This window comes from Lampris incognitus, chromosome 4 (genome assembly GCF_029633865.1).
Source record: "Lampris incognitus isolate fLamInc1 chromosome 4, fLamInc1.hap2, whole genome shotgun sequence".
Classification (NCBI taxonomy): Eukaryota; Metazoa; Chordata; class Actinopteri; order Lampriformes; family Lampridae; genus Lampris; species Lampris incognitus.
Genome location: NC_079214.1, coordinates 40,600,128 through 40,672,216, shown reverse-complemented (window position 1 = coordinate 40,672,216; position 72,089 = coordinate 40,600,128).

Genomic DNA, 72,089 nt, shown 5'->3' with positions numbered 1-72,089 from the left:
ACCTTGAGAGCAGGATAAGCGGTTCAGATAATGGATGTATGGATGAATTTCACCATATGGCCTTAGTGTGGTAATTCCACAAAAAAACAGACAACTGATACCACGTAGCCTACGTTTTTAAAGAAGAATATGAAAATGTAAATTACAGTTGTCAGCACATAAAGCCAGAAATCTGTTGATCTTTACAAATCAAAGACTCACTAGTCTAACAACGGCATAGCCGTCAGTGCTGAAGAAAAAGAAATTTAATCAAAAATCGAATCAAATTGTGACCTTAAAAAGGAAAGTCAAATCAAATTGTGGATTTAAAGAATCATAACCCCTCTACTGCAGAACCAGCAATCTATTACAGATTCAAGAATCAGAATCAGAATACTTTATTTATCCCTGAGGGGAAATTGAGTTCTATTGCAGACACTCACGCTCCAATAACTGAAAACTAACAAGATACAAGGTAAGAAAATAGAAACAGAAACAAACAGAAATAAAAGATAAATAAGAAATAAGAAATAGAAATAAGAATAAAATATATCATATATATAAAATATAAAGACCAGATGGGAAAATGAACACCAGTGTATCTTAAGCAATTGCAGAGTGCAATTAGGCAGGGTATTGCAAGGATTTAAACCTCTGTTCTCTGTATTTGTGACCTGGTGATTTTGGAACTTGGGAGCTAAATGAGCGGCACGGTGGCACAGTGGTTAGCGCGGTTGCCTCACAGCAAGAAGGTCCTGGGTTCGTGCCCCGGGGTAGTCCAACCTTGGGGGTCGTCCTCTGTGTGGAGTTTGCATGTTCTCCCCATGTCTGCGTGGGTTTCCTCTGTGGGCTCCAGGTTCCTCCCACAGCCCAAAGACATGTATGTCAGGTGAATCGGCCATACTAAATTGTCCCTAGGTATGAATGTGTGTATGTCGGCCCTGTGTGATGGCCTGGCGGCCTGTCCAGGGTGTCTCCCTGCCTGTCGCTCAGTGACTGCTGGAATAGGCTCCAGCATCCCTGCGACCCTGAGAGCAGGATAAGCAGTTCAGATAACGGATGGATGGAACTGAATGAACGAATGAACGAACACTCTCCAAATTGATATGCATTTGAATTTTTTTTGCTTTCACAAACAATCAGGTTTTGCTTACAATCCTGGTTTAAACAAGGTTCAGGAGTGCACTACAAGATGAATCAAGGTGTTGACATGCAGCTGTGCTTTTTTGTTGTTGTTGGAAATCAGTAGAAGTACATGACCTGTGACATGAATCCCTCTGCTATAACCTAGCTTATTTTTTCCCCCATTCATTTACTCAATGATGGAGAGCAACCTGACTCAAAAAATGAGTGCTAAAAGGGAAAACTCAATTTGCAGTTCGATTGCATTTGATCTGTTAATGATTTTTTTTCTGCATTTGTATTATCCTCAATAACATGTAGCCATAGATATGAAGGCATCTTTGAATTGATCCATTTCACGGGAATAACCAAGTAACATGCATATGAAACAGATGTAATTGAACTAATGCATGAGTAAACAGGGGCTTCTCTATATCTCTAGTTTGCTTCCTTGTCATTATAACATGCTTTTAAACATAATCTATATAGAACATTGTATGGGATAAATTCACAAATCAAATTATGCCAAACAAGTATTTTGAATCCTTCGTGTCACAGGAAAGCTATTAGCTGTTTGAATACAAGGTAACTACTGAATGTCTTGCTGTGTAACATAAACATAATAAAGTTAGCACGGAAATGGATATTCACCTCATCATTGTTCAATTACCTCTATTTTGCATGTAACTTACTCAGTTATTTCTGTGTAATGAAGGGCTTGCTTAAAAAAGGACTCAAAAGTCATATGTGTTACCTATTCTGACATTTACACTCATTACTTTCACACTAAGTATTACTGCTGAGTTATCTCATTTAGCGGGTCTGTGCAAATATTCTTGGCTCCCCCAGCTGCTGATGGCAACACAGCAATGAGTCACATTGGAGAGCTTTAACGCAATGGTGATACAGTATAATTAAGAGGCAACACTCCATCACTACCCCTGGAAACTGCATAGTACCTTAAATTGCGTTCTAAATGGGTCTATGTTACCCAATATGTGGTTATCTCTGCATGTTTCAACAAAGTGACATGAACTGGGTGGGATGAGGGATGCTAGGAAAAAAAAAAGATTGATCGCTGTGCTCATTGGAGTAATACAACCCTAGTCATTTTCCTCTGCAGGTTTTTGTAACATTTAAAATAGCATGGTAATGGCAAACACACACACACACACACATACACACACACACACACACACACACACACACACACACACACACACACACACACACACACACACACACACACACACACACTGTCAATCACATGTGCACACACTCAGGCATGTACATAAACTCACGCGGATGTGAACACCCACACTGACATACACACTACAAGCACTTTGCAGGACAAGATGTGGTCTTAAAGTGCTGGGAAATGAAAGAGGGTTGAAGGGATTAATTCATGTCTCTAGAAATACTCCTCTGAAAGTGTATTGGTTTGCCACCTATGTAAGCTGAGATATAGCCTAATGGTCCATTTTGGTTATCTGATCATCTCACTCAGATATATATTTATTCCAATGGCAGATTTTTTTTTTCTGTAATTTTCAAAAGCAGTGTTAATGTTGCATGGAGTATCACATACAATTGACTTTTGTATAGTTGTTATTACTACCTAATCAGTTAAACCTGTAACTTTTATCATAGATAACCACTACCCTATAGCATAGGCCATTATAGTGGCTGTCAGCATAGCCTCACCTGATAGGTCATGGCATGATGCAACTCTATCAAGATGACAAAGCAGTCAAACCAGACTGTTAAAATTTCATATCTTTAGCATTCTTTTTGTCAATTTAAAAAGGTAGATACATTAAAAAAAACACAAACAGATAAGTAAAAACACAAACCAACTGAAGTCATAAGTCATGCCATTAAACAAACTGTGAAGTGTCCTTGAGCAAGACACTGAACCCTTAACTGCTCCTGATGAGCAGGTTGGCACCTTGCACGGCAGCCTCCACCGTCAGTGTATGAATGTGTGTATGAATGGGTGACTGTGAGGCATACACTGTAAAGTGTTTTGAGTGGTCAGTGGACCAGAAAAGTGCTATATAGATGGAGTCCATAAAGTCCATTAAATTAAACAAAACAGCTAAAATCAAGCATAGAACAGGAAAAAAACAACAGTAAAATAGGGAGAAAATAGAGTAAAAGAAAGCCAAATAAAACTTCATTGTAAATGAAGAACAGCATAAGCAGCCACGAGGGGGGGTTACCCCCTGATGCCCCTAAAGTGCCGCAAAAGTGCCCACTTTGATGTCCCTATGGTAGGTATATAAAGTGCCCCCTAGGGTGGCCCAATGTTCAAGACAACTTGATATAGCACCCTCTAGGGTGCCCCTCCAATGGACAAAACCTGGACTATCTGTGCGCTGGTGCACTTTTTATTTTTATTTTTTCACCCCTGCCACTCAAACAGCCTGACTCCGCCACTGTGAGCAGCAGTAATCTTTACCATATTTGGTCAGTCAAAAGTTCTGAATCAATGACAAAAAAAAAGTTTTTAGAAGTGTCTAAATAAAATGTAGTCTGCTTCTTCACATTCAGACTATTGTAGCTGTTATACTGTCACAACCGAGGGGGGGAAAAAAAAGAAAAAAAACCTGATTTCCAAAACTACTACTTGTTGCTGCAGCTTTTACACTGACAAGGGTCCCAAAATTACACATTCCTGTATTCACACCCCTTATTCCGCCACTTATCCCAGTCGTTCTCTGTTTCTGTGTTGCAAATATATCTTTGTTAGACAAAGACGTAAAGCTCCTGAACAAGCAAACTCTTGAAAATGGCCACCTCACCTTGTTGTCTGCGTAGACAATAACAAAGCTGCTGGTGGGTTATGACTTTTTCACTAATGTCTTTGCTAAAGTCTGGCTAGCGGCCAGAGGAAGAGGCAATCTGGCAGACGGCACCACATCAATATCCAAACTAGCCACCAGAGCACCGCTGAAACGATCAGGGACTTTAAATGTAGCAGCTGGTGAGTTGATATGGGGGTTCCTACGCTCTGCCAGGGGGCTTTAGATTCATTTAAATGATAGAGATTACTTTTAAGCGCTACACACATTAATTGACGCTGAGAGTTGGGAGATATAGGGCTAGAGGCTATAGGCTACCCGAGCCGAACATGAATGGGTTTATCTAGTTGCTCTGTTTTCTGCGACTGAGAATTTGTGCAGTGTCCAATGCAATGTAAAAAAAAAAAAAACTCCTACACATAGACAAACATTTCAAGGACAATGTGTTCTGTCAGAAATAAATGATGTAAAAAAAAATACATTTTTGGCAATGGTTTAGTGGTTTGGTGTTCTTTCAAAAGAAGTTATTTCCTTCCATTCTCTCATCATATTTGGAGGAGTAAGAGGGTATTTTGACATACTAAGATTCAGCCCTGGACAAAAGTACTATGGCAACTAGTGCATGGTCTCCATAGTTTGAATGCTGCATTTAGTAGTATTCTAGTTTTTGGTTTTTTTTCCAGAACCTCTCTCTTTTCTCTCAGGCATTGATTGTGATTCTTCCCTCACTTAGTGGCCCAAGAGGTGCTCTCTGGGTCCCCGAGGAGCCTGCTGGCTCCCGGTCAGAGGCCCTTTGAGCTGTCAAGCCAACAGAGGCTGGTGGTCCCCTCTCTGTGTGTTCCTGTACGAATGCTGCTGGGATGCTGGCACAAGCGTGTTGATTTACTGCCTTTGGCTAGGACGCTCTCCAAGGAGCCACTATTCTGGCTCTAATATCATTTATTTGGGACACATTTGGCAATGCCGGCATCTTTGCCCTCTTTGAAATGCTTCGTCTTGAGACAAAATAAATGAATGGTATCAAAGATGTGTCAACCGAACCATGTTTTTTTCCCCTTCTTTACGAAGGACAGCAGACTGAACACTAAAGCAATCGCGTCCCAGCAAAACACACCATCCTGTTCAGAACATAGAAAGTGCCAAGGCACAACAAAGCTTGACACGAATAAGACTGGTTGCACTGTGAATGCATGTGTAATGTATTTGTCAAAGTCTTCCAGCGGAGTCACGTCTGACATTTCATAATTTCTCAAGCGCCACTATAGGGATAAGATGGCAGCAAGTGTTTTTATTTGGTCTGTGATCAGACGGATTTCAAAACCATCACATTTCACACTGTCAAAAGTAAGTGGTGGTATTTGGGTTTATGACAGTGTGATGCTGGGTTTTTTTTTCTTTAAATCGCACAACTGGGCACTATGAGACAGCCCAGACATTCTTTGATGTCTTTCTGTTTTTTTTTTTGCTTTTATTTTTTTTTCTGAGGTGAAGTTTCTGTGTTGATACTTATAGATGGGGGAAAAGTGAACGCTGTAGTTGAGTGGCAGCATTTTGTTTTGCATTTGTCTCCAAGCAGATGCATAGCTGTCATTCAAGGTCCCATTGAAGATAGTTATCAAATGTAATCGCTTCAAAGCTTATTCCCATGGATGCCCGCTCACAGATACAGCTTTTTCAGGTGTCTGTCAAAAGATGTTGCAGAGGGGTGTGCAGCAAAAGTTTGAAATATAGGAATTTAAATACAGATGGGGCACAGACATTATGATTCACATCAGGAACTCCTGAAGCAACACAATATCTTTGGCTTTATAATTTATAAAGCAGCGTCACCATTAGAAGCTATTGCTTAGGTTGAGGAATGAAATAAAGTAGAATTTCATCATGTGCATGCAGTGCAATGTTCTCTACTAATCAATATATTACCCATTTGAGGTGAAAGTGCACGCCGTTGGTGGAGAAAATATTCCAGTTTGATGTCTAAATAGATTTTGAAAATTGTGCAAATCAGGGGTTTTGGTTAACGCCATACAAACATCAAGCAATTCAAATTTGCCTTCTGTGAAATCAAGGTAAAAAAAAAGCAGCGATTGTTCATATGACAACATAGATCAAGCGCTTATCTCTCACCCTTTCTCTCTCTCGTTCTCACACAATGCGCACGCACTAACATGCGCACGCACACGCGTGCACGCACACACACACACTTGAGGAGCTTGGCCAGGCAGGGACATTTTATTCAGCACATCTGACCCAAAGCTCCCCTTTGTAATATTTGGAATCAATCAGCTCATGGCTTAGTATGGATTTGCAGTAGTACACCCTTCAGTCCTCTAAAGAGCAATCACAGCCCTTCAATCACAGTCTGTAGTCACCTCAGGCTACAAACATGTTCAGAGATGTTGCCATTTAAAAATCATCAAGCTGTTCTTGAATTAAGGTGCTGCAGGAAAGAACTGTGTTTTAAGAGTGGCATACAAAGTCAACAGCATATAAAAACCACAATGACACAAGTGTGCAACTAATAGCAACATTACTATCTTATTTTTCAGGGTATGGCAGAAATGGAATGATAATATCTTGAAGGATGGCTCTGGACACAAAGTGAAAGTGAAGTCAATCGCTGAGCTAATTCAGACTTATTTCCTCAACTGATGTAGCACTTAAGTGTGCCAGCCAAGTAAAGGACACCCCAACCCCACAACTCCACCCCACTAAAATGGCCAAGATATGTTCAGCATGATGTCAAACACAAATATTATGTTACCCAAATTGTTAGCGTAATTTCAATTATGCAGTTGTATACAATGGAACTGTGGACATGTTGTGTAAAAAAACAAAAAGATCTTGATGTCAAACATGTTACGAGGTAAAACAAAACAAAACAACATATATATATAGATAGATAGATAGATAGATAGATAGATAGATAGATAGATAGATAGATAGATAGATAGATAGATAGATAGATAGATAGATAGATAATATTTACATGTAATGTTGTTCACGCTGTTCACTTTTGAAAAGTGTGATCAACATGAAATACAAACAGGTACAACTAATAAGTTCCCTATAAATCTCCATAGGGAATGCGTCTGGGTCCATTTTGTACTGTGTCATGTAAACTTGGTGTACTAATACAGCTATTCTTAAAGGGGTAATGCACACAAAAACATGTTTCTAGCTATGAACCATTAAAACCATCTGTGATTAAACCTATCAATGTTATACATTTTATCAACATTGACTATAAAACTTGTAGAAATTATGTAAACCACATTTAAAAAACAACAACGTGAGATTGCCCTCTTGCAGGGAAATTTCCCTTTGCTGCACTGCTGGACCCACCATGACCTCACACTGGCTGTTGACAAAATACCAAAGTTTTCGGGGCAGTATGACTCGTCAGCAAAATGTTTACACCCCTAATTGCAGGTATAAGTTTAAACATTAAAAAGCACCAAGTTCACAACTGAAGACAATGAGTTTGTGACATAACAGCCTTTTTTGGATTTTTATCTATTTTCATTACATTTTCGTCCACACTTTCACTCACATCTTCCTGTAACAATAACGTAACTTTGACAAAATATAGAAGTGACTAGTAAGTGACCCGCAACCAAGTTGCGGTGATCATGACGTTTATTAGCTATCCACCCGTCTAAATCTCCCTCCTCTTCATCCTGCCAGCTAACCGCCTTCCCCCTGCCTCTAACCCCCCCCCCCCACTCAAACTCCCTCCCCCCAAATGCTCAGAATCATCTGAAATGCCGAGAGTGGTTTTTAGCCATTTTTAGAAAAATGCATATTTTGCATATTTATGCATAATTTTAATTTTCTGGGATTTTTCCCTTACTCTCTGAGACAATACCTACCACCTCCAAAAAGTATTAGGATCATAAATGCTTTAGTTTTCAGTCCCGCTATCTACAGTACCACACACACACACTAACACCACACACACACACATTCCGAAAATATATGAGTAGAAGGTGCGAAAGTACCCACACCTGTACGACACGTCACAGAGAGGATACATACCACCGTCTCTTCAGTTTATTGTCTTGTAGAGCCAGCAGGCAAGAGCATCTCTTCCTCCTTGTCGTCAGTGTCGGACGCCATGACAGAAGAGCGTAAACACGCAAGCATTGTGGGTAATGTAGTGTTTCACGGACGGTTTTACAGGAAACTACAACGCGGAAGTGCGCTCGACTATGGAAGCCCAAATGACTGGGGACATTCCTCGTGGAGTCCGCGCCGCGTACGTTCCGCCCGAGTATGTTTGGGCCTTTAAATCCGATTCATCAGATAAGACACTCGGACACTTCCACGCGCGCAACAGCGGCCAACTTTATTGTTCGTCAGACCCGCCAAAACCCGAACCGCCCGCACGCGCTGATTTCCATTGAAAAACAGAAAAGTTTATTGAGTTCACTTCACGTGACAGCCGCCATATACGCCCGTGCTCGACCCATGCAAATACGACTCTGACGTTGTGGCTTATTTCACGGACGCTTTGTATTTCCAACGCTGCTCGCTGTCTCCGACCGCCATCCAGCAACCCGTTAAGAACGCGAGGTTTGTGCGAACGGCGGAAAGAGCCGAGGCGTGACGTAGCCAGAGCCCGCCATCTTGTTGAACTGCTCAGGATTCTGAAGGGATTCCACATATTTTATGCATATTCCGCATATTATTCATAATTTCAATGTTCTTCTATTTTTTATAGGTGCCCCTGATCATCCCCGATAACCTCCAAAAAGAATCGAGGCCCCAAGTGCTTTAGTTTGGCCGTTTATAGACTCCCACACAGACACACACCAGACACACATTGTGAAAATACGGGAGTCGATTGGTTGTTCATTGTGATGGAATACCCATCTAAAGCAAATTTCAAGTCTCTGCACGTTGATTTTTATGCCATACTGATGAAATGAATGGAAACGGCTGCCTGGATGATAGGAAAATCAGTGACAAGTGCTGAAGTTTATTATCAGCATAATGTTAGCAAATAAGAAGGCTAAATTATAAACCAAAAAGCATTTCTACCCAACTTTTTTTTTTATTCCATGAGGATTATGTCTTTATGCATGCTCAATAATCCAGGTAAGAAAATCACAGAAAGTTGGATCAGTTCATCTGGATACAACATTTATTGAGAGAAACGTTTCATTACTCATCTAAGTGACATCTTCAGTCTCAACTGACTGCAGGTATCCCAACCCTTATAAACAATACAGTTACGTAACAACTGAACCCAACAATCAGTTTCACATGCAAAGTGCCATGACCATTAACTAGAGCTTCAATGGCAATATGTACTATTCACAGATGATTTGGGAATAGCTGCAATCACAGCATTGTAAGATGGTGACAGATGTACCCCCCCCCGGCAGGTTCAGGGATGGTCGTCCCCTCTTTACATACATAATGGCCTCTTTGACTCCCCGTTCAAACTAGTGTTCCTCCCTATCAAGGATGTGCACATCCTCATCCTTGAAAGAGTGGTAACTGGCCTGTAGATGGGTGTAGACTATGGAGTCCTGGCCTGATGCATTAGCTCTTCTGTGTTGAGCCATTCTCTTGGCCAGCGTCTGTTTGGTCTCCCCAATGTACAATTTATGGCAATCCTCTCATGACACTTAATCCCAGAATCTCAGTGTGGCTTCTGCCCATCCAGAGGTACAGCAGACATGATATTTACAGCACATCAACTCCAGGAAACATGCTGTGAACAAAGGCAGCCTTTGTACATTGCTTTCATAGACCTGACAAAGGCCTTTAACTCAGTAGACCACCAGGCTCTATGGAGCATACTATATGGCTGCCCTGACAAATACATCAGAATACTGATGCCGCTATATGACAGAATGTCAGTCACAGTGCTCAGCAACAGCAGCTCTGAGTCAGAGCCCTTCACTGTGGAAACAGGGGTCAAACAGGGATCCATCATCACACCAAACCTGTTTGCCATCTTTATTGCTGCTATACTCCATCTCACTGGCGAAGAGTTGCCACAGGGGATCCCAATCCTATACAGAACTGATGGCAGGCTCTTCAACCTTAATAGGTTCAAGGCCAAGAGAAAAGTCTGCAACACCACCATCATGGAGCTTCAGTATGCAGACGACAACATCATCGCAGCACACTCTGCAGAAGACCTCCAGGACGTTCTGAATGTCTTTGCAAACACATGCAGAGCCTTGGGTCTAGCACTAAACATCAATAAGACCCAGGTCCTATATCAACCTCCACCCAACCAGCCATCTACCCAGCCCACAATAAAAGTAGACAACAAAATTCTTGAAAACATTGATCACTTTCTCTACCTCAGCAGCCTTCTCTCCTCAAAAGCTGACATCAACTCTGAGGTCAACCATCATCTTAGTTGTGCCAATTGTGCTTACGCCAGACTCCGGAAAAGAGTATTTTAAGACCAAGACCTAAAGGCTCAAACAAAACTCCTGGTCTACAGAGCTGTTGTTCTTCCCACCCTGCTGTATGGAGCAGAGTCATCGACCACCTACAGCAGGCACCTGAGTGCCTTGGAATACCACCAACGATCCTTACTAATGTCTGGAGGATCAGCTGGAAGGACATGTACCAACATCAGCGTTCTGGAAGAAGCCAACATGACTAGCATCACCACCACAACAATACAGCACCAACTTCAATGGACAAGCCATGTCATCCACATGTCCATCTCCCCAAACAGATCTTGTACTCCCAGCTGAAGGGAGGTCAGTGAATTCCTGGCAGGCAAAATAAACGTCTCAAGGAAAATATCAAGACCAGTATGAAGAAATTCAACATCACATTGAGCAACTGGAAATACACTGCACTGGACATGTGTTCCTGGAGGAAATCCATGCAGGAAGGAGCTGCACATCATGAAATGGAATTCCACTGTGCTCCACAGAAAAAGAAACAGCACCGCAAGGAGAGAGAGAGAAAAAGGCTCAACCACCACCACTTCCCCCTGTCCACTCTGCACCAATGTATGTGGATCGCAGATTGGCCTCTGAAGCTATCTCAAGACCCACAAGTAGACAACCCAACATAGAGGACAGTCTCGCTTCGATTGACTGTCGATGATAATTATAAGTACGGGTTTGAGATCCTCTGTCTACCAGCCACAGCTTATAGGCACAACTCCTTTTCATTCTGAGATGTATGACTGTGATCCTCTTAAACAAAAACAAAACAAAAATATTTGACTGGTAAAGGCAAATTGACTTCAGGTTAAATGAATTTTAATCTGTATAAAGAATGAATGGAATTATTCTGCTGCACCATCTCAGTTTGATGACATCAGCGATAACGTATAGGCCTAATAGGGAAATTGATTGTAATTGCCCCCCCCTTTTCTCCCAATTGTATTCGGCCAATTACCCCACACTTCCGAGCCGTTCTGGTCACTGCTCCACTCCCTCTACTGATCAGGGGAGGGCTGCAGATTACCACATCACCTCTGATACATGTGGAGTTACCAGCCGCTTCTTTTCACCTGACAGTGAGGAGTTTCACCAGGGGGACGTAGCACGTGGGAGGATCACGCTATTCCCCCCAGTTCCCCCTCCCCCCTGAACAGGTGCCCCAACCAACCAGAGGAGGCGCAAGTGCAGCAACCAGGACACATAACCACATCCGGCTTCCCATCCGCAGACACGGTCAATTGTGTCTGTAGGGACCCCTGACCAAGCTGGAGGTAACACGGGGATTCGAACCGGCAATCCCCATGTTGGTAGTCAACGGAACAGACTGCTATGGTACCCGGATGCCTCATTTGATTGTAATTTTGGGTCAAATGCTCACAGTTGAATAAGGTTCAATGAGTCGTATTTTAGCAAGATGAGGACTTTCTTAGTGCCAGTCTAGCTGTTCAGTTAAGCTAATTTTGTTTTATGAAAATCCTAGGAAATTTAGTTTCCCCATATGTACCTGATGTCCTAGTGCCACCCATGGGTGTTTCCATGGAGCTACATCTTAAATTACTCTGATTGGTGCGCAACGCTTATTTCCGTGTTGATGGGACAGCTGTTCAAGTTCACACCCGGGAGTCCAGAAGGCATTCAAGCAAGCCAGCCACACTCCAACTAACCTGGCATGAACCAAGCCAAGGTAAGAGACTAGGACAGCTATTGATCATGGGTTAATTAATTAATGAACCCAGGGCATTTGTAATATTTGTTTTGAATAAATGCTCTAAGTTACAAAGTAATTTCAAAAGTTATACCTAACTTACGTTATCTGTCTAACATTAAGTGCACGGCAGAGAGAAGACTTAAAGCAACACTAAACAAATGTATTAATTTTTTGTTTTTGCTTTTGGTAGCACTGCTTTTTCTATGCCTACCTCACTCTAATGCAGATGCAGAACGAGTCTGCTCAACAACTGGCCTGAACAAAACAATGTAGAAACAGACTTGCCCTTGATGGGATACTGTCGTCCATTATGTTCATCAAAGGTAATCAGATTGAACCATGCTGCTTCAAATACGAACCACCTGTAGAAATGATAATCAAGTTCAAGTCTGCTGCTTATAGTTGTATTAGGCCAAAAAAGGCCCAGTGCAACTATAGTACTGTGTGTGTGTGTGTGTGTGTGTGTGTGTGTGTGTGTGTGTGTGTGTGTGTGTGTGTGTGTGTATGTTGGCTGTGGCTTGAGTAGGATAAGTTCTTGTCTCTTTTTATTCATTTCTCGTTCTTGCTACCATCGTGGTTCCCCTCTTCCTATAAACCATTGTTATTGCCTTTTACCTCATGAACATTGAATAAAACATTGTAGTTTTGATATTGGAAACAATATGTCTTTGACTTTCATTAGTGAACAAATCTGTGTGCCTTTTATTTGAGTTAATGTATGTATAATATTGCCAGAATTCTGAGTGGAAGTCCCAGAGTGGTATACTCAGGCTATATCCTTAAATCTTAGACCTAAGCTCCCGATCCATCCACACATGTAAGCTGCATACATTTTTAAATCTTAATTGTGAATTGATTCCATATATGTGCACATGATTAAGTGCATGTGCATGTGACTAAGCCCATGCAGGGCTCCAGACTAACTTTTTCCACCACCATTCCAGAACCATCCCAAAAAATAATTTGAACCAACCCCAAAGTCAGTGTAAACCATCCCAAATTCTAAACATTGTCTTTTTATTTTGTTATTGTCAATCTATATTGGTTATTTGCATAACACACTATTCAATTGATTAGGAAATAGATGATTGTATTTTTATTTAAATAATTGCTTTGATTAAAAGAAATTCTTGACATTTGTAGCTTTATGTATTTATAAGTGGCTTAAAATTAGTGCTAAAAAGTTAAACAGGTTATAATTCCTTCTCTAATATCTATTTTATATTGCTGTGAAAACATCAACAAATTTCTCCTTCAATCGGGTTTCTTGCCATTTTTTTATTTATTTTTTTTACAAGAACATTTGAACGTGTCCTGATAAGGTTCCATTCAGGAAGACATTTTTTTGTGTTTTGCTTCATAGCCAGAGCTTTTTTTCCTCTTTTTTTCTGTAGAGAAGCAGAAAATAAATTGATCTTATTTGGTCAAAAGGCTCCCTCCCAGGTGGAAAGATTTCACAAGAATCCTTATGGCATATTATTATTGCTAGCCCATTGAAGAAAAAAAAAGTCACGCTAAAAGAAACTGAACTATTTGCCTACATATCCATGTGTTTCATTCCCTGGGTGTCCAGGATACCACCTGCTCTAGACGGCAGGAGAAAAATCTTAACTCTATGACCACGGAGCTTCTCTTAATGTCTGAGAGTGAAATTAATTGTGTGTGTGTGTGTGTGTGTGTGTGTGTGTGTGTGTGTGTGTGGACAACCAGCTGCAGAGCATTTTAGAGAATGTAATTAATATTTTCCTCATTAATGATGTATTATTTTACCACCCACAACCCATCCGCTAAAGATTGCTACTAGGTACACTACCGTTCAAAAGTTTGGGATCACCTAAACAATTTTGTGTTTTCCATGAAAAGTCACACTTATTCACCACCATATGTTGTGAAATGAATAGAAAATAGAGTCAAGACATTGACAAGGTTAGAAATAATGATTTGTATTTGAAATAAGATTTTTTTTACATCAAACTTTGCTTTCGTCAAAGAATCCTCCATTTGCAGCAATTACAGCATTGCAGACCTTTGGCATTCTAGCTGTTAATTTGTTGAGGTAATCTGGAGAAATTGCACCCCACGCTTCCAGAAGCAGCTCCCACAAGTTGGATTGGTTGGATGGGCACTTCTTGCGTACCATACGGTCAAGCTGCTCCCACAACAGCTCAATGGGGTTCAGATCTGGTGACTGCGCTGGCCACTCCATTACCGATAGAATACCAGCTGCCTGCTTCTGCTCTAAATAGTTCTTGCACAATTTGGAGGTGTGTTTAGGGTCATTGTCCTGTTGTAGGATGAAATTGGCTCCAATCAAGCGCTGTCCACTGGGTATGGCATGGCGTTGCAAAATGGAGTGATAGCCTTCCTTATTCAGAATCCCTTTTACCCTGTACAAATCTCCCACCTTACCAGCACCAAAGCAACCCCAGACCATCACATTACCTCCACCATGCTTAACAGATGGCGTCAGGCATTCTTCCAGCATCTTTTCATTTGTTCTGCGTCTCACAAACGTTCTTCTTTGTGATCCAAACACCTCAAACTTGGATTCATCCGTCCACAACACTTTTTCCAGTCTTCCTCTGTCCAATGTCTGTGTTCTTTTGCCCATCTTAATCTTTTTCTTTTATTGGTCAGTCTCAGATATGGCTTTTTCTTTGCCACTCTGCCCTGAAGCCCAGAATCCCGCAGCCGCCTCTTCACTGTAGATGTTGACACTGGTGTTTTGCGGCTACTATTTAATGAAGATGCCAGTTGGGGACCTGTGAGGCGTCTGTTTCTCAAACTAGAGACTCTAATGTACTTATCTTCTTGCTCAGTTGTGCAACGCGGCCTCCCACTTCTTTTTCTACTCTGGTTAGAGCCTGTTTGTGCTGTCCTCTGAAGGGAGTAGTACACACCGGTGTAGGAAATCTTCAATTTCTTAGCAATTTCTCACATGGAATAGCCTTCATTTCTAAGAACAAGAATAGACTGTCGAGTTTCAGATGAAAGTTCTCTTTTTCTGGCCATTTTGAGCGTTTAATTGACCCCACAAATGTGATGCTCCAGAAACTCAATCTGCTCAAAGGAAGGTCAGTTTTGTAGCTTCTGTAACGAGCTAAACTGTTTTCAGATGTGTGAACATGATTGCACAAGGGTTTTCTAATCATCAATTAGCCTTCTGAGCCAATGAGCAAACACATTGTACCATTAGAACACTGGAGTGATAGTTGCTTGAAATGGGCCTCTATACACCTATGTAGATATTGCACCAAAAACCAGACATTTGCAGCTAGAATAGTCATTTACCACATTAGCAATGCATAGAGTGTATTTCTTTAAAGTTAAGACTAGTTTAAAGTTATCTTCATTGAAAAGTACAGTGCTTTTCCTTCAAAAATATGGACATTTCAATGTGATCCCAAACTTTTGAACGGTAGTGTAGCTAGCAAGCAGCTGGCAAGACTAAAATGGTAAAAAATGGACAGCATTTATATAGCGCTTTTCTAGTCTACCGACCACCCAAAGTGCCATACAGTGTATGCCTCACATTCACCTGTTCACGCACATATTCCTACACTGATGGTGGAGGCTGCCACGCAAGACACCAACCTGCTTATCAGGAGCAGTTAGGGGTTTGGTGCCTTGCTCAAGGACACTTCGACACGCTCTCTGGAGGAGCCGGGGATCGAATCAGCGACCTTCCGATTACGAGACGGCCCGCTCTACCTCCTGAGCCATGTCGGCCCTGACTAGACTAGGTTATCCAATGACTAATAAAACATAAATCCATTTAAATATGTCGTTGGTCCTTTGTAGGCCTACTCAGGTTCAATGAAGGCGATACAGTGCCCTCTTGGTACTCGATCTGTGCTTTTGTTGAACCAGCGCAACATATTTCCGAGGTCCTGCCAGCAAGTAGTTTGTGACTGCGGGGACGATCGCTCGTGCCGCAGGAGCGTTTCACGTCTCACGCCGAGTAGCAAGTGATAGTAACTGTAATATTTGCTAGTAATATTTGATTTGCTAATGTCCCTTACGGCTTTCCGTAGCGCCACAACAAAGTCACGTGATGTACGTAACAACGTCAGTCGGAATCCGGTCGGTGAATAAACACCCAGCACGAGAGAAGTCGTCCTTGCTTTATTAATGTTATAAGTTAACATAGCCAGAGGGCACAGAACATTACATGGTGTCAGAGTAGCGGAGTTTAAATACCCAATATGGATTCGTACGGCGTTCCAGCTCCACGGATGGACTGGGAATCGGCGAACTTACCTGAAGCATGGAGACGATTTCGACAAACAACGGAGCTAATGTTCACGGGCCCCCTGCGCGGGAAGAACGAAGAGGAGAAATGCAGCTACCTCCTGCTCTGGATAGGGGAAAAAGGGCGCGATGTGCACAACACTTGGACACTCAGCGGAGAACAAGCCAAGAAGCTAGAAACGTACTACGATAAGTACACTGAGTACATCACCCCCAAAGCAAACCCGATTTATGCCAGATATAAATTTCATGAAAAGATGCAGGGAGAGAGTGAATCCTTCGAACGATTTGTAACTGAGCTAAAGCTCCTAGTCAAAGACTGTGGCTACCCAAATGCCGACGAGATGGTCAGGGACCGCATCGTGTTTGCCACCAACTCACCCAGAGTGAGAGAAAAGCTACTTAGCCAGGGAGCTGAGCTAACGCTAGAAAAAGCCATAGATATAGCCCGCTCACACGAGCTAGCAAAGCAACAGCTAACGTTTATGGGCCAGGGCAGCACACATGAAACGGTGCACGCAATAGGCAGAAAGACTTACAAACCGAACGCACCCAAAGCAGCTAACGCTAACTTCAGACAAAGGGAAGGTAAAGTTAGCACCGCCGCCAGGGCGTGTAGCTATTGTGGAGGGCTACACGGCGCTAAAGCCACTTGCCCAGCTAAGGGTAAACAATGCATTAAATGCAAGAAGCTCAATCATTTTGCTAAAGTATGCAAGTCTAGCTCCCAGGGACAGACAAAGTACTACCGCGGCACAGTACATGCCGTCGGAGAGAACCCAGAAGAGTACACCACTGACAGAGAGCAGGAAGAACTGTACTTCGACAACATTACAGTGGAGAGCACCGCTGTGGGAGAACAGACAGAGCTGTACATAGACTGCATCTCAATAGAGAACAACGGAAAAAGCAACGAGCAGGCCTACGTAGAGGTTGGAATAGGCACACCTCCACAGAAGGTAAAGTTTAAACTAGACACTGGGGCACAGGCCAATACTATTCCCACCAACCTGTTCCAGGCGCTGTTCAAAAATGTGACACTGAAACCAGCAATACACAGACTCACTGAATATGGAGGAGGCGCGCTGAGCGTGAAAGGCACATGCAAACTCAAATGTAAGTACAGAGACAATGCAATGATGCTGGACTTTTACGTCATTGACACAAACGCCCCACCAGTCATGGCAATGAAAACATGCCGTGACCTAAACTTGGTAAAAATAGTGATGGCTGTGAGCAAGGAAAACAATGTCACATCACAGAGCATAATGGATGAGTATGCAGATGTTTTCCAGGGAATAGGAGAGTTCCCAGGCGAGTGCACCTTCCGCGTCACACCAGATGCAACGCCGGTTGTCTGCCCGCCACGCAGAATCCCCATCGCCCTACGCAGCAAACTGAGGGACGAGCTTGACAGCATGGAGAAAGGCGGCATAATCTGTAAGGTAACAGAACCCACAGAATGGGTGAACGCACTCGTTATTGTTGAGAAGCCAAAGACAGGCAAACTTAGAGTGTGTTTAGACCCCAGAGCTCTTAACAAAGTGATACAACGACCTCACTACCCCCTCCCCACGCTGGAGGACGCCACCACAAAGCTCGCTGGAGCTGAGTACTTTAGCGTGTTAGACGCGCGGTCAGGCTATTGGGCCATCAAACTGAGCACTGAATCCTCAATGTTGACGACATTTAACACAGTGTTTGGCAGGTATCGTTTCCTCAGACTGCCATTCGGAATCGTGTCCGCTCAAGACGAGTTCCAGAGACGCGTGGATGAAACATATGAAGGATTGGACGGTGTGACGGCCATAGTGGACGATATACTAGTGTTCGGCAAGACTAAAGAGGAACATGACCAGCGTCTCAGAGCGATGCTGAAGCGCACAAGGGAGCGAGGGGTGAGGCTCAACCCCGACAAGTGTCACATATGCGTGTCCGAGGTAAGCTACTTTGGCCACACGCTCTCACACGAAGGCATCAAACCAGACCCACACAAGGTGAAGGCGGTCAAGGACATGCAACCCCCACAGAACAAAGCAGAGCTGGAGACAGTCCTCGGCATGATCAACTACCTCGCCAGATTTGCTCCACACCTCTCACAGATAAACTCACCCCTCAGACAGCTTCTGAAACAGGACAGTGAGTTTGTGTGGGATGCAGTCCACGACAAGGCGTTCCAAGAGATGAAGAATCTCATTACACAGCACCCAGGTCCAGTACTCTCATATTTCGACCCGCAGAAAGAGCTGCGACTCCAAGTGGATGCATCCAAAAGTGGCCTTGGGGCTGTCATGCTCCAAGATGGCAAACCAATTGCCTATGCGTCCAAGTCACTCAACAGCACTGAAGAAAACTACGCACAGATAGAGAAGGAGCTCTACGCTGTGGTCTTCGGCTGCAAGAGGTTCCACGAGTACATGTACGGACGAAAAGTGATTGTGGAGTCAGACCACAAGCCTCTGGAGGCAATACTAAAAAAGCCACTGGCAGCAGCACCACCCCGGCTGCAACGGATGATCCTGGCGCTCCAAAAATACGACATCCAAATCATCCACCGCCCCGGTAAGGACATACCGGTGGCCGACACACTGTCACGCAAGTCAATAGAACACCACGACAGTGACCTACAGGAAGGGATGGAGGCCCAAGTGCACACAGTCCTCAGCAACATCCCTGTGAGCGACACAAGACTCACAGAAATCAAGCAGGAAACAGCGCAAGATCCACAGCTCACCGCACTCAGACGAGCCACACTCACTGGCTGGCCAGACACAAAGAAAAAGTGCCCGCCCAGCATCCAGGAATACTGGAACCACAGAGCAGAAATCTCAGAAATGGACGGTATCCTGTTCAAAGGTGAGAGAATCATTGTCCCCCAAAAGCTTCGCGAGGACATGATACAGCGCATCCATGCCAGCCACCTTGGCGTGGAAAAAAGCAAATGCCGAGCAAGAGACTTACTGTTCTGGCCTGGCATGGGGAAACAGATCGAGGATGCGGTAGCAGACTGCAGCATATGCCAAGAACGGCGCAGCGCAAATGCAAAGGAACCAATGATGTCACACGCCATACCCGAGCGGCCGTGGCAAGTGATAGGCACAGACCTATTCACATGGAACTCACAGGACTTCATAGTCACTGTGGACTACTACTCCAGATTCTTCGAGCTAGAGAGACTTTACAGCTGCACCTCATCTGCCGTCATCATGAAGCTGAAAGCAGCAATGGCTCGACACGGAATCCCCGAGACTATCATCAGCGACAACGGTCCATGCTACAGCTCTGGTGAGTTCCGCAACTTCTCACAGACATGGGGTTTCTCACACACCACCACAAGCCCCCACTACCCACAGAGCAACGGCCTCTCCGAGAAGACTGTCCAGACGGCCAAACGCATCATGGACAAAGCCAAAGCTGAGAACAAAGACCCCTACATGAGCTTACTGGAGTATCGCAACACACCGGTGGACAACCTGAAATCACCGGCACAGCTACTGATGAGTCGGAGGCTGCGGTCCATTCTCCCATCAACAGCAAAACACCTGCAGCCACAGATCGCCAGTCAGGAGGATGTTCACAAAAGGAGAGAGGTATGTCAACAGCGCCAGCAGACATACTACAACCGAACAGCCAAACCTCTGCCCCACCTGCCCGCAGGCACACCAATCCGCTTCCGGCAGGAGGATGGATCCTGGAGACCTGCAACTGTGGAAAGACCAGCGAACACAGACAGGAGCTACCACATCCAAACCAAAGAAGGTCAGATCTACCAACGCAACCGTCAACACCTGCGACAAAGCAGAGTGAACACTCACACTACGCACACACACACTTCACAGCAGACTGTTACCAGCGCTAACAACAACACACAAGCCCATCAGCAAGAGCATGCTGAACCTCCAGACACGAACAATCAGCGACAACCAGACACACAGCCTGGTTACACCACGAGGTCAGGTCGCACGATCAAACCAAGACAAATCCTTGACTTATGAATGTTAAAAAAAAGAGAGAATTTTACACCAACCTGTACTATACCTGCTATGTTTTGAAAAGAAATATTTACAGCGTTCACTTACCTTATGTACCTACCTGCTGTTTGCAGTTACCAGTAATGAAATGAAAAAAAAAAGATGAAATGTTATTATGGTGTCACATTTAGACAGTGAAGGAAATGTGTTACACTACTTTGTTGCAGTCCAGTTATATGAGTTCCACTTTCATATTCTTTCTTATTAAGATTGTATTCGCTTATAAACGTGCTCAATGTGATCTGTATCTCTGCAGAGAAAGCAGCACTTTTCAGAAAAAGGGAGATGTAATATTTGCTAGTAATATTTGATTTGCTAATGTCCCTTACGGCTTTCCGTAGCGCCACAACAAAGTCACGTGATGTACGTAACAACGTCAGTCGGAATCCGGTCGGTGAATAAACACCCAGCACGAGAGAAGTCGTCCTTGCTTTATTAATGTTATAAGTTAACATAGCCAGAGGGCACAGATCATTACAGTAACTACAGCAGCTAACAGCATGAGAAGACGCGCTCCGTTGTAGTTAATGCTCAGTTCAATTTGTCATTTGCCATGGTTTAAAATAAATAAATAAACAAGGTTATACAAAAAAATCCCTTTCATTCCGGAGGCGTCCCTCTCTTCCTCCCAAACACATTTTAATAGCAATAATAACTCCTAAAACAATGCCACAAGGTGCTTCACAAAAAAATAAAACCGGACAAGGCAAAAACAAGAGTAAGACCAAACAATTTTCTATCATTCCTGGGACGAAGGGGACGTCGTTAAACTCGAGCCCTGCCATGGCATCAAAATCCCATTTCAGTCAGGTACCCATAGTTGGTGTCCCCCATTTTCAGTTTGACTTATACTTTCCAAGAATACAATTATGTCCGATGTCCATTGCAAATTAATGTCCATAAATCTACTTATAAATCAAATAAAAAAAGAAGCTCCATATAACTCTAGAACTTGTCTCGGAATCATCACGTTTCGACATTTTCTTCAGTATCAAGGTAATCCAGTGATAGTTGTCAGTACATCAAATGGTATATAGCAAACATGAACTTATAATAGCTACTAGTAAGTGACCCGCAACCAAGTTGCGGTGATCATGACGTTTATTAGCTATCCACCCGTCTAAATCTCCCTCCTCTTCATCCTGCCAGCTAACCGCCTTCCCCCTGCCCCTAACCCCCCCCCCCCCCCACTCCAACTCCCTCCCCCCAAATGCTCAGAATCATCTGAAATGCCGAGAAGTGGTTTTTAGCCATTTTTAGAAAAATGCATATTTTGCATATTTACGCATAATTTTAATTTTCTGGGATTTTTCCCTTACTCTCTGAGACAATACCTACCACCTCCAAAAAGAATTAGGATCATAAATGCTTTAGTTTTCAGTCCCGCTATCTACAGTACCACACACACACACTAACAACACACACACATTCCGAAAATATATGAGTAGAAGGTGCGAAAGTACCCACACCTGTACGACACGTCACAGAGAGGATACATACCACCGTCTCTTCAGTTTATTGTCTTGTAGAGCCAGCAGGCAAGAGCATCTCTTCCTCGTCGTCAGTATCGGACGCCATGACAGAAGAGCGTAAACAACACGCAAGCATTGTGGGTAATGTAGTGTTTCACGGACGGTTTTACAGGAAATTACAACGCGGAAGCGCGCTCGACTATGGAAGCCCAAATGACTGGGGACATTCCTCGTGGAGTCCGCTCCGCGTACGTTCCGCCCGAGTATGTTTGGGCCTTTAAATCCGATTCATCAGATAAGACACTCGGACACTTCCACGCGCGCAACAGCGGCCAACTTTATTGTTCGTCAGACCCGCCAAAACCCGAACCGCCCGCACGCGCTGATTTCCATTGAAAAACAGAAAACTTTATTGAGTTCACTTCACGTGACAGCCGCCATATACGCCCGTGCTCGACCCATGCAAATACGACTCTGACGTTGTGGCTTATTTCACGGACGCTTTGTATTTCCAACGCTGCTCGCTGTCTCCGACCGCCATCCAGCAACCCGTTAAGAACGCGAGGTTTGTGCGAACGGCGGAAAGAGCCGAGGCGTGACGTAGCCAGAGCCCGCCACCTTGTTGAACTGCTCAGGATTCTGAAGGGATTCCACATATTTTATGCATATTCCGCATATTATGCATAATTTCAATGTTCTGCTATTTTTTATAGGTGCCCCTGATCATCCCCGATAGCCCCCGAAAAGAATCGAGGCCCCAAGTGCTTTAGTTTGGCCGTTTATAGACTCCCACACAGACACACACCAGACACACATTGTGAAAATACGGGAGTCGATTTCGGCATCCTTAATTTTCCAAAACAAACAACAACAAAAAACCCGTGGCTCTTGTCGCCGTGTGGGCTGTGCGTTAATCTATGGCAACATATTTCCTGTTTTCCTGGGAAAGTTTAGTTTAAGACTTTTAACTTTTAGTGTAACATTATCCAAGAGTTGCTGCTACTGCACGTCGCGGTCGTCGCCCACGGCACACCTGACGTGAACAAACCTGACAGCAGCGTACGTAACTCGTTTGACTGACAACTGTTGAACACATATTTAGGCGTCAGAAAGAGGTGGCGCGTCTGTGTACTTGATTTGATGGCATTTGGAGCAGATTTACTGAGTGGAGCTGGGTTTTTTCTTCTTTTTTAATGTTTGTACTGGCTAACATTAGCTAGCTAGTCACCCCACCAACTACTAGCTAACATTAGCTAGCTAGTCACCCCACCAACTCACTGCTATTAGTCTAAGTGTTACAGCTGTGGATTCACAAACCTGAAACAACATCTATCCACAGTTCACTGGCTGATGCTGATGAACCACTTTCTCTGGATGGTAGCTGAGATTGACTCCCCATGAAAAACCTCCGTATGTCCATAGCCAGCTAGCAAGCTTGCTCACTAAGGTGACATGACTGAATGAAACGCGACACACGCAACTCCCCCATGACAATAATAGGGCGGACCTATAGATGGCGATATTTACTCCAGTAATAGATCTTTTGCTCCACCGATTTGCCGGTCCAGTCAGAGAGAGAAGAGGGGAAATGACACAAAGTATTGTAACGTGCATGGATAAGAAGACACGCTGGCCGCTGACTGGCGGGTCTGACCCTTTAGTCTAACGGTTAGCGATGTCTCCTGCGGTGCGGGCGATACAGGTTCGCTTCCCGGCCGCGGCAGTTCCTGTGGTTGCGTTGTCTCTCTGAATTCGCTACAGTATGTTATTTTAAAAACCTAAAAGATTCGGGGCTTTTGAGAAAACAATCGGGGCTGAAGCCCAAGAAGCCCATCCGATAACACCCCGGTTTATATCGCCGGCCCAGTTTGTACCCCGATATATATAGCCGGTCCGATTTGTATCGATCACATTTCTGCACCTTCCATATTGCAGCCCGTTTTTTTTTAACTTTGCCTCTGTCTGTGCTATATATGCTCCATCCCTCTTTTTTTAAAACTTTATTTCTTCATGTAAGTCATACACCGGATCTGTACCGCACATGTTGAAATTTCCATGTTTTTCATGTAGTCATAACACAGCAACCGCTATGGAAAGCTTTCTCTTTTCTTTTTTTTAAGCTGTTAACTCATCTGTTTATATCAGAAAATCAATTTTAAAATCAGTTACAGACTCAGAGAGAAGCAAATCAGCTGAGACATTTTGCAGGGCACGATAAAAATCGAAGGTTTTCATCTTGCAATGATGATCTAGGTCAGAAACGTTTTAGCTTTTAGTCAATTATGTGTTTATATCAGAAATTAAATTTGGACAACAGAGAAAATAGAACCAGCTGACCCTGCATGAAGGCACTTTGCAGGGCACAATGAAAATCAAAGGTTTTCGTCTTACATTGATGCAGGGGCGGATCTACAGGGTGGCAAGGGGTGGCAGCTGCCACCTCTGGGACACAGTCTTGCCACCCCACCACAATCTCTAGATCCACCACTGCATTGATGTTCTAGGTCAAAATATTCAGAAAAGAAATGTGCTTCAGTTGCCACAGTAGTTTCTGTGATAGACTTAACATGAAAAAACAACAAAAACATAAAACGTAGTCACATGTGCGGTACAGATCGGGCTGCCATACACTGGTTGCTGTGTTGTGACTTACATGGAGAAATAAAGCTTAAAAAACGCTGGCACGTGTGTGATACATATTGGCCGCCATACGATAACTACATAAATGTGATGTTGTGTGCCCATGTGCAATACAAATCTGGCCAGATACAGATCACGCTATGATGGGGATCACCAACTTGATGACAGGAGGGGGGCACATCTTAAGCATAGGCTTATAAACAGAACACAGGGCCACAGTTTCATCATACTGCCACACATATTAATGAAAACCAGAGTAATACCAAGAATACCATAAGTGAGAGAAAGAGAGGGGTGACTACCTGTACTTGGGCAGGCAACTATATAGCCCAATTTATAAACAACCATTTGAATTACTGCTTCGAAGGGCAAAAACCAGCCACTATTGGATTCAATAACAGTGCTAATGTTTGGCATTAATGGAAAGCACTCAACCATATCATCGACTCCCGTATTTTCACAATGTGTGTCTGGTGTGTGTCTGTGTGGGAGTCTATAAACGGCCAAACTAAAGCACTAGGGGCCTCGATTCTTTTTGGAGGTTATCGGGGATGATCAGGGGCACCTATAAAAAATAGCAGAACATTGAAATTATGCATAATATGCGGAATATGCATAAAATATGTGGAATTCCTTCAGAATCCTGAGCAGTTCAACAAGATGGCGGGCTCTGGCTACGTCACGCCTCGGCTCTTTCCGCCGTTCGCACAAACCTCGCGTTCTTAACGGGTTGCTGGATGGCGGTCGGAGACAGCGAGCAGCGTTGGAAATACAAAGTGTAATGTCCGTAGACGCCTTGTCTTACTGACATAAGAATAATTCAAGAACGAGCCGACTTCGTAGGTTCTTAACTGTGTAGCTTTTACTAGCGTTCATCCGACATACAACCTTCATAACATGCGCTTCTTCAACTTCCTGTATACGTCACACGCACTGCACGTACACCCGTGAGTAGGTCAAGTTAAACACGTGACCTTTCATTCATTACATCTCCCCCTCTAAGATGATTTTCTAACCTGTATATCACCCCCCTTTTCACAAAAAAAATAAAAAATCCCCCACAATACACAAGTCCATACGCCTCACAAATCCAGCCGGATTGCTGGCTTGCTCACCCTGCCAGAGCGAGTAACATATGGTGTGGAAGTTGGCATTTCTGCTGCTCGGGACTCATCCGTGTTTCCATTCTCCCCTGGAGTGACATGGTCAGGATCCCTGCTGACAAAGGTGAGTGTTTTGGGTGTGGCCAACAGGTGGCGCCTGTTCCTTCTGTAATGTTCACCTTGAGCTGTCTCCACTATGTAGGATCTGGGAGTGGAGCTCTGACTGTGAACTACTGCTGGCATTGTCCATGTTTTCTGTCCATCAGGTTTGGTGAGTACTGCGTCACCTGAGTTCAGTGGGCGCAGTGTCCGCACGCCGTTCCTGCGGTTGTAGTAGAAAGCCTGCCTCGATTTGGCTGCGGCGTCAGCGGTTTTGATCAGTTCCTCTTTAGGCCAGGCCGGTTTCAGGTTATGCTGCAATGTGGGTAAGGTGGTTCTGAGTCTCCTACCCATGAGCAATTCCGCTGGACTGGCTCCAGTGGAAGAAGAGGGTGTAGCTCTGTATGTCAACAGGGCGAGGAGAGGGTCTTCCTGCCTTAATATGCTTTTGGCTATCTGAACAGCCCTCTCTGCCTGTCCATTACTCTGGGGGTAGTGTGGGCTTGAAGTCACATGGATGAAATCATAATCCTCACTGAACCTCCTCATCTCTTCTGAAACTAGCTGTGGCCCATTATCGCTAACTACAATTTCAGGGATACCAAAACGTGCAAATGTAGCCTTCAGCCTAGCTACAACCTGACTGCTAGTAGTTGTTGGTAGATTTAGGATCTCCAAAAACCTGGAATAATAGTCAGACACTATCAAGTAGTTTTGCTTTTTGTACTCACACAGGTCTATGCCAACTTTCTGCCATGGTCTGGATGGGAGCTCACTTGACATTAAAGGCTCTTTTCTCTGTGTGTTCTTGTGTTCTCTGCAGAATTGACATTGCTGTATCTTTGTTGTAATGTGCTCTGTCATTTTGGGCCACCACACTGACTGGCTAGCTCTCTCTCTGCACTTAGCTATCCCCTGGTGCCCGTCGTGTATTCTGTCTAAGATCACCTCCCTCATCTCTGTGGGAATGACGATACGACTGCCTCTGATGACTAAACCATCTACCTCAGATAACTCCCCTCTCACCTGATAAAAGTCTCTGACTGTCTCCGGCACTTTATCGACATACTCAGGCCAGCCGTGTCTGATGAAGCCCAACACTGTCTGAAGCTGCAGATCCCCATCCGTGCTCTGTTTTATCTCCTGCATCCTTTGAGGTGTGGCAGGTACCTGGCACACGATGGCATCAATGTGCGCTGCAACATCATCATGAGAAGCACCATCTCCGTAGCACTGCTCTGGGCCTCTGGAGAGTGCATCAGCCACAGCTAAAGTTTTGCCTGGTGCGTATTCAGCCACTGCATTGAAACGCATCAGCCTCATTAACAGTCTCTGGCACCTAATGGGCACATTATCCAAGTCTTTGCTGTTCATGAGGGGCACTAGTGGTTTATGATCGGTGACAAGTCTGAAATTGTCAAGCCCAAACAGGTACTTCTCGAACCTTTCACATGCCCAGACGCTGGCTAAGCACTCTTTCTCGATCTGTGCGTACCTTGTCTCTGCGTCACTCAGCCGTCGGGAGCAGTAGGCCACGGGCTTCCAGTGTTCCCCGTGCTGCTGGAGCAGAACGCCTCCCAGCCCGTAGCTGCTGGCATCTGCTGACACCACCGTAGCCTTAGTGACATCATAAAAGGTGAGTACCGGGGCGGTGGCGAGTGCTGCTTTAAGGTCTTGGAATGCTGTGTTCTGTGCAGGTCCCCACAGCCACTCTGTCGTTGCTTTAAGCAGTCCATAAAGCGGCTGACCTACAGTGGACAGCTCTGGGACGTATTTTGCCAAATAGTTCACCATCCCGAGGAACCTCTTGAGTTCCGTCACGTTCTGGGGCTGAGGAAAGTTCTCTATTCCGGCCACTTTGTCCGGGTCAGGTCTGATGCCTGCCTCGTTGATGATATGACCAAGGAAGCGGACTTGTTTCTGTTTGAACTTGCATTTCGCTAGGTTCAGTTTGAGACCTGCTGTTTCAATGACCCCCAGCGCCTCTGCTAGGCGCCGGTCATGGATTTCCTCAGTCTCTCCATGTATAAGGATGTCATCCATGTACACCTCTGTGCCCTCTAGCCCGGTCAGAGTTTCTGCCATCTTTCTCTGGAAAATCTCTGGAGCACTCGTTATACCAAATGGAAGGCGGCAGAAAGCATACCTCCCAAATGGGGTGATGAAAGTGGTGAGCCCCCTGCTGTCTTCATGCAAGGGGATCTGGTAAAACCCACTTGCTGCATCCAACGTTGTGAAGAACTTTGACCCTGCGAGCCTTGGCATTATTTCCTCCATAGTGGGCAGCACGTATTTCTCACGTTTCACCGCTCGATTCAGCCTCCTGAGGTCAGCGCAGCAGCGAACCTCTTTCTTGTTCGGTTTCAGCACCGGCACCATAGCGGCACACCATTCTGTGGGCTGAGTCACTTTTTCAATAATGCCCTCATTTTCCATGCGCTGCAGTTCTTTCTTAACCAGTGGTACAAGTGGCAGCGGTATCCGTCTGGCTGTATGCACCGCGTATGGCTGGGCACCCTCCACCAGAGCTATTTTCACTGGGTCTGTTTTCAGCAGTCCACTTGAGCCGAAAACTCCACTGACCTCATTCATCCGCTTCACTAGACCCATCTCCACTGCCTCTGGACGACTCAGCAGACAGCTGCCTCTCCCCTTGATCACATACACTGGAAAGGAGTATTGTTTCTCCTTGTAGTTGGTTGTGGCTTGAAACTGTCCTATGCAGCTGATGTTTCCACCTGGGCTTATGAAGCATGTGTCAGGAGGTCCCAGTTTTATGTTTGGCTTCAGCTTTTTAAATGTCCCTTGGTTGATAACAGTAGCGTCAGCCCCCGTGTCAATTTTAAAGGTTATTGGTACATCACTTATTGTTAAACTAACAGTCCAATCTTCCTGACTGCTCTCTTTGCCAACTTCTCCCAGAAAGTACAGCTGTTTAACCTCTTCAGTGACTTCTCTCACCGCTTTAGAGTGACATACACGCTCCCAATGTCCCTTTTTATGACACTTGTTGCACTTACTGTTCGTTTCAGGACACTTCCGCTCATCGGTGTGCTGCGTCTTGCCGCACCTCCCGCATTCATCTACTTTGTTGGTTGCCGGACTGCCGCCACCATGACGCTGTCCGCCCTTTTTGTTTTGGCGTTCGTCCCGCCATCGGACAACATTGACGTTAGCCAGCAGGGCCTCTGGTTGGTTAGCTTGGAGGCTGAGCTGCTTTGTTATTGCCTCCGCCTGGCGCACTTGTTCAATGACTTTCACCAGAGTAAGGTCCGCTGTGAGCTGGAACTGACGGGAGAGCACCTTATCTTTTATGCCCACTACCAGACGATCTCTGATATGTTCATCCCTCTTATCCCCAAACTCACAGTGTTCAGACAGCTCATACAATGTCCGGATGTACATCTCCGCTGTCTCTCCTGGCTGCTGGCTACGTTGATAGAAGCACGCCCTCTCATGTATGATGTTACGGCGGGGAATAAAGTAGTCGTCGAACCTTTTCAGTACGATATCATAGTCCACTTTATCACCCTCCGCCGCGAAGTCAAACGAGCTGAATATCTTTTCAGCCTCGCTGCCCATTGCATAAATCAGCGAACTCACTTGAATCTCCCCGTCGTCTTTATCCAGCTTTGTCGCGAGCCTGAAGCGCGAAAACCGTTGTCTCCACTCCGGCCATTCAACGGGGCAGTCAAACTTGAATTCACTCGGCGGATTAAACTTCGGCATGACCGCTCGTGTTCCGATACACAGACTATTCTGACACCATGTAATGTCCGTAGACGCCTTGTCTTACTGACATAAGAATAATTCAAGAACGAGCCGACTTCGTAGGTTCTTAACTGTGTAGCTTTTACTAGCGTTCATCCGACATACAACCTTCATAACATGCGCTTCTCCAACTTCCTGTATACGTCACACGCACTGCACGTACACCCGTGAGTAGGTCAAGTTAAACACGTGACCTTTCATTCGTTACACAAAGCGTCCGTGAAATAAGCCACAACGTCAGAGTCGCAATTGCATGGGTCGAGCACGGGCGTATATGGCGGCTGTCACGTGAAGTGAACTCAATAAAGTTTTCTGTTTTTCAATGTAAATCAGCGCATGCGGGCGGTTCGGGTTTTGGCGGGTCTGACGAAAAATAAAGTTGGCCGCTGTTGCGCGCGTGGAAGTATCCGAGTGTCTTATCTGATGAATCGGATTTAAAGGCCCAAACATACTCGGGCGGAGCGCACGCGGAGCGGACTCCACGAGGAATGTCCCCAGTCATTTGGGCTTCCATAGTCGAGCGCACTTCCGCGTTGTAGTTTCCTGTAAAACCGTCCGTGAAACACTACATTACCCACAATGCTTGCGTGTTGTTTACGCTCTTCTGTCATGGCGTCCGACACTGACGACAAGGAGGAAGAGATGCTCTTGCCTGCTGGCTCTACCAGAAAATAAACTGAAGAGACGGTGGTATGTATCCTCTCTGTGACGTGTCGTACAGGTGTGGGTACTTTCGCACCTTCTCTTCATATATTTTCGGAATGTGTGTGTGTGTGGTGTTAGTGTGTGTGTGTGTTACTGTAGATAGCGGGACCGAAACTAAAGCATTTATGATCCTAATTCTTTTTGGAGGTGGTAGGTATTGTCTCAGAGAGTAAGGGAAAAATCCCAGAAAATTAAAATTATGCATAATTATGCATAAACTAGTAAGTGACCCGCAACCAAGTTGCGGTGATCATGACGTTTATTAGCTATCCACCCGTCTAAATCTCCCTCCTCTTTGTTGTGTAGTCGGTTCATTCATTGTTCATGCATTGCAATACCACCACGCCACCAGAAGGCGCAGTAGCCTAATGATTGTTGCTGAGTGTAGTACGGTGCTGAGGGTGATGAAGAAGTGAGATAAAAAAGAAATGAGTTGAAAACGTACGGTGCTCGTCTCTTGCCTCGTTGTTATTTTACAGCTATACTAATGTGATAAAGTCTAGTATAGGACAAATTGGCGACGAGAAATGGCGACTGCAGCTGTGCCCGTACCTGCTTTATTTCTGCCGTGTGCCGGACAACCTACAATTCCGTTCGACATATGGGCTAGGATGTTTGGGAGCTATCTGCTAGCCATTGATGCGGATGGTGATGACTGGCCAGACACGAGGTTACGTGCACTTCTTTTACATGGTCTGGGTACAGAGGCGCCAGCGTGTGTTTTATACACTTGCAAATGCAGGTAGGACTTACAAAGAAGCAATGATGGCACTGCGTGCACATTTCAACCCAGCCATAAATGTTGTGGTGGAACGTCATAAGTTCAGACAGAATACAGAGACCGCAGGAGTCCATTACAGAGTACGTTGCCCCGCTGCGCGAGCTTCCCACAACATGTGGGTTTGACAACAATAGAGACGAAATGATACGTGACCAGATCATCGAGCATATCCATTGTGCAAAGATACGCGAGAGACTGCTAGGACAAGCAGATGCAAATTTGACACTTGAAAAAACACTCCAGATTGCATGCCAGGCGGAAGCTGCCATCGGGTATGCGCGCACGCTAGGTTCAGAGTCCCAGGTTCCCGTGCAAGCTGTAACGGCGAAGCCTAAACGTCCATTAAAAAATAAAGGGAAATACAACCGCTCTGCAGAGCCTGCAAACGCCACTCCAAGACAGGATAGATGCTGTTTTAGGTGTGGGTCGTCTACTCATCTTGCAAATGCTCCAGACTGCCCTGCCCTAAAAATGACTTGTCGGAAATGCAATAAAGTAGGTCATTTTGCCAAAGTTTGTAAATCTTCTGAAAGGTCAGGTGAAAAGTCTACCAAAAAAGTAGGTGAAGTTGTTGTGCAAGTGCTGGGAATTAATGCAACCCAACCAGCTCAGAAAATATCATGTGAAGTGACTATTAATGCCAAGTCAACTTCTTGCCCAGTAGAGCTAGTGGTGGATACGGGCGCCGCTGTGTCCATCATTCCTGAACCCGTCTACAGAGAGCATTTCAGCGATGTGCCCCTGACAGAACCAGAGGTTAGGTTAGTGTCATATACAAAGTCAGACATCCCAGTAATAGGCTGTCTATCAGCTACAGTGCAGCTCGAAGATACTACAGTTCCGGCTATACTATACATTGTGAAAAAGATAGGTACCGCTGTCTTGGGGATGGACTTATTCAGGGCACTGAGACTTTCTATAGTAAATAATACTGTGCTCTCAACTGCGGCTCCAGTGACAGAGGTTAAAACTGGACCAGTGAAACTGGGCTTAGCCAAGGGTTTTGTCCACCGTGTTAAAGTGAAGGAGGGCAATGAAGCAGTACAGCCCGTCCAACAGAAGCTGAGGAGACTTCCCCTCTCCGTGAGACAAGCTGTCTCCACAGAACTTGAGAGACTGTTAGAAATGGACGTGATAGAGAGGATTGATGCATCTCCATGGGTTTCACCCATCGTGGTCACGCGACGGAAGAACGGTGCGGTGAGACTGTGCGTGGACTTACGTGAGCCTAACAAGGCTATAGTGATGGACAGTTACCCACTTCCACACATGGATGACTTGTTCTCCGAGATGAGCGGTGCTACTGTATATTCTTCCATAGATCTCGCAAACGCATATCATCAAGTCCTTTTAGCGCCAGAAAGCCGGGACTTAACCGCATTCATAACGCACGACGGACTTTTCAGGTTCAAACGGGTTCCATACGGGCTGTGCTCCGCCCCAAGTGCGTTCTCCAAGAGGATGTCGCTCGTACTTAAAGGCCTCAAGGGGGTCCAGTACTACTTGGACGATGTCATAGTGTATGGCAAGGTCAAGGAGGACCACGACTGCAACCTGCAGGAGGTGCTCGCCGCTATCAGGGGCGCCGGCCTCCAACTAAACGAGGAAAAGTGCCAGTTTAACCGGTCCAGCCTGCGGTTCCTTGGGCACACGATCTCTGCCCAGGGCCTGCAGCCACTCACCGAGCACGTCAGAGCCATTACAGAGGCTCCAGTGCCAAGTGATGCTACAACACTTTGCTCATTTCTAGGGCTCACAGCGTGGTACCAGAAGTTCGTAAACAACTACGCGTCGCTCGTGGAGCCTATGCGAGCATGTCTGCGTGAGGACACATTTCAGTGGACTTCAGCAGCTCAGGAGAGCTTCGAGGCGGTGAAGGACCGTATTGTAAACAACCCAGCGCTGTCTGTCTTCGACCCCAGCCTCCCCACCTACGTGTCTACGGACGCATCCAATTATGGCTTGGGGGCCGTACTGACACAACTACACCCGGATGGGACAGAACGTACAGTTGCATGTGCCTCACGCACACTTAACCCCGCTGAACGCAAGTACTCCATTGTTGAAAAGGAGGCGTTGGCCTGCGTGTGGGCCGCTGAAAAATGGAGGACCTTCTTATGGGGTACTAGGTTTACTCTACGCACGGACCACCAGGCTTTGACCACACTACTTGCAACAAAAGGCCTGGGCCGCGCAGGGATGCGTATTGCGCGTTGGTCTGCGAGACTACTGTGTTTTACATATGACGTGGAGTACCGTCCTGGCTCACAAAACCAGGCGGCCGACTGCTTTTCCCGGTTGCCCCTCCCTGCAGACGAGGATACAGAGCCAGTGACCGAGCCGGAGCTTGTTGCTCTGTTGGACACAGAACTGAAAGCTCTTTCAGTAAAAGACTTTACGGAGGCATGTGAGGCGTGCCCTGAGCTCACAGCTCTTAGAGCACAGATAAACAGGGGCTGGCCTAAGACAGCTAAGTCCCTACCAGACGAGCTCAAACCATACTTCGCCATGAGAAATGAACTGTCAATACAGGATGTGATTATTTACAGGGGGCCTCACCGACGACTTGTGCCAGTTGCCCTACGGAAGCAGCTGGTGGACTTGGCACACGAGACACACCAAGGGGTGGTCCGCACCAAACAGAGGCTGCGGGACTTATACTGGTGGCCCGGTATGGACACGTGTGTGCAGGAGACTATCCGCTCATGTGGATCGTGCCAGATGAATGATAAAAGTGCCAAGATTCATTCTGCTCCTCTCCAGCCCATCCCACTCCCGGATGCCCCATGGCAGAAAGTGGGGATAGACATAGTGGGACCGTTCGAGTCAGCTACTTGGGACTGTCACTTTGCTGTGACGCTGACTGACTACTACACAAAGTGGCCAGAGGTCTTCTTTCACTTCAACTATCACTACTGCTGCAATCACTACCTTCCTGTCTGCTGTGTTCTCCCGGTTTGGAAATCCTATCGAACTGGTGAGTGACAATGGAACACAATTCACCTCTACCGAGTTTGCAGACTACCTTGCAGCGAGAGACATTAAACACATTAGAGTGTCTTTTTACTATCCACAAGCGAATGGAGCCGTGGAGCGCTGGAACCGCGTTCTCAAAGAAACACTACTCTCTGCCGAGCAGGAGAGAAGGCCATGGAAGCCATACGTACAGGATTTCTTGTCCACCTACCGTGCTACCCCACATGGCACCACCGGGGTGTCACCGTATGAACTCATGTACAACCGACTGATGCGCACCAAAGTGACCATTGGCCCTGCACGAAAACCTGACCCACTGTCGGAGGAACAACTACGCAGTCGGGTTGCTGCCAAACAGGAGGCATCGAAAACCTACACTGACAAAAAAAGGGGAGCACGTGTGCCTAAGATCAAAGAGGGAAGCTTAGTCAGACTGAGGAAACCTTTCCATGTGAAAAAGGGACTGTCTAAGTTTCAGAGACCTACCTGAGTGATACGCAAAGCTGGTTCGAGTGCTTATGTGCTAGAGGATGGGCGTACATGGAACGCTGCCCACCTCTCTCTGGTCCCTGAAAGCGGAACAAACAGGGAATCCGATCCAGAGCCAGTTGCCAACCCTGCTCCAGTGCCGGAGTCGGCCCGACAACCTGAGCCGCCCCAATAACCAGTTGGCACTGGGGTCATGGACAGAATGAGGAGAGAATAAGTGGATGTGAAAATGTGAAAAAAAAATACTGTTGATACTAAAATGTGAAAAAAACAATGCTGTGACTAAGAAAAAAAAATGTTTGTTTTGCACTGATTTTGATTGATAACAGGTTACTGTGATTTTAGTGCCTTGTGATTGAAAGTGCCTATGTTACACTGATTAACATTTTTGGGATTACAGGTTCAAGATTTCCTGCTATATATTATTTACAGTAATATTACAGTGGAACTGTGGTTCATGGTTATTGTGGTTGATGGTTACTATAACATTTCTGTTGTGGGAAGTTGTGTTGATGCTGATAGCACTTGAGTTATTGTACTACTGATGTCTGTGACATGGGACATAGTATTTTCATGTACGGGTAAGCTTCTTAAAAGAGGGGGAATATGTTGTGTAGTCGGTTAATTCATTGTTCATGCATTGCAATACCTCCACGCCACCAGAGGGCGCAGTAGCCTAATGATTGTTGCTGAGTGTAGTACGGTGCTGAGGGTGATGAAGAAGTGAGATAAAAAAGAAATGAGTGGAAAACGTACGGTGCTCGTCTCTTGCCTCGTTGTTATTTTACAGCTATACTAATGTGATAAAGTCTAGTATAGGACACTCTTCATCCTGCCAGCTAACCGCCTTCCCCCTGCCCCTAACCCCCCCCCCACTCCAACTCCTTCCCTAATGCTCAGAATCATCTGAAATGCCGAGAAAAGTGGTTTTTAGCCATTTTTAGAAAATGCCAAATTTGCATAATTATGCATGATTATTATAATTATATTGTAATTTTCTGCTATTTTTCTGGTCCTCTCTGGAACAATACCTACCACCTCCAAAAGAAATTAGGATCACAAATGCTTTAGTTTTCGGTCCCGCTATCTACAGTAACACAAACACTAACACCACACACACACACACATTCCGAAAATATATGAGTAGAAGGTGCGAAAGTACCCACACCTGTACGACACGTCACAGAGAGGATACATACCACCGTCTCTTCAGTTTATTTTCTTGTAGAGCCAGCAGGCAAGAGCATCTCTTCCTCGTCGTCAGTGTCGGACGCCATGACAGAAGAGCGTAAACAACACGCAAGCATTGTGGGTAATGTAGTGTTTCACGGACAGTTTTACAGGAAACTACAACGCGGAAGTGCGCTCGACTATGGAAGCCCAAATGACTGGGGACATTCCTCTTGGAGTCCGCTCCGCGTACGTTCCGCCCGAGTATGTTTGGGCCTTTAAATCCGATTCATCAGATAAGACACTCGGACACTTCCACGCGCGCAACAGCGGCCAACTTTATTGTTCGTCAGACCCGCCAAAACCCGAACCGCCCGCACGCGCTGATTTACAATGAAAAACAGAAAAGTTTATTGAGTTCACTTCACGTGACAGCCGCCATATACGCCCGTGCTCGACCCATGCAAATGCGACTCTGACGTTGTGGCTTATTTCACGGACGCTTTGTATTTCCAACGCTGCTCGCTGTCTCCGACCGCCATCCAGCAACCCGTTAAGAACGCGAGGTTTGTGCGAACGGCGGAAAGAGCCGAGGCGTGACGTAGCCAGAGCCCGCCACCTTGTTGAACTGCTCAGGATTCTGAAGGGATTCCACATATTTTATGCATATTCCGCATATTATGCATAATTTCAATGTTCTGCTATTTTTTATAGGTGCCCCTGATCATCCCCGATAACCTCCAAAAAGAATCAAGGCCCCAAGTGCTTTAGTTTGGCCGTTTATAGACTCCCACACAGACACACACCAGACACACATTGTGAAAATACAGGAGTCGATATGCAAAGTATGCATTTTTCTAAAAATGGCTAAAAACCACTTCTCGGCATTTCAGATTATTCTGAGCATTTGGGGGGAGGGAGTTGGAGTGGGGGGGGGGGTTAGGGGCAGGGGGAAGGCGGTTAGCTGGCAGGATGAAGAGGAGGGGGATTTAGACGGGTGGATAGCTAATAAACGTCATGATCACCGCAACTTGGTTGCGGGTCACTTACTAGTCACTGTATAAAATGCGCTGCAAGAGAACAGTGAGAATTCAGCACTCTCCACCGCATTCACCGTTCACTCTTCGATTGTCAAAATCTCGTTCTGTTACACATTTTTGCATACCGGGTTTGACATCCGAGATACAGAAAGTTCATCAAGCCATTCCTTTAGGGTTATAATCCTAGATGTAAAATTAATTGCCTGGTGATAAATTCCACTACAGAAGAAACCACATCACATGGCCACTTTGAAAAAGAAAACCTATGCTTTTTCTTTCTTCTGGGGCTAAACACACATCACGATCAACCCTCTCACCCCACCCATAATTGCTGACGTCATTTGAAGGGATCTACATAAGATATTGAGACCCATATTACATAGACGTTACATAGCCCACTCACTAGGTCTGCATGATGGGCATGTATCACTGTCCATCATGCAGACCTAGTGAGTGAGCAAAGAAAGGCTAAACACCAGTCTTTCCTCATGTCATTTTAGTATATCAGCCAATGTCTGTTATGTATGAACAATGTAATGGTTTGTTTCTGTATGATTACATGTGATGATTGCACCATTTTTCATATTAGCTAGCTATGTCATTGACAGCATGCAGGCAAGTGCAGTTTCAACAATCAGCTTCAAATGGGCAAGTACAAAATACGGTTTGCAAAATGTATTAAGAGTAGGGCGGCTTATACACAGTATTGAAATATAGACTGATCATGTATGCATTGTTAAAACAGCTTTTCAGAGGCAACTCTAAAAAATAGGTTTCATTCATGGATATTAAGCTAAACGTTATGGATAAGTCATGGAAAAATCATTGAAAACTATTGGTAAAAAAGTGTGTGAGCTCTGCACAAAAGAACTGCACTCACTAAAGAACTACAATCTTGTGCTTAGGTGAAGACTGCATCATGTCTCCACAAGAGAAGAGTAAAAAAAACAAAAACAAAAAAAACAAAGAAAAACTCATAGCGCAGTGCTTTTTGCAGGACTCTTCCACCCTGGTAATGTTTAATGCCAAACAGCCCAATTTGTCCTCTATCACTTTATTCCTCCAAAACACTGGTCAAACAGTGAGCCAGGGCAACGGACCAGGGCAACAACATCGAGAGAAAAACAATGCAAAGTTTAAGTTGTTGGCTAAAAGCCCCTCAGTGTAACGCCACGTACAAGGAAGTAAACAGCACTATAAATGTATTAGTTCTGTGTTTGTTCCATACGTAATAGTGCAGATATAGGCCATAAGAAGCTTGTTTCATCACATTATTAAATCAAGGGTTGGTAGTCGGTTACTTGACCATGCAATTTTAGCTAACACCACCTCTCACACTTTACAATAGCAATCAGTAGCATGCCTTTCTCTCTCACCTGTCTTAACTCTAACTTACCCAGACACAATGGTTCATGCTTGCCCAGACCAAAGTGGTCGGCCACTCCTGTAAATACATAAAACCCCCTAGACTTCCAGATTTGTACAGGTTTTCACCCTGCTAGATGCTTTTCTGATTATATACAAGTTATTTCACGAAGTACCCCCCCCCCCTTTTCTTCCCAATTGTATCTGGCCAATTACCCCACTCTTCCGAGCCCTCCCGGTCGCTGAGCCACCCCCTCTGCCAATTCCGGGAGGGTTGCAGACTACCACGTCTCCTCCGATGCGCATGAAGTTTTTTCACCTGACAGTGAGGAGTTTCACCAGGGGGACGTAGCACGTGGGAGGATCACACTATTTCCCTCAGTCCCCCCCCCCCCGAACCGGCACCCCGACAGACCAGAGGAGGAGGCGCTAGTGCAGTGACCAGGACACATACTCACATCCAGCTTCCCACCCGCAGACATGGCCAAATGTGTCTGTAGGACACAAAGTATTGTTAAGGCCCCGTGTGTATGCTTGTTGCTGGCGCCTTGTGGTGTCATAATTGGTATAGCAGATTTGTTGTCCTTTTCGGGAAAATTCAAAATAAAAACTAAACAATTCAAGTTTAATAATACCTTATCATTTCAGTTGCTATAAAAAAGACCACTTTCGCAATTACAAGTGTAAAGGCACCACATGTTGCGTACACTGAAATGTGCAAACCATCTTGCCAATTTAAAAGCAGAATTTGAATGCAAGCAACATGGGCCGACACGACAAGTTTTCCTCCCTACTGGTATAAACTCACATCAAACCAAAGGTGGGTTACTTGGTTTGATGAACACTAGCTGGTACAATTGGTATTTTTTCTGACATTGTGTTAACATTGGGCCAATGGACAATATTACACTGGTACAACACCATCTTGCTGTTTTAATCATGCTGTAAATGAAGCAATGCAGCTCAGAGTGAAAGGGATGTATTGGTTTTCATCTCTCACAATGGTGAAAAGTAAATGAACACAAACATACAGTAGGCTGTGTGGTGCATGTGCATGGGCAAAGGTTTTGTGTGTGTGTGTGTGTGTGTGTGTGTGTGTACAGTGCACATACATATATGTACATCACTCCTGCTCTCGTCTTCTCCTTGAGGAAAATTCTAGCAAACAAGTAATTTACAGCTAATGGACACTTCACCCCTCCATACCATACTGGCTTTGGCAGAAACTGAAGCCTCAATGCCAGGGTCCTTCATGCTCCTGTCATAGATGACATGTCAGTATATCACACCACATATCATTGTCACATAATGTGTCCCCACTAGTGACAGGGTTATGATCACAGCTTTTTCCTGACCCCCCCCCCCCCCCCCCATGCTACCTCAACACCACTGACACTGACTTTGCGGCTCTGGAGGCCGAAGTGCAAATAACACCGGACAACTGAATGTGTTTAGAGTCAGGCCATCATTAAACAATCTTGACATTTTGCATTGTTGATTCAGGCTAAAAAACAAACAGCACAAAAACAGTTTCATGGCTTGCAAGTCCACTCCCAATGAGGAGGTGGACAGAAGAAAAAAATTAATTGTTTGCACATCTCTGGGGAAGCAACTGGCTGAGTCTTGTGTATACACACACACTGGGAAGAACCAGAAAAGGGGGGGGGGAACTGATTGATTTCCTTACACTAAGAAGGGGACTCTTGTATTATTGTATTCATTAAACAGTAAATGTATCTATCTATCTATCTATCTATCTATCTATCTATCTATCTATCTATCTATCTATCTATCTATCTATCTATCTATCTATCTATCTATCTATCTATCTATCCATCTATCTTTAGATGTCTGTCTGTCTGTATGTCGATTTCTCAGAACTGATACATTTTATGTCAAATAATCAATAATAAAATGGGTGAATATTAAACATTAGTTCAAAAAACAATTTTCCTTGAAAACATCAGTGGTCTGAGATGGTGGTACAGCCTGTTCTTTCCCCTGCTGACCTGAAGTTTGTCAGGATTTTGGCCAATTTGAGCACTAAACTTCAAGCCAACATGAAGGGTTGTGCGGAGTGGATTATTGCCTGGTTTGAGGTCAGACTTGATGCCATATTAGCTCATGAAAGAGTAGGACAGCATGCCAAACCATTGTTCTTCTTACTGAGATGAAAGGCTAGCTGGCTAATGAACATCTGCCAGCCGGCATAAGGACCCCATCAGACACAGAAACCTTGAATTGACCATCACTGAGAGCAGATGCTCTGATCAGAAAGATTTTGATTTAAATTTGGAATGAGAACCTACCACGGAGCAGCTGTATTAGCCAAGGACTGAGATTATGGAGGAGGACTGGTTTGCTCTCATAGGTGTCTGAAATGCCACAGTCCATCAGTTCACCTTTATCAGGCTGCTGAAAAGGTTCTCAAGTATTATCCAAGTGAGCAGGAAAATAAAATCATGATGATGACAATAGGAAAGATATTTCTATAAAATAGGACTCCCACAAATCAAGAAGAGTTCTATCTGTATTTGCCCCCAATGCCCTTGAATTATCTACCATTTACAATGCTTTACCATGTTGATTGGTTGTTTTTGCACCAAGTACCATCAACCACTTTCTACACACTGGGAACAATGTCAGGCATTAATTAGCTAGAGTGAAATCAGGATATCACCAATAAGTCTGCTGTAAGACAGAAAACAAAAACCCAGGATAACAAAAACATCCACATATTTCAGGAAGAAACAGATGTTTTGTTTGTCATGGTCATGTTTGTTCCTCTCATGACTGTGGCACCCATGGTGGATGCTGTTATTGTTGTTTTTTTGGAAATCATTGTTATTATTTTCTTTGTTGTTTTTTTGTTTGTTGTTTTATTATTTTTATTTTTTATTGGATTTTTTTTAGGCATTGTGAGATAGATATTGAGAATGAGATACTCTGATGTGTGAAAAACTAAGTGCATGATTTAGGTTTATTAATTGAGCATTAGAGAGGTGGCAGGAAATTATAAGTAGTAACTTTGTCCTGTTCCTTTTCCAACATATAATTATTTGTTGGATTCTTTATTGAGAATTCTTGTTGAATTCTTCTGTTATTATTTTTATCATTTGCTGTTTTGTTTTTTTATGCTTGGTCATGTTTTTTCTTTTAGTTTGCATGTTCAAAAGATATTTGAATTGCATTATTTATTGACTGTTTTTTCTTCTTTCAAATAAGATAAAGTGAAATTTATTTAAACAGCACATTTAAAACAGCCTATACTGACCAAAATGCTAGACATCATAAACAGTGCAGAAAATCGACTCCCGTATTTTCACAATGTGTGTCTGGTGTGTGTCTGTGTGGGAGTCTATAAACGGCCAAACTAAAGCACTTGGGGCCTTGATTCTTTTTGGAGGTTATTGGGGATGATCAGGGGCACCTATAAAAAATAGCAGAACATTGAAATTATGCATAATATGCGGAATATGCATAAAATACACTCACTGGCCACTTTATTAGGTACACCTTGCTAGTACCGGGTTGGACCCCCTTTTGCCTTCAGAACTGCCTTAATCCTTCGTGGCATAGATTCAACAAGGTACTAGAAACATTCCTCAGAGAGTTTGGTCCATATTGTCATGATAGCATCACGCAGTTGCTGCAGATTTGGCGGCTGCACATCCATGATGCGACTCTCCCGGTCCACCACACCCCAAAGGTGCTCTATTGGATTGAGATCTGATGACTGTGGAGGCCATTTGAGTACAGTGAACTCATTGTCATGTTCAAGAAACCAGTCTGAGATGATTCGAGCTTTGTGACATGGCGCGTTATCCTGCTGGAAGTAGCCATCAGAAGATGGGAACACTGTGGTCATAAAGGGATGGACATGGTCAGCAACAATACTCAGGTAGGCTGTGGCGTTGACACGATGCTCAATTGGAACTAAGGGGCCCAAAGTGTGCCAAGAAAATATCCCCCACACCACTACACCACCACCACCAGCCTGAAGCGTTGATACAAGGCAGGATGGATCCATGCTTTCATGTTGTTGACGCCAAATTCTGACCCTACCATCCGAATGTCGCAGCAGAAATTGAGACTCATCAGACCAGGCAACGTTTCTCCAATCTTCTATTGTCCAATTTTGATGAGCCTGTGCGAATTGTAGCCTCAGTTTCGTGTTCCTAGCTGACAGGAGTGGCACCCGGTGTGGTCTTCTGCTGCTGTAGCCCATCTGCCTCAAGGTTCGACGTGTTGTGCGTTCAGAGATGCTCTTCTGCATACCTCGGTTGTAATGAGTGGTTATTTGAGTTACTGTTGCCTTTCTATCAGCTCGAACCAGTCTGGCCATTCTCCTCTGACCTCTGGCATCAACAAGGCATTTTTGCCCACAGAACTGACGCTCACTGGATATTTTCTCTTTTTCGGACCATTCTCTGTAAACCCTAGAGATGGTTGTGCGTGAAAATCCCAGTAGATCAGCAGTTTCTGAAATACTCAGACCAGCCCGTCTGGCACCAACAACCATGCCACGTTCAAAGTCACTTAAATCACCTTTCTTCCCCATTCTGATGCTCGGTTTAAACTGCAGCAGATCGACTTGACCATGTCTACATGCCTAAATGCATTGAGTTGCTGCCATGTGATTGGCTGATTAGAAATTTGCATTAATGAGCAGCTGGACAGGTGTGCCTAATAAAGTGGCCGGTGAGTGTATGTGGAATCCCTTCAGAATCCTGAGCAGTTCAACAAGGTGGCGGGCTCTGGCTACGTCACGCCTCGGCTCTTTCCGCCGTTCGCACAAACCTCGCGTTCTTAACGGGTTGCTGGATGGCGGTCGGAGACAGCGAGCAGCGTTGGAAATACAAAGCGTCCGTGAAATAAGCCACAACGTCAGAGTCGCATTTGCATGGGTCGAGCACGGGCGTATATGGCGGCTGTCACGTGAAGTGAACTCAATAAAGTTTTCTGTTTTTCAATATAAATCAGCGCGTGCGGGCGGTTCGGGTTTTGGCGGGTCTGACGAACAATAAAGTTGGCCGCTGTTGCGCGCGTAGAACTGTCCGACTGTCTTATCTGATGAATCGGATTTAAAGGCCCAAACATACTCGGGCGGAACGTACGCGGAGCGGACTCCACGAGGAATGTCCCCAGTCATTTGGGCTTCCATAGTCGAGCGCACTTCCGCGTTGTAGTTTCCTGTAAAACTGTCCGTGAAACACTACATTACCCACAATGATTGCGTGTTGTTTACGCTCTTCTGTCATGGCGTCCGACACTGACGACGAGGAAGAGATGCTCTTGCCTGCTGGCTCTACAAGAAAATAAACTGAAGAGACGGTGGTATGTATCCTCTCTGTGACGTGTCGTACAGGTGTGGGTACTTTCGCACCTTCTACTCATATATTTTCGGAATGTGTGTGTGTGGTGTTAGTGTGTGTGTGTGTTACTGTAGATAGCGGGACCGAAAACTAAAGCATTTATGATCCTAATTTATTTTGGAGGTGGTAGGTATTGTTCCAGAGAGGACCAGAAAAATAGCAGAAAATTACAATATAATTATAATAATTATGCATGATTATGCAAAATATGCATTTTCTAAAAATGGCTAAAAACCACTTTTCTCGGCATTTCAGATGATTCTGAGCATTTGGGGGGAGGAAGTTGGAGTGGGGGGAGTTTGGGGGCAGGGGGAAGGCGGTTAGCTGGCAGGATGAAGAGGAGGGACATTTAGACGGGTGGATAGCTAATACACGTCATGATCACCGCAACTTGGTTGCGGGTCACTTACTAGTAGGTAAATAAAAGCATGGACAGAAGGATCAGTGCAGATAATTATAACAAACCCAAATCACACATGACAAATACAATACAGGGAAGACCAGGAACAACCAAAAGCCATGTAGTACAGGCTGGGTTTTTTTTGGGTGAAATTCAGAAGAATCAATAATGGGGGCAGTTCTAATATACAGAGGTAGTCTTTTCCACAGCCTTGGGGCAGCAACAGCAAACGTCTGTAAGTCTTACGCTTGAACTAAGACTGATAAATAGACAGCAGCAACTGTTTGGAGGCTTAGAAGTGGGATGGGAGACAAGAGATCTATGATGTAGGAAGGGGCCAACCCATGAAGTGCCCTAAAAACGAACAACAAAACGTTGAAATAGACTGTAAAGCTGACCACAGTCCCTCTCTCTGGTTCCATTCAACTGTCTGGCAAGTAGGAAAGGGATGAATTGATAAAACACCTGCAGAAAGGGGGGCATCCAGGTAGCGTAGCGGTCTATTCCGTTGCCTACCAACACGGGGAACCAAAGGAGTTGAATCAAGTGCAACTGGATTTGGTATAAAGTCCAGTTGCACTTGATTCAACTCCTTTGGATAACCATGACCTGGATAAATGAGAACATTCACAGACAAAACGGGGATCCTAGTTCGAATCCCCGTTTTACCTCGGCTTGGTCGGGCATCCCTACAGACACAACTGGCCGTGTCTACGGATGGGAAGCCAGATGTAGTGTCCTGGTTGCTGCACTAGCGCCTCCTCTGGTCGGTCTGGGCACCTGTTCGGGGGGGAGGGGGAACTGGAGGAAATAGCGTGATCCTCCTATGCGCTATGTCCCCGTGGGGAAATGCCTCACTGTCAGGTGAAAAGAAGTGGCTAGCGACTTCGCATGTATCAGAGGAGGCACATGGTAGTCTGCAGCCCTCCCCGGATCGCCAGAGGGGGTGGAGCAGCGACCAGTGTGGCTCGGAAGAGTGGGGTAATTGGCCAGATACAATTGGGGAGAAAAAAAAGGGGGGGGGGACACTTGCATAAAAAGTTAGAATGGAATTATTCAAACGGGCACGACATAAAGGGCATGCATCATTTTTCCAGATCACAGAAGAATAGGATTGGCTTTAGTTGCATAATATTTCAGAGCTGAAAGAGGCTGGCTTTAACAAATGAGTTAATTTGTTTATTGAATCTGAGGGCTGAATCAAAAACCACTCCCAGTTTCTTGACAGCCATGTAATTTTCAAAAATTAAAAAACTGAATTTTTAACAGGGCTCACAAAACCAACGGTCATGAAATGTACACACACAAAAATGAACCCAAGTAAGATAAACAGCAGTTTAGTTATTGCTGACAACTACAGTAATGTGTATATACATAGATGCCTGATTTTAATTTGAATAATATTAAACACTTTCTTACAATAAAACTGCCTTTTGACAAGAGGACCATCATTTTAACAATGAAACCTAAAAGCTTTCCTCTGTCATATTAACTAGAACTGGTTATGAATGTTATTAAGTTACCTTCGACATGAGTGTGAAGTTATTTACACATCGCCACAATTCTAAATCCCCAAAGTGAAATTACATTGCTCATACCACCATGCAGCAGGAAATGAATCCCCTAACTGCAATGTCAGAATGTATTGCAAAACATATCGGAGTGGGATCTGAATGCGGCAAAGGCTCCAGCGTAGTGTTAATTATGTTACTCATACTTTCCACCGCAGAATGATTCTGTCAGAGCAGCTCACCATTTATTTTCAGCAGTGATGTCCCTTCCATGCTGTGTGTTACTGTCATGCGATTCAGTTTAGAACAAAGGATTGCAGTATTGATGAGTATCTTTTTCAGGTGGACATGAAAAAAAAAGTCACAAGTCATTTTAGCAGCTTGGAGTGGCGAGGCTGTAAAGGAGGCAGATTTCAGGCTCTAGGGGCTAACCAGGGCAGCTCTCAGAGCCCAGTATAAACAGTTGTAGGGCCTTTGAGTTCCTTCTTCTCAGACATGTAAATACAGGCTTACTCTGGGAGATAGAGGGGGAGTTTGAGGTAATTATTTTGAGATCCTCTGCTCACCCCCAAGGGAGACCAGTGAGTTTTGGGGGAGACCAAGGGGATTAGAGACCCAAGGCTGAATCCCTGGGTTGCAGTCTGAAGTATCCCGGGCCACAGTGAAAAAAAATCATGGTGCTGTTGTATATGTGTGTTGTGTGTGCGCACGTTTGCGTAAGTGTATACATCTGCATGCATAGCCCCGTACATTTAAGTGTATCCCTATGAGGATAGTTCATGTGGCAGGGGGTAGTTGGTATTAGCAGTGAAGAAGCCACACTTCAAACTGGGAGGTTATCACCTGCGCTGCATGCTAATCTCCCCCATGTTCTTGCTCAGACCCTCTGCAGCTCTGTCAGAGCACCATAGACCAGGAGGGGTCTCATTTATAAAACGGTGCGTAGGATCCTCACTAACAGTGTATGTGCACACAAAAGCCGAAAATTGTGTGCGCCATAGAGTTTAGGTACAGGTGCACACATTCTCCCGCCAAGTTTGTTTTTATAGATCACACATTTTGCATGGGAGGTGGCGTACGCCTCATTCAGGCTCCTTTTTGTGTGTACACAACGGTTATAAATGAGACTCCAGAGCAGTCGCCGAGTCCATTAACCAAGGGCAGGTCTACCAAGCATCTGCAACCCCAAAGGGAAAGAGTACTACTCCATTGTTACATGAAGGAGAAGAGTGGGCCTACTTTGCTTCACTACAAGAATGTGAGGCCACTGTGCTTTACTATATATGCTGTGTTGTGTTGGAGTGTTGTTATTCTATGTTAAGTACACTGAGAGAACCATGAAACTGGAGTAAAATTCCATGTATGTGCAAACCTACATGGCTGATAAATATAATTATGTGTGTGTGTGTGTGTGTGTGTGTGTGTGTGCACATCTCTTTTGATTATCTTTTCTAGATATTCTTGGAAAAAGTCTTCAGACTATTCCCAAATTCTACTAGGATTTTGTTCTTGTGTTTCTTATGGGACCATCTCCATCCATCCATCCATTATCCAAACCGCTTATCCTGCTCTCAGGGTCGCAGAGATGCTGGAGTCTATCCCAGCAGTCATTGGGCGGCAGGCAGGGATACACCCTGGACAGGCTGCCAGGCCATCACAGGAGCACTCAGGAGGAGAACTGAAAAAAGGAGTGTCTGGTTCATTTGACCACATCTCACCTGTCAAAAACCTTCAAAGTTCAGACTTAGTAGGGGATCAATAAAACTTGACCTTTGTACAGTGTGATTCATAGAAACTTATGTGTGTGTGTATGTGTGTGTGTTTGTATGTATGTGTGTTTGTGGTAAAGTAAGTAGAGTCTGTATTTATTGCCTACAGTCAGCACATGTAATGGTGCAGCAGTAGAAATGTGAGCCATTACGTTGGCTCTCTTTATTACTAGGGTTGGGTACCATTTGAATTTTATCGATTCCAATTCCGATTCTGCTTAATGGTTCCGGATCTTATCGATTCCGAGTTTCGAGTCCAATATGGTAAAAAAGAGGCCAAATGTTTAGATGACAAAATATCTTTTTTTAAGCATTCATTGAACATGAACAATGTAAATACATATAAATAAACACCTCATCCAATGAAAATACTGGTGTCCAAACAACACATTCATATTTGTATATAATTAGTAGTGGAAAATGCTCTATCTCCCATATATTCCACCTGACAACAACACAGTGGAAAGCAGTAATGGTTGAACCATTTGTTGATAATAACTTTTTGAGCTTCTTGTTGCTTGTAAGATGTATGTATGTATGACTATGCAACAAATAACTTAACAGTTTTTCTTCAGAAAGATCAGCATATCAGCCTTTTCAGGTAGTATGCGGGATCTTTCTGGACAAACAGTGCCTCCAGCACTGGAGAAAACCCTCTCTCTTGGGGTTGAGGAGGCCTGCATGCACAAATACGAAAATGCTACCTCTGATAGCAAAGGATATGTGGTTCTGTTGTTCCACCACCAGGCAGCAAGGTCATCAGATGTCACTGTTGGTGGCATCTCTTGGTACATCTGCAGCTCTCTGTCAGTCTGGTGCTGGATGGACGTGGTGCTGTTTGATAATGATATTTTCATCTTCAGGTCGTGTTCAGCAGCAAAAAGCTCCTCCAGTGGGGACATTATAGCCCTCTTGCAGGGAAGTGGCTGCTCCTCCTCTTCCTCACTCTCCTCAATTTCTCTTTGTTGTCTTTTCTCCTCTGACTGCACTGTTACAACATCTTCTCCATAGGCATGCTCTGTTGGTTGCTCGGACTCGGTCAGCTTTCCTGTCATCAACTTTTCCTTGACCCGGTCCCAGACAGTGCTGTCCTCCACTTTGTGCTTGAAACGTGGGTCTAGTGCAGTGGCCTCTTCAAGGAAGTGTCCAATGTCATCACCCTAATACCACTTGGAAAGGTTTTGCTGGACAGCCTGCTTCAAGCTGGACACAAACACTGTGTCTCTCTCTTCTACAGTGAAGTGCTTCAGTGAAGTGCTTCTCCAGCTTCTGAAGAACTGGAAGGACCTGGCTGCATGTGGGGTTCTTTTTTGGATGAAACAGAGTGTGGATGTGAATAACACTCTCATCAGCTGGGTGAACTCCTCTGCCTTTCGGAAATCATCATCCGTGAGTCGAGCAAGTTGGCCCCTCTCCATGAGCTTTCTCATACGCTGGTCTAAACTGGCAGCTTGGATTGCAGGATACTGCTCAAGGAATTGTTCCAGCATCATATAGAGGGAATTCCGACGAGTTCGAACATCCAGGATAAGGGAGTGCTGAGGCAGATCTATGAAACAAAGAAAATCACACATGGACTTAAAATTGATAATGCATAGGAAATTAGATTTTTTTAAGTTATTGTCTTATTCTGTGTGTATTTAAATATGTTTTAAATAAATTAAAATAAGTTTCGGTGCTCTGTGACAGACACTAGTTATCTTGTCAATATGATATCCAGTTTTTGTGTGTTTAAATGTGTTTTAAAATAATTAAATGAATTGTTGTTGCTTTGTGACCGACAATAAGTTATCTTATCAATATGAGATCCAGTTTTTATTTGGTGCAGTTAGTTACATAGTAAGACATGAGATGTATGTTATGTTACTTGCATTGTGTTAACAAATGTATTTTTTCCTGTAAAATAGACATAATAGCTTAGTTTAAATGAGCTGTCCTGTAAAAAAGTCAAATGAAGTGAACTGAGGGATGCTTACTTAGGACTTGTTGCTTCTCTCGGAACACAGGCTTTGCCATGGATGTCCACTTCATCCAGATGACAACATCCCTGATCTTGGCGGTCCATTTTGCCACTGATGCCAGAGAGTAGACACTTCGTGCAGCAAGATTTAGTGTGTGGGCAAAACAGGCTAGCTTTATGAATTGTAGCCTTTTTATTGCCACATCCATGTTTGTGGCATTCTCAGCAGTGAGAGCCACTATTTTATCCAATATGCCAAATTCTTGCAAGATGTCCCTAATTTCTTCAGTCACCACTGTTCCTGTTTGTGATGTATAGACTGCCTTTGTTTTGAGTACTTTTTGTCTCCTCTTTCCCTCAGTGAAATAGTGTGCTGTCACTGTAAGATAATGATCTTGGGAAATGTTTGTCCAGCTGTCGCTGGTTAAGGCAACTGTGCTAACATCACTGAGCTCAGATATAATGTTAAACTTTTCCACCTTGTACCAGGCAGGAATCCGTTGATTGCTCAAACTATCTCTGGAGGGAGGAGTGTATTTTGAATTTAGGGCCGTGGTCATCTCCCTACAACTAAAAATTCAGCATGACAGTACTGCACCAGCGACCTACTGTAACCGGTTATTTACTTGCCCGGTGCGGGATTCGATACGAGGTGTACTGCACCACAAGGCGACATCACTAACCGCTCGGCTAAAGGGTCAGACCCGTTAGCTAGGGGCTAATATATTTTATTAGTAGTTTACACTACCATCATCAAACTTTTTTTTTTTACCTTTCCTACTGTTATGGCCCCGAACTGTAGTTGGAAGCCTCTGGTGTCTCGCTAGCCTATTTATCTTAGCCTGGCTCGTAGGTGGTAACAAACTTTACAGAGTCCGTACCAGCTCTGCGGTGGAGAACCCTACCTGCTAACCCTAAAGAATAAAAATTAGTAATCCTTTCTGCGTGCGCGCATACAAATTTTTTTTTGCGTGCGTGCCGAAAGTACACGGTGAAAAAAAGACATCTCACAGTACATTGTGGGAAAAACACTTATTTATTGAATACTGAAATCAAAAAACAAAACCGCCAGTCATTGGGATTCATGACTGTTCACCATGTTAGTAGGCTTGCATCGGGTGCAAAAAAAAATCAGTTTGAAGCCCAAAATAAACTAAAAAAGTTTTATGGAGGCTTAAAATCACGAAAGTATTTTTTTTTATAATTTATTTCTAGTTTTTCCCCTTATACCACCCGATTAACCCAAAGTTATGTGGCCGGAACTCTTGTCGAATAACTCTCCTGGCTGACGTTTCTACAGGAAGGAGATAGTCGTAACACCAGCTTCCTTCAAACTCGTGTCGGCTGCTCTCGATATTTTACACGCTGAAGCCTCGCATGGATTGCATTACCTTCAGGCCGCGAAGGAGACGTAGGGAGAATGCTTTCGGTTGCTTTGCTGCAGGCGCCCGGATGTGCCAGAAGGGTCGCTGGAGAACGACGAGTCCCCGAACACTACACCGACCTACACCCACTATGCCTCGAGTAAGGGTGGCCTAATGAATGCCTTACCCCGTGGACGCTCTGGCCGTGACCGGTTACGGAGAGTCTGGGATACGGACCTCCCAGCCACATGAAGAGCGGACTGCAAGAACGGCGGTTTATTCCGCTCCGCCATCAGAGCGGCCAAGCATTTATTTTAAAGGCAGCTCTTTTGCGTATTTTGGACTATCAACTCGTAGTCGCGTATTTGGTCTCAAAATGTGGAGTGACTACGCAGAATGTGTAATGGTTGGCAGATGTGGAGAACAGGGCTCTTTATTTAAGCACTACAGTACAATTTAACACACAGCCTCCCTCTGGTGCATAAAAATCATCACTTGGTAACGCTGGCAACCTTCTTATCTGTCGGCTATCTCCGTGGCTGCGGCTAAAAAACAGAACATACACACACAGCTGTGTCTACATCAGCCCCACAGATTACCCACAAAGCCCCCTCCTTAAAGGGGTAGGCTCAGCTTGCAACACTACCCCCACTCTGGTTGATGAGTAACCCCAAACATCACTACAGCACCGACTTTGTGATACGAAAAAAACCCAAATACAAATATTAAACAATAACCCACATTCCCCAAAGTTCTTGAATGGGTCCTCCTCCAGTGGAAGGCAACTGAAAGCGGTGGGGTAATATCCATAATGTCTGTGCCTACCCGTCACATCTACACAAACTAGACCTGTGCATTTTCAGTGTGCTTTTAAACATTAACAGTGCTTAATGTAGCTTACCACTTAGTGCCACTTACAAAAATACAATGCTGGAAGTTTTTCTTTTTTGTTTTTAACTAGGGAGCTCTGGGTCGACTACCATTACTCCCCGGTGAGATCGGGGCACATTCTAGCTCTCTCCCAGAACAATGATCTCACCACTAACTCACTAACTATCTAACTAACAGTTAAGTCTTTCAGTTCTTAACAATGCTCAGTGACTAACCCAGTTACCAAACATGTCCAGGGTGCTGCGGACCCTCTGGGGTCTCTGAAGTGGCTGAAGGTAGGAGGGAGACACTGGATGTGTCCCCCACCAGGATTCTGAGCCCTGGCCTCATCCCGTTGAGGCCAATCAGGGCTGCCAGGAGGCTGGCAATGGCTCAGTGAAACTGGTGGTGAAGAATGGAGGCCCTGGAGGGCCCCCGCAGCAGTAACCTCAGTCTCTGACGGGGTGTCTCACAGGTCAAGGGGACTGATGTCAGGGTCAGCAGAGCTTTCATCTGCTGCTGGAGGGGGCAGCTTCACTGGTGCCCACTCGTTGGTACTTTGGAAAACCCAGCTGTTGTCAAGCGGAGTCCTGGAATGGTAAGACTTGAGCTTGTCATGGTGGACCACTTTAGCTTTTGCCCTTTTGCTCCTCTGGATACAGTAGACCAAGTCATCCAGCCGGCCCAAGACAAAATAGGGGCCCTCATAGGAAGGCAGAAACTCACGTACTTGGTCCTTCACTCTCTTGGTGCCCTTAATCAGGTGCCATACTGCATCTCCGACTTGGTAGAGGACTTGGTGGAAGTTTTTGTTGTACTGCCGTTTGGCATGCTCAGCGGACCTCCCCAAAGCTTCCCGTGCCAGCTGGTGAGAGCTCCAACTGTTCTCTGAGCTGCATGACATAGAGGAGAACTGACAACATTGTTGTTGTGTGGCATACCATCCACCAGGTCGACTGGCTCAGTGATTTCCCGCCTGTAGAGCATCATGTGGGGCAACAATCCCATGGAGCTACATTTGGTCACTCGATAAGCCATGAGTGCATAGGGAATCATTACATCCCAGTCCCAGTGGCATCGCTTGGCTGTGGTAACAAAGATTTTCTGCAGGGTGGCATTAAAATGCTCCACTTGACCGTCAGACTGGGGTGAAATGGAGTGGTTCATGTCTTTCAATTCCCAACAGTGTGCACATTCCTTGGAACACAGCGCTGACTCGAACGTTGTGCCCTGATCGCTGTGCAGGGAGTGTGGGGCTCCATGTCTACACACTCACTCAGAGGCAATCTTTTCAGCTACTGTGGTTGCTTGCTTGTTGGGAACTGGATATGCTTCCACCCATTTACTGAAATGGTCCTGAACCACTGCAATGAAACGATTGTGCCTCTCAGTCTCATTTAACAGACTCATTAGGTTGACTGCAATCCTCTCCATACGTTCACAGTGCCGATGGCTGCCTGGTTTTTTTTCGTAGGACGCGCACTAGCAGCATAGCTTGTGCAGGTGCGGCACCACAACATGACATAATTTTTTATGTCGTACCAAAAGTACCTGGTCTTAGGGCGGGCGAGGGTCTTCTCCACCCCAAAGCCACCCACTGGGCCTTCATGCACCTGTCCCATTACAGAGGTGCTGAACGTGCATGGCAGCAAGATTTGTGGGTAAAACACCTTTCCTTTGGCGCAGTAAAACTTCCTCAGTATGAACCCACCCCTCTGATAGAGCCACTTCCACCCACTGCGCCCAGTAGGCTTTGGTGGCAGGGCTGCAAGGTGCTACGTCAGCCCATGTTGGCCGGTTCTCCCCTTCCTCAAGCCACTTGCATATGGGCGCTATGTCCAGGTCAGTTGTTTGTGCTGCATTCAGCTGCTCTTGAGTCCAAACCCCTAACAGGTCGGCCTGGGGTGTCTCACTCACTCACCTTGTTGATGCTCGGGTAGGACAGGAGGTGGTTACAACTGTTGTCATTGAAGGCGTTGCCTACCCCCACTAGAGGTTGCTCCGGTGGCATTGTGAGGAGTAGCCTTTCATCCATCAAGCTGCACTGTACCCCCTTGTGCTGGTGCTGGTTGCTGCAGGAGTCAGGCTTGGGCACGGTGCAGGGACATGAGCTTCTGCACGGTCTCCTAGACAGGGCGTCAGCATTTTGGTGAAGCCTCCCTGGCCAATGGAGAACCCGGAAGTCATACTCAGCCAGTTTCTCCAACCAGCAGGCGAGTTGTCCCTCTGGCTCCCTCAACCTGGTCAACCAGCACAGGCTGCTGTGGTTGGTACAGACAGTGAACGACCTCCTGAGCAGATATTGTCTGAAGTGAGAGGTGAACTCCACTACCGCCAGGAGCTCCCGTATGGTGGTGCAGTAGTTTTACTCTGTAGAAGACAATCTCCTACTCCTGTAGGCCAAAACTCTCTCCTCCTCTCCCTGCATTTGTGAGAGGATGGCCCCGATTCCCCAATCGCCAGCGTCAGTGTCCAAGAAGAATTAGCCACTGTCGAGGGGGTCGCCGAGATCAGGCACTGACGTGAGCCGGACTTTCAATTCCTCAAATGCCTCCTGGCACTCAGCTGTCCAATTAAAACGTGCATACTTTTTAGTGAGTTCATGGAGCGGTTTAGCCACTGTGGCAAAATCCTCAATGAAACGTCAGTAATATGACGCCAGGCTGACAAACTGACACACCTCTGAGATGTTCCAGGGGGTAGGCCACTCAATCACTTTTTGAACCTTCTGGGGGTCGGTGGCAACACCTTTGGCTGAGACAATGTGCCCCAGGTAGGAAACTTGCTCCCGGAACAGACAGAATTTGGACGGTTTCAACTTTAGCTTGGCTCCAAGCAGGCTGGCAAACACTTGACCAAGCTGCTCCAGCAACTGGTTGATGTCCCACCCCAGGACTATGATGTCGAAGATACACCAGGCACGTCTCCCACTGCAACCTGACCAGGACACGATCCATGAGTCGCTAGAACATGGCCGGTGCATTACAAAGTCCAAACGACATCATGTTCCACTCAAAAAGCCCCCCCCAGGTACAGAAAGCAACAGCCTTGCGGGCCCTGGGGGTCATTTCCACCTGCCAGTATCCTGATGTCAAGTCCAATGTGCTAAAGTACCTGGCAGAGGAAAGGGTGTCCAAAGTGTCCTGAATATGTGGCAGGGGATAGGCATCTTTAATAGTCTGCTCGTTCACGGGTCTGTAATCCACGCACAGGCACAGGCTCTGGTCTTTCTTCTGAACCATCATGATCAGTGCGGCCCAGCTGCTGTTGCTGGGCTGGGCTATGCCTGTCCCCAAGCTCTGCTGCACCTGCGGGTCTGCTGCAATCTGTTTGTCCCTTGTCATTCTGTAGGGTTGCTGCTTCACAGATGGCCCAGGGGTAGTCAGGATGTCATGTTGCATGAGGCTGATGTGGCCAAGATCGGTGGGCCCTGTAGAGAAGGCATCACTGTAGGCCTGCAGTAGGCTGGCCAGCCTATGGTGGTCACCCTCAGGCAGGCTCGCACAGCTCTCGGCATATAGGACATGTAGGTGGGGGGTACAGGAGCACAGACAGGATTAACAATTTCAGGCACTTTTGGGACTTCAAGAGACTGGGGCTCCATCATCCCCAGCACATTTGCCAGCTGAAGAACCCCAGCCACAGCCCGCTTCTTTAAGGTAATGGAGGTGGCACCAGGGTTGAAAACTCTGATGGGGATGTCAGTGGACCGCCATTTCTGCACAATGACCCGGGCCACCAGGACACGGTGTCTTTCGATGAAACTCTTTTGACGGAGCTCAACATCAGGTCTCCATCAACAGTGGGTCGGAGGTGTGCAGTGCCAGGCACAATGTACTCACAGCCCGGCCCCAACACTGTCCGGCGCATCACCCTGACAAAGTGCACCTCCGGTGTTGGGCCGACATTGTAGTGGGATACTTTTTCCTCGAAGAGTGTTGTTTCTCCGCAGCCATAGTCAGAGCAGGCCCATGCCTACAGAAGGAAAGGGTGCCCCAGGATGACCTTGGTGCTCCCAGCGGTGTTGGCCACAACAAAGTTCACACTTGTAACACGGCCCCCAATTTACACTGGGATGTCAACTTCTCCTAAGACTGGCAGGCCTTCTGGCCCGACGCCCTGCAGGGTTGGCACAACCGATGGTTGTATGGGGGGTCTGGCCTCAGTGGGAAAGGAGTTTAAGTGGTGGAGTGGCAGTACACTCCTCCAAGCACCAGAGTCCAGCAAGGCGCAAATCTCCAGTCCATGCATTGTTACCTGCACACACGTCTCATCTTCCTGGCCTTTAGTGAGGATGACCACTGTGCCTGAGTTAGATGCTGGTGTCGGCCTGGCACTCACAACACGCTGCTTGAGACAGCGAGGGGAGGGGCAATTTCTTTGAATGTGTCTGATGCCTGAGCAGTTGTGGCAGACAAGCTCCCTAAAGTCCTTTTTCCCCTGTCCCTTATTTCTCTGGGCTACCACTGCTGGTGAGATTTTTGCACCCCTCTGGTGGGTCAGTGAGCCTTACAGCTGCTCTCCCTGGTTCCTCACACTGCAGCGCATAAACATTTGCATGTACTGTAGCTGCTCTGGCTCTCCACTCTGTAGAACTGGGCGCACCTCCCCGCATCAGCTGTGTGACTGCTTTGGCGGTCCTCCTAGTTGTCTCATACCTGTGGGCTATGTTATAGGCTCTTGCCAGGGTGCATGGCTGCTCCTCCAAGAGTTTTTGTACCATCTCTGAGTTGGCCAGGGCATTATTAAGGTCTCCACACCAATGGCATCCTGCTCCAGCTCTGTACGATCAGCATACATGATAGAAACCTTTTCATAGATTTCGTCCCTCAGTACATGCAAGGGTTCACTTGGCTGCCTGATTCTTTGTCTCAGTTGAATGGCGATGAGTGCCGCGTGCTCCGAGCATGGCCCGCAGGCAGCCTCTATCTCATCTACAATCCGCTGACCAGATCTTAGATTCTTATGGACGATAACACCAGCTGCTCCGGTCAAACTGAACCTAAGCTGTACTGCCATAGTTTCCTCTGTCCAGCGGTTAGTGCGTGCACAGCTTTCAAAGTGGTAATGAAAGTCTTTCCATGCACTGGACCCATCAAACTGACCTGGCCGCAGCGTGGGAATCCTCTCCTTTTATCCATAATTCTCATCGTTGTTGCTGTCTGCGAGGCCATAATCACAGCTCAGGTTTTTCACCCCTTTGCAGCGGTGCATCCCTGGACGGCGTGGAGCTGAAGCCCAGGGCATGCACTCCATGACTCGGTCCTACATGCTGGGGCATACAAGTGGTGAAGGGTGGCACAGTCTGGTGTGAGAATGGTGCTTGGGCCAGGGCAGCTGGGGTGCTGCTGTCATAATAATTACAGTTCATGGGGGTGAAAGGGTGAAGTAGCTAGGAACCAGTAGTGAAAGCAGAGGCTGGGGTTGAATCATTTCCCTTGCAAAATGGTGGCAACTGGCCAGGGACGAAGGCTGCGGCTCTAGTGGGGCTGTAATTCAACTGAGGAAAAGTCATAGACTCACCATATGAAGCCATTTACTGGGCCAACAGTGCAGAGAAGGGGTTGGCAGGCACCGAGGGTGGTGGGATGAGGGGCCATCCCGTGTTTGTTTCACATGCAGCTAATGCTAGCTCCATGCTTGCCATGAAGAGGTTGGTGCTGTATCCGTTGTCAGCGTGTCCGCGGTCTGCTTGATTACCTTAGTTGACGTTAGCTCGAAAAGTTTCTGTCACATCCGCTAAAAATAATTTGCACTGATATTCTGGCTTATTACATTGATGGGCTTCTTGTTTCTGACGGTGCTAACATCCCCACACGCCGCCATTTTGTCTCGCTCTGTCCACTTGTTATTCCCGAGTGCCGCCATTTTTTCCCCTCTCGCTCGGTCCGCTGCAGGTTTATTTTTATTCTTCCCTCACCGAATAATGTGTGTCTCCTACTTGCAGAGTAGGTCCCGGACGAGCCCCCACTGTTACCTCTCCAGCTTCGCGGCCCTGAACCATAGCTGGAAGCCTCTGGTGTCTCACTAGCCTATTTAGCTTAGCCTAGCTCGTAGCTGGTAACAAACATCACATGTCCAGTTGCACTGGATTCAACTCCTTTGGATAACCATGACCTGGATGAATGAGAACATTCACAGACAACATCACAGAGTTCGGACCAACTCTGCAGTAGAGAACGGGGCACCTTGTTTCAGCACTGCAGTACAATTTAACACACAGCCTCACTCTGGTGCATAACGATCATCACTTGGTAACGGTGGTAACCTCCCTGTCTGTCGGCACACTGCCATCTCTGTGGCTGTGGCTAAAAAACAGAACATACACGGCTGCGTCTACGTCATCCCCACAGATTACCCACAAAGCCCCCTCCTTAAAGGGGCAAGGCTCAGCTTGCAACACTGCCTTAATGAAGGGGATTCGACAACTGAGGACGGGTGTAGCCCTTTCACCACAAAAGCCATTACTCTGTGGCACTCCTCAGTTTTTTCTTTGATCATACTTCCTTTTATTGCCAAAGAGAACGGTGTCTCGTGGCTTGCTGTCTTCTCTGGCTCTACAGGAGGTGATTGCAACGTGCTGGCGCTGTCTGAATCTGACACACTCGCACTCGGAGACCGCAGGATGGCAAACACTGTACATTCTTTAAAATCGATGCCACACTGCCTTTAGTGTTTGGTCAGATTTTAGGTGCAACCTGCCTTGCAGCTAATAAACTTCCCACATTTACTGCACTGAGCCTTACTGTCGCTTTATTTGGCAAAGTAAAGCCACACGTTGGACCGTTTACCGTAGTCCATTGTTCAAACTGCTGTTGTGATGCTAGTCAAACATGCTAACTGCTAGCTCGTTTTAAAACAAATGGACATGGACACGCAGGTGCGGTTGCGTCGATGCGTAAGGTAGACAGGTCCTGGCAGATGTATAAAAAAAGCCGCCAGGTCCTTGTAGACATATGTAGCTGTTGTTTGCAATAACAAAGATTTATATCTCTTGTAGGGACCGATAAGCAGAACCGAAATTCAACTTTTTTTTAATGGGTACCCGGTAGACGGCATTTTTACTCAGTTGTAATTTGGAACCGAGTTTCGGTTCCCAACCCTACTTACTACATACTTGTTGCACATTAACAGGTAATGGCTACTCAGTAGCCTTCTTGTTGAAGAGGAATCATGGCAAACACTACCCCCATTTCAGCGGACAGACAACACAAGAAATTATCTGGCAACCAGTGGTTCATCTAAGATATGTTGTATGTTGTAAACCTTTTCAGTCCCACTTTCAGTCCCACTTTACAGCATCATAAAAAGAGGTAAAAAAGGCAACAGATGCAACAGCAGTACTGATGTGGTATGGATGCCGGATCAGTGCATGATAGGGAGGTTTCACAACAGCTACCACTGTGTGTGTGTATGTGTGTGTTTATATACATGGGCCCATATGCCCACATGTGCACATTTGTATGTGTGTCTAAATTTATAAAGAGGTGCTCTGAGATAGGGAGCCTGAATGTGTGACAGCCACTTTGAGGCCATAGGGGAGGAGAGGATGGCTGTTCACAGCTTGAAATATTGAGCTCCAGAACAGGCATGTAAGCACCTCGCCTCCAGCTCCCATAGTCATGACCCCTCTCTCAGCCCAAGGCAATTACAATGAATGAGATCTAGGGGCTGGGGAGCACAAAAAGGCTTCTACAGCAACAACACAATAAAGTGTGGTTTCCAATTCCAACACCATAGCTGCCTGCACTCAAAACACGAATATATTCTCTTTGTGCCACCTACTTATTAAACACAATGGAAAAAAGGGACAAGATGACAAGCCTTTGCTGCATCCGGGGCTGCAGAGCTCGTGCCAGAGAAGTACAGTAGTGGTATTGCATTGTGTTGAAAAGGGAGCAGGAACCTCCTCTCTGCACCACCTCCGAGAACCTACCCATTTCCACTCACCTGCCGTGATCTCCGTCTAGAGTGTCATTTATGACCTACAGCACTACTGCAGACTGGCATGGAGATGTGTGTGTGTGTGTGTGTGTGTGTGTGTGTGTGTGTGTGTGTGTGTGTGTGTGTGTGTGTGTGTGTGTGTGTGTGTGTGCAAAAGTTACCGAGAGGTTGGGTGGGTGGTTAAGTCTTGCTTTTGAACACCAGTATTGTTTGCTTCATCTCTTCAAATTACTTTTAAAGTCCTGAGACAAAGAGACAGAAAAACAGCCAGCATTGGAAGTGAGCCAACATTTCATTTTGGGGAGACAGATCTTATTTAGCCTCAAAATCAATATTTCCTCACAATTATCATATGGCACTGACAAAATCAAATCCCTTTCTTTTTAGTGGATTTGTTTAAGCAAATAGTAACAAATATCTTCAAAAATTATGAATTTCTTTTGTTGGAATTTGTATGTTTGAATATGTTGTGAATCACAATAGAGAATTGAAGTAATACTTGGGGTAGTATTGGTCGAGGATCAATGACCACACCGGGTTATAGAACTCAGGTTTAATCGTGGCTCAGTAGGCAGACGTAATAACCATACATGGTAGTGGTGTAACCATATAACAGTCCGGGTAGTACATAACACCTAGTGTAGTTCCAGTGGATATACATAGCATTACATCACTACATCCCCCCTGTTTAGTTTTCAGTTTTTACACATTCGGTTACATAAACCAACATATCACACAATTCCAATGTGGTACAATCATTGATCAGCATTGTACAGTCATTACACAGAGGTTGCCTTCTCTCTTTTTATTTTTTTATTTTTTAGACAACACACTCAGAATTGTCCATCTCAAAAAAACAATAAACATATTCAGAGCCATCCTTTTGGGTGTGATTGTCTCTACTCATAGTCCTTGTAGTGAGCTGGTTTGGAAACAGCTCTTCCATATCTTGAGCGCACTGTCTTGTGTGTTTCACAGGTTTGGCTGGAAGAAGTTCCAGCTGCATGAGTGTCCTGTTGAGGTTCTGTGAAGCGGGTTCGTGCGCTCCTCAGTGCATGGGGGTGGTGAATTTCCCGCAGGTGTCTCCTGCCACGTCTGAGTTTGTTCCCATTTGATGTTTGCACAATGTAGCTCCTTGGCTCATCGCACTTTTGTACGACGGTGGCTGGATACCAAGTCCCTTTTTCCTTGTTTAGGACAGATACGTGCTGTCCGGGACCGAGTGGAGGTAGTTCTCTGCTGCTGCTGCGGTCATGATGTTCCTTCATGTCTGCTGTTCTCTGCTCCAGGTGGAGTCAGTTTTCCTCCTTGCCTGGGTCCCCTCGACTCGGCAGCAGGGTGGTGACTGGCCTTCCGAAGATCAGTTCTGCTGGTGATGGTAGTTTACTGTCGATGGGTGTTGCTCTGACCTGTGGTAAGGCCACTTGTATGTTACCTCCTTGTCTCATGGTTTTCTTCACAATGGATTTGATGTGTCGCACATGCCTCTCAATGAATCCATTGCTTTTTGGATAGTGGGGTGAGCTTGTCACGTGCCTGATTCCCAGTCAGCCTGAATTTCTGGAACGCGTGCCCTGTGTACTGGGGTCCATTATCTGTAAGTATCTCGTCAGGCCTTCCAAAAAGAGACATGTACATTTCCATTTTTGTGCAACTGCCCGGCTGGACACAGGCATGGGCATTTCATCCACTAGAGGGAACTTAGAATATCTGTCCACAATCAGTAAATACTGATGTCCATCGATCTCGAATAGATCAGAAGCTGGGGATTGCCATGGTTTTGACGGTGTGTTGTGTGGGTTGAGAGGTTGCTTTGGATTTGCATCCTGATGTTCCACGCATACGCTACATGACCTGCAGACTCTTTCGATGTCATCGTTCATTCTGATCCAGTAGACACTTTTTCTCGCCAGTCGCAGTGTCTTTTCGATGCCCTGGTGTCCTACATGCAGCTGTTCGAGTATAGAATCAGTCATGGAGTCTCGGATGAGCACCTGTCTGCCTTTGAATATGACTCCTGCTTCAACTGCGAGCTCATCTCTGAATGACCAGTACTCATGTAGTTGTCTTGGTAGAGCTTTGATGTTGTCTGGCCATCCCTGGTGGATCAGCTCTTTCAGTGCATTGAGTCTGGGGTCGCTGGTGGCTTCCGTGCGGAGTGCGTCCTGTTTCTCAGGAGAGAAGTTTATCATTGCAACAGTGAGCATCTCTGGATCCTCGACTTCTGCCTCTATTCCGTCAATGCGCTCGTCCAGCTCGATGTTGCTGTTGTTCTCAGGGTTGGGTAGTCGGCTGAGTGTGTCTGCCAGGACCATCTGGTTTCCTGGTCGATACGTGACCTCGTAGTTGTATCCTTGTGTTTTTATCAGCATTCGCTGAAGCCGTGGCGGGGCGGCATGCAGTGGCTTTGTGCATATGGTAACGAGGGGTTTGTGGTCTGTAACTTCCCATACAGGTAGGTATGGTATCGCTGCATTCCATAGACTATGGCCAGCATTTCTCGCTCAATGTTGCTGTACCTGGATTGGCAGTCATCCAGTGTCTTTGAGCCAAAAGCTATGGGTCTTTTGTTCTGCACTAATGCCACGCCCTGTCCTTTCTGTGATGCATTGACCTCAAGTGTCAGAGGTGTGCTTGGATCATAGTACTTCAGGCAGTCATGTTCGTTGATAACTGATTTCAGGTCCTCAAAGCTCTTTTGGTGGTCAGTGTCCCATGTCCAAGGCACGTCACTTTTCAGCAGCACCCTCAGTGTGTGTGCTTTGTCTGCGAACTTTGGGATGTAGGGTGACAGGTAGGTCAGCATCCCCAAGAATCTGCTCAGTTCATCTTTGTTCTGGGGTGTCGGCATTTTCTGGATGTCCCTGATTTTGGCTGGGTCAGGTTTGATACCTTTGTCTGTGTACAGGTTGCCAAAGAATGAGATGCTTGTCTGTTTGATTGTGCACTTGTCACTGTTGAACACAATACCTGTCTTGGCTGCTCTCTCCATCAGGTTGGTCAGGTTCCTGTCATGCTCCTCTTCACTTGCTCTGTAGACTGCGATATCATCGGCTATGCTGACGACACCGTCGAGCCCCTCCAGGATTTGGTCCATCTTTGCCTGGAAGAGATCTTGAGAGACACTGAGACCAAATGGCAAACGTTTCCAGCAGTATCTACCAAATGGAGTTCGGAATGTGGTTAGCAGTTGTGACTCTTCCTCTAGGTGTATTGACCAATATCCAGCTTTTGCATCAAGTTTGCTGAATATTTTTGCATTTGCAAACTTCGGGTTCAGTTCCTCCACAGTCGGAATCTTGTGTGGGCATCTCCTAAGGCTGGCATTAAGCTTTTGGGGGTCTAAGCATATACGAAGGGAACCGTCTTTCTTTGTGCTGTATGCCAGACTCGAGCACCAGTCTGTGTGCTGTTCTACTTTTCTTAACACATCTTGTTCGACTAGGTTATTCAGTTCATCTTTCAGTTTGTCTTTGATGTGAATGCTGCACTTACATGGTGGGTCTATGAATGGTTCAGCATCCTTTTTCAGGAAGAGCTTGGCCTTTCCACTGAAGTTGCCAATTTTGTCAAACTGGTCTGAGTATGCTCTCTTTAGGTCTGCACTGTTAGATATGGTCATTTTGGGTTTTGTCTGTCTTGTGTCGACTTTTTTCTGGTTTGCATTTCCTTACTCAGTCACTGCATCTACATTGACAGTCACTAGGTTTAACAGTTCACATGTTGGCAGCCCAACTATGGCTGGCCCTGGTACGTCTACAACGTAGAACTTTGCATTGATCCATTTGGATTCTTTGTACTGGCATGGAATGTCAATGGTGCCTAGGCAGGGGATGGCGTGACCACTGTATGCAGATAGCCTCCTGTTGGTTTTTTTCAGTCGTTTCTGGGTGCATGCATTTTCACCGTACATCTGCTTGAAGGTACGTAATGGGAGTGTGTTGCCTGACACACCTGTGTCTATCTTCCGACGTAGTGTGTATCCACGACCAGGTAGGTTAGGTGGTGTCACCTTCAGGACTGTGTACGCCTCCTCTCTGGCCGGCTTGCTGTCTATGCTATGCATGCACTTTTCACTGATAGTTATGGAGTGGAACTGTTTCTGGTAGGTACTTTCGTTCTCACTGTCCGTTTCACTGCTACTCTCTACAGCATGTATGCGAGTCCTGCTCTGTTGCTTTTTGTCTTTATAGGTTTTGCGCTTGTGCTGTTTGTCTTGTGGTGTGTGGGACTTACTTCCCCCGCTCCTGCTCTGGCTGGAGTGTTCCTCTCATTTGGCCTTCCTGCAACACTGCTCCCAGTGACCTTTTGCACCACACACATTGCATTCATCATCATATGCAGGACATCGACGTGGTTTGTGGCTTCTCCCACTGTTATGACATATGCGGTCCCTGTCCACAGCGTGGATTCTCTCATTGTGTGACAGGCTAAGTTTGTCTAACTGTTCATTGCCTGCTGTCAGGGCTTCATATTTTCGTCCCTCGGCCAGAACCTCTGCTAAGGAATATCCTTTTGGTTTGCTGTATAGATCATTCCTCAGGGCATCATGGGGAGTGCTCGCAATAATAAGCCCAATCATACGCTCGTTAAGCTCTTCGTCTGAAAACTGACATTTCTGTGCTAGTGTTCTGGCTCTGGTCACAAAATCATCAATATTCTCATCTGGTTTCTGTCTGTGTTGCATCAGTTGCAGTCTATGGATTCTGAAATGTACGTTCAACTTTAGCTGTTTTTCAAAGAAGTCCCATAGTTTGGCAGGCTTTTTCTTTTCATCATCGGTGAGACCACTGGCGTTAAGTCTTTTTAATCCTTCATCTCCGATTCCACGCCATATTTTCCTAGCTTGTTTAGCTGCGCCATTTATTTCTTCATCTTCTAAATACAGAGTCATTTTCTGTTTATACAGTGAAATTGCCTCACCCAGGTCCGGGTCTGACCAATTCATCGTCGGTAGATGCGATGCCATGACGTCTCCTGTTGCTAGCTAGCTAGTTAGCTTTGCGGCTAGCTCAGCTCCTGCGCACTCTTGCTTGAATGATGACAGAAATTATCCACGGACAATTTTATCAGTCTATCTTCATTCTTCATAGAGAGTACTTTACCGCTGCCACCATGAAGTAATACTTGGGGTAGTATTGGTCGAGGATCAATGATCACACCGGGTTATAGAACTCAGGTTTAATCGTGGCTCAGTAGGCAGACGTAATAACCATACATGGTAGTGGTGTAACCATATAACAGTCCGGGTAGTACATAACACCTAGTGTAGTTCCAGTGGATATACATAGCATTATATCACTACAAGAATGTTTGCGCCTGCCCATTCGCATTTCACTGCTGCTAATAACAGGTAACTTTATTTTGATTAAAAAGTGCCAGTGGCCATCTGATGCTGTTCCCTAAAGCACTGGTTCTAACTTTTTTTGTAAGATCATCATCGCTTTGGATTCAGCATTTAATAATAAATCTGATATAACCTTTGGTTGTTGTTGGCTGATGAACCCATTTAATTTCAAAGGTCAGTAGTAACCAGTAACCTGGAGACCTGAATAAGTTATTCTGGACCACAATGTGTAATGTTACGCAATTTTCCAGAAGGCCACAGTGAAAGCAATTCTCAGTTATAGGGCTATATGTTCACCATATATATTTTTTTAGAATCATAACCGCAGCCATTTTCAGAGATGTCAAGTAATAAAATGTTAACTCAAATATATATTGTACTATAACAACAAACATCATTATGCTGAACTGATTACCAAGTCTTATTTATAGACTAAATGATGAGACTAAATGATGCATGATGACTCTGATATGAGAGCATAGGGTTTGTCTCCTAACAATTTTGAGATGCTCCAGTCCAGTATAGCTCAACAGCAAGGTGAAAGACCCCCTGTTTCGGACTAATCACTGGGGAGTCCAGATGGGTAGACGACAGAAAGTTCAGGATAAATGTGTGAGTTTTCAGCTTTAGCAAGTCAGGCCGAGCAAGAAGGGGAGGGGGGGGGCAGCCTAGGTTTCTTCATTCTCTATCACCTGCTCTCTCAAATAATTTAAGATATTTTCTTGACAGAAATGCCCCCAAAAATGGATCCTTGATATCTCACCTTGTGGTGGAAAAGAGAGAACAAGATAGAGTGAGAGAGGTAGAGAGAGCTGTCTTTATGAAATCTTTGAAAAATGGCATTCCCATTAGATGTGTCAAGCACCCCCCCTGCTCCAAATTAGTATGAATTTCAGTTGTTTATTCTTATTTATTTTTGATAAATACAGCTACATGAATTTAGAAAATTGAATCAGTTCATCTCGATACAAAGTTCAGTGGGAAAGCATTTCATCACTCATCTATGTAAGTTACTTCATCAGTCTCATCTGACTGTAGGTATCGCCAACCTTATAAACAGCAAAGTTGCATAATGACTGAAACTGGCTAACACCAGTTTCATTGGTGGTGGTTGAGGTGAGTTTCCCCCTTGTGAAAATGTGAAAATAAATGTAACCCATTATTATTATTTATTATTCTTATGCAAATTGCTGTAACCCTAAATTATCTTCACCAGGCAGGACATATGCATTTGCTGGAGTGTGAATGTATCTATCCGCAGCTAATCTTGCATACTACTGGACCTATCAGCCTAATATTTTTTTAACACAGTTATGACTTTCTTATGAAAAGTCTCTCGTTGTTGCAGTGATTCAAAACATTTAAAAATGTTTGTTCTCACTACTGCCACTCACTCTCTTCATTCATTATCTAGCTTGCTAAACCACTGCTGCTCGCGCTCCCTTTCTCTCTCTCTCTCTCTCTCTCTCTCTTTCTCTCTCTGAGTGCACGCTGGGAGTGGAAGACGGTGAGAGTGAGTGTGCATTTCAGCATGAGTGCATTTTCTATCTTTCTATCTTTTGTTGTTCATCTTTGGTTTTGTATTTTGACAGACTTATCGTCGTAGTGGTGTTTCTGATTCCAGAGCAATTTCGACCGGCCTGGCTGGGATTCATGCAGATGTAGATACGGAGGCATGGGGCTGGAGAAGCTCACACACCAACATGGAGTTAAATTCTGTCTGACTGTCAATTGCTCTGTGGAAGAGTGCAGTTAAGTGATCACTGAAACTGTTGGTTATGACAATGTAAAGTCCGCATCTAGAATGAGCACAGGTTCCTGGCAGTTGTTCTTGCCCAAGGAGCTTTAGGTGGTAATGCCTGGTGTTAAATGGCTTTGACCCTTTGCAGGTCCATCCATTTCGCAATTTCCGTAAGGACCTTGTCGTTCCTCCATCTGTATCGGCCTTATCCAAGTACTCTGGGATAGCCAGTCAAGAAGTGATTCAGGGTGCAAAGGGTTGCTCCACACTACTTGCAGGATGAGTTGCCGTTTTTGCCCCAGATCTTTAGATTGTTTGGAGTTGGCAAGAGGTCAGCCACAGCATGCAGGAGGAAGGTCAACTTGCCCTGGTTGGTACCCCAGATTTCCTTCCAGAACAACAATCGTTTGAGTGCGTGGTCCCACGGCATCCACTGTCCCTGGCAGGTGAGCCCTACCGCTTTTACTCATGGTCTTCTCCTACTGCCTCTAGGACCCTCTGCAATGCGAGTACTCTCTGGCCTTTGGCATTGGCCTTACTCCATCTCTTGGCATTGTGGTGTCCATGTCCTAACCATCCTTGACAGACTACCCCAATGATCTCCTGATGTTTCCACTACACTTCTGTATCCCTCACTGCTTTCTGAGGTTTCCACCTCCTGCCACATTTAATGGTCTTGTTAGCATGTCTGACTTTCTCATCCTCAGCCAGTAGCAGTGTACTGAGTGCTCTTGCCTTGGTGGCTTTGAATTCTTCCACCACCGATGAGACTGGTAAGTGGAGCTTGGAGGTCTTGCTGTACAGGCTGACTGAACTGAAAGTTGGAGGGACACCCAGCCATCTTTGCAAGAATTTGCTGCACAGTCTCTCCATTGCTTCCACTTGAGTCATGGGGATGTCATATAGCTGGAATGGCCATTACATTCCGGGTATGATGCCATACTGGAAGCACCACACCTTAAAACTTCCAAGCAGCTGGTTGTTGACAATTACCTTGAGCCAGATGTTTAGTTGAGCTATGGTGTCTTTGAAGTTGCCGCTGTCCTTCAGGGTGCTGTCATAATTCTTTCCAAAGCATTGGATTCCTTGTTCTTGAATCATTGGAATCTCAGCCCCTTGAATAATGAAGATGCTTTTTGTCAGCATTCCTTTCAGGATACTTAGGCTGCTAGATTTACCTGGGTTGAATTGCATCTGAGACAATGTAGCCATCTTCTCCAGCGACCTTACCACCGTGTTCCTTGGGCCGATGGAGTCAATCACAGTTATATCATCCATGAATGCACCGCAGGCCGAATATCTTATTCTGTTATCAACCTCTGGCCCTCTACACTGCATTCCTCATGCCATTAGTAATAGGTTCATGGCTACAAACAGGACCACCGATTTTGTGCATCCTGCCATGATGTCCTTCTCAAGCCCCTGCCATTTGTTGGTGACATTTCCCACGGTGAACCTCATTTTCAGCAAATCCATGTGTGACATCACAAGCTTGACTACTAGTCAAGTGCTCCAATGCATTTTGGATTGGCTGGTGAGGTATGCTTGAGTGGGCTTTGGCGAGATCTAACCATACAACTGAGAGTGTGTTGTTGCTCTTTGCTTCCTTGATGACCTGGTTGCTCACTGATGTATGCCCCAGATATCCTTCAATAGCCTCATCAGTAGCTATGGCCAGTTTTTGTAGACCTTGTATGTGGTGCCTGATGGTCCTGGAGCAGATTCTGCTCAAGTTTTTTCCATTACTGACCTTATTTCGTCAAGAGTGAAGTCTGCCATGTTGAAAGGGGTGCATGGCTTGAGTGTTGGCAGCTGGAAAGGACAATCTCCCAGTGGTATGTCTCTGATGAGGTCGCCATGTGCTGCTGCTACACTATTCTCCACTTCTTCCTTAGAACATATCAGTCTCCCACTTTTAGGCTTTCCGATGAAGTCAGCTGTGAACCGGAAGGAGTTGTTAAACAGGTTTTCCTCTGTAGACACTTCTCTCACTGCTTATGCTGGACTGTCTCCGTTTTACGAAGCCAGAATAGGTTTTTTTTACAGCTCTGAGCTTAGTTGGTTCAGGGCTGCTTTTTCACCATCATCTGCTTTCAGCCACCTTTTCTTGAGCGTCCTTAGTTCTTCATTTAGAGGAGAAAACTTTCAGTGAACAAGAGACTTATCAACTAAAAAAACTAGTTCAAAAGGTCAACAAACAGTTGGAGGATGAACAAGTTTTTCAACTTATTCTTTGTTTATTTGTTTTACAACTTTTTCAGTATTACAAGGGGCATACGAGTAGGCAGCTTAAATTTAAATGGAACTAGGGATGATGGAAAAAGGGCCCCTCTTTTAAATCTGTGTGTCCTTAAAACATTAGATGTATTTTTTTGTACAAGAGACACAGTTTTGTACAAGAGACACATGGTAGTGCTGACAACAAGGCTGACTAGAGAAAAGAATGGACTGGTTTTGTGACCTTTTTAAGTCACAAAACCAGTAACAGTTGTGGAGTGGAATTTTTTTTCCAGGAATTTTACCCCCGAGTCTGAAAAGGCTGTCTGGTAAAAGTAAGAGCAGTGTACGAAAATTTAAAAATGATGTTTATTAATATTTATGCTCCAGCTGGGGATGTGGAGAGATAAGTCTTTCTAGATGTTTTAAATGAAGCGATTGATAAATTTAATAATCAATTATTCAATCAATCAAGTTGTATTTTATATAGCGCTTTTCTAGCTGCAACAGCCACTCAAAGCATTTTATTGGTGGAGATTTTAACTGTACTGAGAACAGCAGGTTATACAGCAACCATGCAGAGCCTCACACTGCCTCTCGCAGTCATATGTTTCATCTTACGGAGGCTCATGAATTGTGTAATGTGTGAAGAGGATTTCATAATAAACAGACAAGACACCTGGACACATGTCAGGGATAACTTACTCTCTATGGCCAGGCTTGATCGTTTTTATTGTTTTAAACATCATTTTAATGTATTCAAAAGTTGTGTCATCAGCCCTGTTGGTTTTTCTGATAACTCAATTGTAATGGTTTGTGTCTTTATAAAATGTATAAAACCCAATAGTGCGTATTGGCATTTTAACATGGCTTTGCTAGAGGAAAAACATTTCAAGGAAGCTTTTGTCTGTTTTTGGAAAAAAACCCAAAGTATAAAATCTGATTTGTCTATAACAGTGATGGGAATAAGACAACTTTGTCAACAGTACACTCGGAATGGCACACAAACAATAATGGGTTCAGTGAAGGCTCTAGAGTCTGAAGTAGAGGAACTCCAAGATTTAGCTGAGGCCACAGGGGACCAAAACCATTCTGAGGTATTTGCAGTGAAAAAGTCTGTTTTAACAAACCTGCTGGGTGTTTCATCTCAGGGGGCTCTGGTCAGATCCCGCTTTCAAAATATAGCCCAGATGGATGACTCAACACATGTTTTCTTTGAACTGGAACATAAGACTGAACCGAAAATTTTCATTGACAGCTTAAAATCTGACACTGGGCAGGTTCTGACTGGCCATACTGCAATTTGTAAGTGTGCTGTCCGTTTTTACACTAACATGTATAAATTTGAGCATAGAGAGGAGCAGTGTCCCAGAGTTTTTATACTGAACTCCCTCGGGTTGAACAGCAGAGTAATAGAGCGTTTGAATCAGTTCTCTCCTCTGATGAAATCTATGCTGCTCCGCAGAGTATGCAGAGTGGGAAAGCTCCCGGAATTAATGGTCTACCTGTTGACTTTTACAAGTTGCTCTGGTCAGCGGTTGGGGGGGGGGGTCTTCTGGCAGTGCTAAATGATAAATCTCTTCAGAGGGCCTCTGCAACTAAGCTGCAGGAGGGCGGTTCTTACCTTACTGCCTAAGAAAGGTGATCTTCAGTCCATTAAATACTGGAGGCCTGTGTCACTGCTTTGCACTGATTATAAGCTTCTCTCAAAAGTGTTAGAAACCAGGCTGAGTAAAGAGATGGAACAAGTGATTCATTTTGACCAGACCTACTGTGTACCTGGCAGGTTGATTTCAGATATCATTCTCATTCGAGACATTTTAGAGATCTGTAAGCTTTTTGGCCTCAAAGCTGGCATCATATCAATTGATCAGGAAAACACTTTTGATTATGTTGAACATGGATATGCATGGCTCACATTGAGTGCCTTTGGTTTTGGTCCTGGTTTTATTAACAAAGTTATGGTTCTGTATTGTGACATTCAGCGTGTGCTGAAAAGTAATGGTGGTTTGAGCACTCCTTTTCAAATCCAAAGGGGAGATAGATAAGGCTGTTCCCTCTCTGGGATCTTGTATTCCTTAGCGTTTGAGCCTTTGTTGCACAAACTTAGCGGAGTATAACTATGCCATGTTGTAATGCACCTTTAAAACTGTCAGCCTATGTAGATGATTTGATAATTTTGGTGACCAGTCAGCAGGATATTGACATGTTGGTGAGGGATGGTGTCTAGTTTGGCTTAATATCATCAGCCAAAGTTAACTGGATCAAAAGTGACGCTCTCAATGTTGGAGATGTACTGGAGAAAAAGCTCAGTTTGCCTGGGGGTTGATTTGGAAGGTGTGTGTGTGGGGGGCTGAAATATTTAGGGGTGTTTACAGGTGAACAATCTGTTTTTAAAAACTGGGAACATGTTCTTGAAAAGGTCATTTAGCAAAGTGGAAGTGGATTTTAACCAAGATGTCCAACAAAGGTCGACTCCTGAACACTAATAATTGGTATCATTGATTTTATGGCATCGCTTGTCAGTTGTTGTCCCCCACTAGACCTGCTGTCCAAGATTCAGGCTCCTCTTGTTTACTTCTTCAGGGACAAACTACAATGGGTGCCTCAGAGTATGCTGTATCTGCCAAGGGTTCGAGTAGCGTGCTTGACTGACATCTCAGAGTGGATGGCGACACACCACCTGAAGCTCAATCTGGACAAGACAGAGCTGATGTTCCTCTCGGAGAAAGGTCGCCTGCATCGAGACCTGGTCATCACCATTGACAACACCGCTGTGATGCCAACTCGGACTGTGAAGAATCTGGGTGTGATCTTGGATGACCAACTGTCATTTGCTGCAAACGTTGCGTTGGTTACTCGCTCCTGCAGATTTCTCCTCTATAACATCAGGAGTATTCGCACATTCATGACCGACAAGATGGCACAGGTGCTCATCCAGGCTCTGGTCATCTCCCGGCTGGATTATGGCAACTCCCTCCTTGCTGGCGCCCCACAGTTGGCCATCAGACATCTGGAGCTTGTTCAGAAAGCTGTAGCACATCTGGTGTTCAACTGCCATAAATTCTCCCGCACAACTCCCCTTCTCGTGTCCCTACACTGGCTCCCAGTAGCTGCTCGCATCCAGTTTAAGACTCTGGTGCTAGCCTACAGGGCAGTGAAAGGAACAGCTGCTTCCTTACTCCAGGCCATGGTCAAGCCCTACACTCCCACCCGACCACTTCGCTCTGCTGCCTCGGGACACCTGGTTGCCCCATTGCTCAGAGGCCCCTGCTACCGATCGACCCGGTCACAGCTCTTTTCTGTCCTGGCCCCACAGTGGCGGAATGAAGTCCCCACTGATGTCAGGACAGCGGAGTCGCTGTCCATCTTTTGGCGCAGTTTGAAAACTCATCTCTTCAAGAACTACTACCTTGTTACTTGCTCTTAGCACTTATTGTATTCAGTCAATTTAAAAAATATATCTTTCTTGCGCTTTTACTTTAGTACTGGTTTTGCTCTTAGATGCTTGTTTAGAGAAAAGATGCACGTATGACCTCTGATGACTAGTAGTTCTCCTGATTTCCAATGTTAAATGCACTTATTGTAAGTCGCTTTGGATAAAAGCATTGGCTAAATGACTGTAATGTAATGTAAAGTAGGACAGGGCCTGAC